The sequence below is a fragment of the Fukomys damarensis genome, unplaced genomic scaffold (assembly GCF_012274545.1).
Source record: "Fukomys damarensis isolate Sample0158 unplaced genomic scaffold, DMR_v1.0_HiC HiC_scaffold_17, whole genome shotgun sequence".
Lineage (NCBI taxonomy): Eukaryota > Metazoa > Chordata > Mammalia > Rodentia > Bathyergidae > Fukomys > Fukomys damarensis.
In genome coordinates this window covers 9,674,307-9,736,296 of record NW_022900929.1, presented here as the reverse complement: position 1 = coordinate 9,736,296, position 61,990 = coordinate 9,674,307, and the positions used below count along the sequence as shown (strand labels likewise).

The following is a 61,990-nucleotide window of genomic DNA, read 5'->3' as shown; positions in this document are numbered from 1 at the left end:
TTTTTTTTTCCTGTCTATAAACCCTGACCTTAAAGAAAGGAAGAGAGAGAGAGAGAGAGAGAGAGAGAGAGAGAGAGAGAGAGAGAAAAGAAGAAGAAGAAGGAGGAGGAGGAGGAGGAGGAGGACGAGGAGGAGGAGGAGAAGGAGTGAAAAGGGACAAAAGGGGCTGAGACTATAGCTTAGTATCAAGAGTACCTCTTAGCATGTACAAGGCCCTGGGCTCAATTCTCTATCCCTGAAAACAATTCTTTGGTATTGATGGGCTGGGTATATGGCTCAGCGGTAGAGCACACATCTAGTATGCCTGAGACCCTGGGTTCAAACCTTAGCACAAGCTTGGTAAGGTGGTGCACACCTGTAATCTCAGCATTCAGGAGGCTGAGGCAAGAGGATCATCACAAAGTGAAGGTCAGCTTGGGCTATATAGTGAGTTCAAGGCCAGCTTGAAATACATGGTGAGAATATGTGTCAAATAGTAGAACAAAACAATTTCAGAACAAACAAAAAGGAGGAAAAAGACAAAAGACAATGGGGAGCAAGCAACTCCTCACCTAGTAGAAGACAGAACATTTGAAAAGAATTCTCTGAATGAGACAAAAATTTTAGACAACATTGTTCAAATTTGGACCATGCATTAAAAATCCAAAATATGTATTTCTTATAGAATAAGAGATTAAAGGTAAAGTTAGAGGTCAATAGCTTATGAAAAGAATGGAGATGATGAAAGAGAGGTAGAAATTTAAGTTTAGTAAATTTTAGGACATAATGCTGTGAAACTAACCATGAGAACACAATTAAAGATGCTTTGAAAAGATAAGGGAAGAGACTATTCTTTCAGAACAGATACCTAGCTGTGTCTCAGTTCTAACTGAAGTCAAGAGGGAAATATGAACACAAGGGTCACAGATCATGTGTATAAGGGACTAGAAGCTGGAAAAGGCTGCCTTCTTGTTGCACAAATCATGGGAAAATTTTTGTCTTACAATCAGCACTAATGGACCAAATTCTCAAAGGACACAGGATTCACCAGCAATTTGCTTCCTAAAAATGTGATCTGGCTCCAAGGTGCACAAGCAGAGGTGCTTTTCTACCCAGGGAAGACTTGTGTTGGAGAAAAAAATGCCCTTGGGTATTAACCCCTGAGATTGGGAGAAAGAAATCCTCCTGAAGTCCCTTTATTTAGACAGGAGCATGCACAACAGTTTGCCTGTTTATAAAGTTCACAGCCACAATATTTTCAGCCAAAATCCTACAGGCATTGACCTCTTTCAGCCACGACATTTGTCTTCTGGTGTCTATGCTGTAAAAGAAAACACCTACTACCTTCATAATTATTTCCCTTTTCATGGCATTTCCTTTGCCTGGCTTTTGTTATATTTGTTCTTCATCTTTAAAATTCAAAATATTGTGTAGGAAAGCTCCAGATATAAAAGTCTTTACTATAGGATTGTCCCACACTTAGAATATACCCTTGATTGCAGGACTGATTGGTTTTAATAGCTCAAAGTACCTTTGTTTCTCTATATTTTAACATCTTTCTCCAAACTGTTCAGTTCCTGCCTGTAAAAGTTTCTATTACATAGGTTGAATCCCCGAACTTTTAAAAACTTTTAACTATGGTAAACTCGAATAGCATAAAATGGACCATCCTCATATGTGTACAGTTCAACAATGAGCCCAGTCATGGTCAAGTGTGGTGATGTTAAAATAATGCAATTTGGAAAGGCACACAACAGATCAGGCATGTGACAATTAACTGGGCCGTGGTGAAAAAGTGCTTTGTGTGTAGACTTTGTTGACACTGGAGAACTAGCTGGATGTCTTTCTGGGCCCTCCTGAAGTTGAGTTCTGTGGATCTGCAAGAAAGTGGGGAGATGTAAAGAGTGGGAGAAAGTAAGTGAAAATTTACTCGACATTGAAGATAATATTCTCATAGTAACAAACCGAAGACTCTTCACTCTGTATCTTCTATACTTCCAGGGCTGCTTCCTCATTTGACTTAGAATGAGAACCTTTATCTAAAACCACACTTAAGGAAGCCAATGTCTATCACTATGTATCATGCCATGCCTTCTATCAGGTCTCTGCTCTGGACTAGCAATAAAGGTAGAGATTGTTTCCTGCTAATGTCATAAAAGATTTAAAAAATTCCTTGTAAAACAAAGAATGTATTTATATCCTCTTACCTCCTGTTCAAAGTTATTTTCCTTGTATGCTACCCCAGCATCCCATTTGCTCCAACCTACTATGCAAGTTTCCCTCAAGCCCGTCTGCCTTCTGCTAGGGTTTCTCAGACAAGACTCATTTCCCTAGCAACTCCTCCTGGTTCTCCACTTTTCTCTGGTCTCTGATATCCACTGCAGGTAGAGCTTTCTTGGCATGAGCAAAGCAGCACTATCATCCCTGTGTCCCTTTATCGTAGAACTCTCACTGCCAACTGCTTCCAGAATGCTATAGTCAGTCTCATCATAGGAGATTTCCATGTTCCTACCAGTCCCAAAAGATAGGGGAGTCCATGTCCTAGGCCCCATCTTTTTGGAGGTAAGTTGGCAAAATCTATCCAATCCAAGCTATGATAATATCACAGGTGTCCATCCCACTGACCTCACATCCAAAAGCTGATAACCAGGAATGGACAGGCCTGATGGTCTCCTTCTCAAGCACCAACACTGCAACCTAGGAATGTAATGTTTTGAGGTGCTAGTGATATAGGAAATGTTATCAGGAGATGAAATATGACCTCTAAATGATACAAAGGAAATATAATTCCCAGGCTGAGATGCCTGGTACACAAAGTTTATGCTCTCTAGAATCATAGAATGAATTCTAGGAAAAATGGAGGTAAAGAGCAGGAAATGTTTATTGAGAGAATAGCTCTGAGAGGCAGGAGGGAACCCGAATTGATAGGCAGGGACCCCACTTTACAGGGAAGTTTTATAGAGCAAAAACCATGTGGGTACAACAAACGTTAAAGCCATGATCGACCAATAAGTTTACAAGTATAGTCGCTTAGGTAATGGTAATGCAGTGGGGGAACAAGTCATGTAACAAGTGTGCATGGAAAAAACAAAGACTTTTTCTGGGAAGAGATGGGACTGAAGATCTTGGTCACCGTCCAGGGGGACTGATGTCTATGTAGACTTCATTAGGCCAGGTGTTATTGCTTTGGGGACGTATGCACTCCTGGTCATTTCATCTTTATCTTGAGGCCTGGTCTCCAACAGATGCATCTCCAGCCACCTTTGTCTTGACTTTCTTGAGGACCTTGCCCTACCTGACTGCCTATAATATTTCTAAATAGCTTAGCTATCTATAATACTCGCATTCAAACCCAAGGCCTCTATCACACTAGACTAGCACTGTACCACTGCGTGACACTCCCAGGCTACAAATGCATGTTTTTTTCCCAATGCTGTGGCATTTTGCATTAAAAAATTATTTTAATACATGTTTACTGTACATGAGGTTTACATTCATTTTAAGGAGTAGGTATATGTACATAACACATCTTGATCCTTTTTAATCCCTTTCCTCTCCCCACCCACCTTCCTCTCCTGTCCTCATTTATTGTTATTATTATTATTGTTGTTGTTGTTATTATTATTTTCATCATTCGTTCACATTTAGAACATAGAATGGTTACGTTCACTGTGGGTATTTGGTACATGTAAGTGACACATCTTAAATCTTTTCATTTTTCCTTCCCTTTTCCCACCCCGGGCCCTCAGTCTCCTGGACCCTTTCCTGTTTGCAGATATCTGTCTTCCTGTTTCCTTCTTTTACTCCTCTATTTTGCTCTTTCTTCCTTTGTACTCAAGTGAGAGATACCATATAGTATTTAAGCTTGTGTGTCTGACTTATTTCACTGAACATTATATTTTCCAGATGTATCCATTTTTCTACAAACGTTTCAAATTTGTCCTTTAGAGTTGAGTAGTACCCTAGTATGTACAGATACCACATTTTCTTTATCCACTCATCCGTTGGAGGACATACAGGTTCTTCCCATGACTTAACTACTGTGAACTGTGCGGCCATCAACATGGGTGTACATGTACCTTTCTAATGTGTTTTGGCTGTGACTCCGCAGAGTGTGATTCAAGATGGCAGGAAGGAGCTTCTCCACTTCTTGCATCCATCCACACAGAGCTCATTTCACCACAAGTACAAAGAGTCCTTTTCTCCCCTATTTTATATAAAGTTGAGGACAAAAGAGGGGACTCAATGACCTTTTCACGAGACAATTAAGAAATGAACAGCAGCTGAGAAAAGTACATTTTAAGGGTGCTTGAAGCAATATTTCTGCCTAGCCCTCCAAAACTATCATTATCTCTGGGTTCAGAATCTGACAGATATTGAGAATGAGGCAATCTGAGAATTGTGAGGCACACAGAGAATGTCTTTTTTTTAAAAGAAAATACACATATCTATTTCTTTGCATTTTCTTAAAAATTGCACTTAATTACTACAGAAACAAAAGAAATAATTTAGAATTGAATCAAGTTGAGGTAAGCAGTCTCAAAACATGAGACATTTTTCCTGTTCAAAATGTTAAAATTGGTAAATCTCCTTTCTGAAGTCTCTGTGGTGACTCAGTTGTCTTCAATCTTCTCAGACCCACTGTGTTTTGTCACAAATATTATTATTTTGTCATTTTACTGTTCTAAAATGAAATTCACAAAAAATTGTAATTCTAAAATAAATGTCATAATTTTCCTGTACTAATAATGTAAACTATGATTATATATACCATTTATATAATTCCTACCTGTAATATACATTATTAATAAAAGTGTTTTTTTTCTGTGCTGGGGACTGAATCCCATGCCTTCATACTGAACTACATTCCTAGCCTTTTTCTACATTTTATTTTGAGACACAATCTTGCTAAGTCATTAAGCCTCAGTCCCCCAGAGAGCTGGGATTATAGGCATAAACCACCACACTTAGCAAAATTATTTACAATAAAATAATAGATACATCAGTGTGTGCTACAGCATAAGCTGTAACAGAGAAAAAAATCGATGCAGTCACATGTTGGGACCTACGAATAATGCCCCTCTGGTTATTTCTTCCAATTGTGTTGTGCTGTATTTTACTATTAAAGATGGTATTGCTATGAACCATGCAATGTTCCAATGTAATGAACCACTAGGTAAAATTCTGAGAGAATCAGAATAAAGTCTTTCCTCAATATCAATAATATATATATTTGTGGAGATTTAAAAAAAAAAAAAACTTCAACCATACCCCCAAGTTGAATAAAACCTAATGAACTGTCCTCATTAATACTTGCATTATGTTTCACTCCATGAATCCAGATCTTTCAAATACATAGCAAGACCATATAGTACATTTTTGTGTGCAAGTGAGCAAGTACCAAATGCTAGTGGTCCTCTAGCACAATAGTGACAGCTAAAGATGGCCCTTGAGGCTACTCCTGCTCCTTTTCCTGTGTGAGATTCATTTCTATAGCAGTTAAAGACAAAAAATAGGCAACTTGATACTTTTCTATTTATTCTGTAAATACTGAGAAGATATTTGAAATTGTGCAATGTTGCATTTCTATGTTGGGGTAATATTTCTTATAGATCTTTTATTATAACATTATAACATAGAGAAGAACATAAATGCCTGGCCTCAATATATCTAAAATCTGCAAGAGACCATAACACAATCTACAGGATAAAAAAGATATTATCATAGTAGTAATATAAGAAAAGCAAGTTAATGAAACTCTCAAAAGCAATTACTTTCAGTATTTCACAATACATCTTTATTTTCTTACATATTTTATAGGTGTTAAACATTTTCTTAAAATGATGTTAGGTCTTAGTACTTGACTTACAAATGTATCGGCTTAAGTAAGAAAAAAAAAACTAAGAAAATGAATGGGCAAGAAAGACAAGTTAAAAAACAAAAACAAAATAGAAAAAAAGAGAAAATTTGAAAAAATTGGGTGACAAGTCATGTTGGCAGTTGTTGCTAGTTTTTCTTTTTCAGAATTAGCTACTTTAGCAGTCAGAGAAGCTCACAGGGGTACAGCTCTCTTCTCTGAAGCATTCATGGAATGATAACAAATTAAGAAAGACCTTTAAAATCTCGGACATACTTAGCTGGGGAAAAATACTTTTAATTTATTTGGTTCTTCTGTTTATATTGCTCACTTCTTCTGGTTTTCTGGAGCATTAGATATGAAATGGGGGCAGGGGATTTAGCTCGGTTGTTTCGCTGCCTGTCTCACAAATGCAAGGTCCCAAGTTTGATCTGATCCCAGGTTTAAAAAAAAAAAAAAAGAAATGATTTCTTTTGAAAGTTCTAAAAGATTATGAAATTTTTAGGGCAAATATAAATATGGGCAGTAGGGTTAAAAAAATGCAAAAGAAAATCACACAAGCATGTGTATCAATATAGCCATTAATAGACATTCTTGAAGTAAAATCAGTTTAATATGCTACATGTTGTGTTATTAATAAAGTTGCAAAATGCTGCTCAGAATTTGAAAACCCCATTTTATTTCATAGTTTAAAGGATTACAGCTTTATTACTTTTGAGTGCATTAATTCATCCATTCCTCAAATAGTCAGAAAATCTTTCAATAAAGCCTCATCCAATAGAGTTGAAATTAATGCTTACTTTGTATATTTCTCCTAAGTTCTTTTGTTAAGAACATAGTTGTCATTTATTTTTTAAAAATGTATCTTTAAGACTGGACTGGAACTCTAAAGATTTCAGTACAAACTTTCTGTCTTTAAAGAAAACCTAACTTTAAAGAAAATCTTAATTTTACCCCAAGACATTAAAAAAGGGAAAAGGAAAAAATTTAATCCCTTCATTGGGAATTCATTTTAATTCCTAGAAGTACATTGGTCAGAGATATCCTCAAAGTTACAGATTCATAATTATTGAGATATGTTTTGTAAACCTGTGAATGATTTTTGGAGAAACAGTGAAATTCATGATGTTAAACCGTTGATCTTCAGGTCTTTAACTTTGACCTTCAAAAGAGATATCTAGAAAATCTTGTTACAGCACATGTCCATGGCTTGAGTTTCTCTGATTTTTAGATACTTGAGTTCTCACCAAAGTTGTAATAATCTAGAAAAGTGTCCTATTATTCTCTCCCTTGATGTGTTTTGTTTTGTTTGTTTTGGGATGGGATTGTTCCCACAGGGTATGAGTGGAACAGGGCATCTTTTCTAGTGAGTCAAGTAGAGTTTGTGTCTTTGGATCTGGATTACGAACAGGACTAACCTGCGTAAAACAAAGTGAAGTGAACTGAACAGCTGAGTCCAATGGGAAGCCTAAGAAAAGACCAAGGTTCAAAGTACAAATCAGAGAGCTAAGACAACTGTAGCACCATTAGATCTAAACTGCATAGATGGACCAAGCAGACATTGTATATTGGAAAACAATGTCACTGATGGATGAATGGCAGCTTTCAGAATCCACAAAGGTCAGACTAAGATTGGAAGGATTGCTCTAACATTCTAGTCTTTCAGTTCAGCCTTGATCAAGTGATGAAATATCATTCTTACCTTCCCTCCCCCTTTTCCCTCCCAATGTAAAGAAATCAGTACTGCAGTTCATGGCTAATGGCACAACAGGCAATTCCACAGGTCAATTGTCTTCTGCTTAAACCAACGGCTTCCCCCAACAACAAAGAGCAGCAAATCACAGCAGCTAATTGCAGTTACACTCAAAAAGATTTCATTGTAAAATGCAAAATTGTTGTTACATTCCTTGGATTGAGCCACAACATGTAAGTAATAGATCCTGAAGAACTGGTAGGGGAGAAAGCAAGTAAGAATGATGCCTATGAAAAATAAGTTCTTCAGTTGAGCCCAGAATTCCTGGTGGGAGAGGAAGGAGTGGCGGAGCTTCCTCATCATCAACATAATGATGAAGATCTGAAGGACCAAGAGCATCACCGCGGTGGCTATGACGAGGATGACTATCATGTAGTTGATGACTTGCACGTACATATAGACCAGTTCTTCATGGAATTTAAAGCAGTGCTTGTCATTGTAATCCCCCTTATTTCCGTAATGAGAAGAGACCACAGGAATAACAATGACAATCACCAACAGCCACATGCCAGCGCTGGCTGCAACAGCATGAAATTTCCTGTAGAATTCCACTTTGTCTTTGTGCTTGAAAAAGATAAGGTACCGGATGACCAGAATGACCACGTAGAAAAGGAAGGTAAGATACATGTGGATATGCAACATGGCACTCACAAGTCTGCAGAAAGACAGGCCAAATGTCCATGTTTTCTGGATGAGGTAGGACAAGCGGAAAGGCACAGTCAGCAGGAACACCCCATGGACCACCACCAAGTTAATGACAGCCGTGGTGGTTACAGATCGAGTGTTCATCTTCACAAGCAAGAATAGGATGGAGATGACACCCCCCAGTCCCCCAATGAGCACGACGAAGTAGAGTCTGGTTAGATGGGGCGTCAGGATAGGGTCGCAGGTGAAATTCCTGGAGGCATTGTGGCCAGCCATCCTTCAGACACCACCTGGAAGACCAGAATCACCAGTGTACCCAGCAAGCTTCCACACTCGTTCAGAGCTCCTTCAAGGTACTGATATGCAGCTTCATAATTTATATGTTCACATGACATCAACTCCGTGTGCTTTGAACCAGAAGATTATAACTGCGTGTGGTGGTACATGCTGTAATCCCAGCACTCCAAGTGGATAAAGCAGGAGGATCCCAAGTTTGAGTCCAGCCTGGACAATTTTAGCAACTTAGAGAGAACCTGTCCCCCCCCCAAAAAAAAAGGTTGGATGTAGCTCAATTGGAAGGCCCTAGGTTCAATCCCCAGCACCCCACATACACATACACACACATGAGGTATTTCTTTTGTTTATTTCCATACCCCTAGACCTAAAACTCTGTAAGTCCTAATGTTCGCCCATTTTCTGTCAATATTTACAAAATAACCCAGACTGGGTAACTTTATAAAGAAAGGTTTACTCTGGCTCACACTTGATGGAGGCCTTCCTGCTGGCAGAATCACAGAACATCACAGAGAGTGACATGGCAAGAGACCAGGAGGATCTACGTAAGCCAATGCTTTATTCTGACCAGTCTCTTTTTGTAAAGCCAGTAGGACTCAGTCTAAGGATTCTACCCTAAGGACTACCTAATCCTAATCCCCTCCCAAAGACTCCACCTTAAGCACCACAGTTGGTGCTTAAATTTCTACCCTTTCAGTACCTCACTATGCAGAGTAAATTTCAACACATGAAACCCTGCCCAACACATACTCCAACGGTATCCAATCCATAGCACCCGACTTGTAACCTTTAATAGAATAAAAACCTACTCTAATCTCTGAGAAAGCAATTTGCATAAATCTTCAGAGTATCAGGGATCATCTGAAGCTGAAATGTGAGTGCTGGTACTACAGTATCTCCTGGTAAATATTGTAAGATGGATGGAAAGAGGAATGGATGGATGAAGTGATGCAAAACACTTTCTTAGTCATGATCTCATCCTCCAAGTTTTTCTAACTCTTTAGCAAATTACTCAAGAGTATTCATACTTAATTAACATAGGATTCTGGTTAACCCAGCAAAATCTCAGTGAAATCAAGGCAGCAGCAAATAATAGGGAGGTTTATCTGAATTTCTCATTGTAATTACAATTTCATCAGAAAAGAAGACATTGGCTAAGTTCTTTCCAGATCCCCATTGAAAATATGGCAGGTCAAAAAACAAAATATGGCAGGTCTCCCAATGTTCCTCTCCCTCACCTTCTAATAGTTTGAAAAGTCATTTCTCCTCTGGACTCCTGAAATGTCCACTTCCCAAATAATCAATCTCTCATGCTTCATATTCTAATTCATTATGTATTATTAAAGATTTACAAGTTTTTAAAATTTCTTTAAATAAAGCACACCACACTTCCTATTTAAATCCCTCCAATGGCTTCTCATCTCTTTTAAGACAAAGATGAATGGCCGTCACATGTCTAGTGTGGTCTGGGTTACAGTGGAAAACTTTCATCGTTTTTCATGAGTGTCCTCAGGAGGTGTGATGAAAAACACAGTGAATGCTGCTGCCGAGTGCCATCCAACGGAAAGGCGGGCTTATAGGAACAGGACAGTGTGACCTTGTCCACCTCATTCACAGACTCTGGCACAGTGTGACTTCTGACTCTTTCCCAAAGCAAAAATGACCATGAGAGATAAACATTTTGAATCAGTTCAGGACATCAAGGCAGCCAAGACACAGAAGAGGACTTCCAGAGCTGCTTCAGAAAGTGGCAAGCAGGATGGGGCAAGTGTGTTCCAAGTAAGAGACAGTTTTGAGAAGGATTAATGTCAAAGAGTCTTTTACTGTAATAATTTAAAAATTTAAAAAAACATTCACTGTATTTCTATCAGAAATGCATACAATATAGTGTTTTCTACTGTAATAATTGTATTCACTGTATATCAGAACAGACACATAACTCATACATGCACACATATAATACAAACTAGACACACAGATATATCTGTGGTAATAAAAATCTCAAGGGGGAGAACAATTAAGGAAAAATACCTAAAAATGCCTTTGGGGGGTAGAAATTTATAGAAAGCTGAAAAATATTGCTAATTAGAAGATACTAGCCACAAAAACTATATTTTATGATTTCTTTCCCTAGAAAGGGCAAAACCAACCTGAGAGCCCTCAGATCTGTGCAGCCCAGGGCCCAATTTGTGGGAGAAAAGACTGTCTTCAAAGTCTTATGTAGGAACTCTAGAGTGATGGAAAAGTTTTATGCCATTTAGCTACTATTGTGGTTATTTGTCAAAGCCTATCAAACTAGTGAATTTCCGTGCATATACTTACACAATAAAAACTTTTTTTCATAAATAATAGTGGGGATTAGGGATGGATCTCAGTGGTAGAGCATTTGTTTAACATGCAGGAAGCCCTGAGTTCCACCCCCAGCATCATAAAATTAATAATAATAGCAACGACATAATCCTAGAAATCCTCTGCTTTTGTTAACATGGATTACAATTTACAAAAGTTGTGACCCCTGTAGCTATTTTCTTGTGGTTTCTGCAATGTTTTGCCTCATGTTACACTTGCTGTATGTGATATATAATCTCTCTACTTACCTTTTAATTTTCTTGTAGAAAAGTAGTCCCATCAAGGGGAAATTATCTTGTGTTCACACCTGAGTCACGAATGTCACCATGACATCTGCTCCCCGCGTCCTTTGGCAATTGGTCTAGGACAACTGGCTTCTGAAAAAAAGGAGTAAAACCAATAGCACATTCCTTAAGTTTTCTTTGCTTATTACAAACTGCCACAGTCTCTCTCTTTTGGATATCAAAAATACATGTCAATGCTATGTGCCAGGGCTCTATTACATGCTTGCCTATACCTTGTCTTATTTAATTTAATCTTTATGATAATCCTATGGATTTTGTAAGGCATTGTTTCACTGAATTTTCAATATGAAACTGAGCCCTAGACAGAATAAATCAGTGGCGAAGGTTTCCAATGTCACACAACTCATGGCCTCTCTTCTGCTTACGATATAGAAATATGGCCTTAGGAGAGTGACAGTGATTCTCCATGATGCACAATAAGGGGTTCAGTGTGTGTGTGAGTGTGTGTGTGTAGCTGGAGATACAACCCAGGGCCTTGCATACGCTAGACAAATGCTTGTCGCTAAACTATCTTGCTAGCCCTATGCCAATACATCTTGAAAGCTGCTCTTCCCTCTTTTTGAGCTTCTTACTTTCCCATTCACTCAGCTTGGGTAACAGTAGAGCTTACAGGTTAAGCTCACTCAGTATCCATGCTTATTTTCTGTTCTTCTGTGATAGATCATTTTGCAGCTAGAGTGCTTGTGTATGACTTGGTTTCTGCTTTTCTATTGTACTACTGCAAAACCTGGAGGCAAAAACTCAGCTAGATGATGAATGTCAGTGTACACAGAGATTTGAACACTTGGAAAACTTGTAGTGGAAATATCTATTTGCTCTGGGACAATTCTGATTGAATTCTGACACTCGGTACAATGTAACCTGGATTTCAAATATCAAGATAATTTATCAAACATGACCTCAACCAGAAATAATATCAAATGCAAATGATGCACAAATTAAAAGACAAAAGTTGTTGCCTAGTTAAATGAATAGAATCAGCTATATGGTCTTTGCAAAATTTGCATTAAATGTAAGAATCATAATAAAAATATACATGCATTATGAAATGTGTGAATTCCTTGTTATTTCCAATAATAATTCTTTTTTAAGATCTTTTTCTGACACACTTGAGCATTTTTTGTTTTAGTGTTCATGTATTTTTTCCTAACCTTTTCCTTGCAGCCTTTATGACTGTTACTTTTCAAATGTGCACTTTGTAAACAAAAATAATTCTTCTTCCTCTTATAATGCTAGGAATTCAGAGCATTTTCATTCCATTTACCTCATTCCTCCATTTTTCTGTTTCATGCATTTTAGTTCTGCCTCTACCTTAAACCCTATACATTATTATTATTTTATTATACAGTTCATATTTGAACTGTGATCATTTCTAGTTTCCATTTAGGGTCCTTATCTTTTGCTCTTTAATTTCTTCCTGAAGATCTATGTATATCTCCAAGAAAATGTTTCTTCTGCTGAAGAACTTAATTTAATATTTCTTTTAGCACAAGTTTCTGGGTTATATCATTTTGTATGTCTAAAATTATTTTCAGTCCATCTTAACTTTCAGGATATCAAAACTACTGTTACTGCTTTTATTAATATTGTGTTTCCTTTTGTTTTAGCTTTTTGAAGGTATCTTCTTTGTGTTTGGTTAGTTGTATACCTTTTTCAAACTTTTTTGCTCTATTCTTCCTAGGGTGAGTCTTTTTTTTTTTCCTTAAATATATGGGTCGATGTCTGTTTTATGGCTTTTATCTAGATGTTCCGGCAAAGCCTTACGAGCTCATCAATGGGGCTTTACAGAGGTGGTGGGAACTAGAATGAATAAGTATACATTAAGGGTTGTGATAACTAGAATAGTCCACTGACTGGTTTAATGTGGTTCTGGGTGTGGGTCATGGGAAGTCCCACTCTGGTTTTAGGTGGCACCAACGAATAGGCTTGTACACTGGATTGAATGTAAAGAGGCTTTCTGCCTCCTGCCTGCCCTGCCCTAAATTATTTTGCTTCTGTCATGCCCCTCTATTATATCACTCTGCCTTGCCTCCAGCCAAGTATGGACTAAAACCTCTACAATCTGTGAGTTAAAATAAACCTTTCCTCTAATTTGTAGGTGTCAGGTATTTTGTCCCAGCAATGAGAAAGTAACTAAGAGTGGTTTTACTTGCTTTTAGGAAATTCTCCATACTACTCCTGTAAATATTGTTTGATCTCAGTCTCTTCTCTCAGAATTCAACTATCGTCATGCTAGAACTTGCCCCCTTATCTCTACATTTTGCTGAATTCTATATACATTTTCACTTCCAATGCTGACTTTTGGATATTTTCAACTGCCTCTATTCAACACTCTTATCTTTGATTGTGTCTAATCAGCTGTAAAACCAACTAATGTATTCATAATGCCAAATAGGAAATGTTTGCAGTCCTAGAATGCGTAATTATTTCTCTTTTTTTCATAAGTTTATTGGTACACTTTTAGGTATACAGTACACTTACATTCATCACTGGGAACTTGTACCTTTACATGATATATCTTGGTTCTTATTTTTTCCCCATCTCCCTGCCCTCCCTTCAACCCCTCCACCCCTCCCTCCTTACAAAGACTTTTTTATTTCTTCCTTTTCTCATGTTTTTTCCTTTCCCCTCCCCCTCCCACTCTTCCTAACCCTTTAGACCTTTTCTTCCTACTTCACATTATCAATGATACATTTCGATCCTTATTTACACTTTCAGTTTGTTACAAAAGAGAGACTATTCAGTATTTACACATCTCTGACCTATTTCTTTTTATAAATTCTACTTTGTCTATGGATTTTTCTCATACACTATCTTTTATTCCAGTTCTTAGAACCTTTAACCATATTTATTTTAAAAGACTTGTCAGTAGAATTTGTGGATATATTCTATATTTTTTCTCTTAGTTTTATATGATCTTAGCCTTTGGCACTTTTAGTACTTTGCTACTAAGTTCTGGAAATGTAGAGAATTTTTTAATAATGCAGCTTCCAAAGGATGTTCTATTCCTCCAAAGACAGGTTACTCCTTCCTTCAACATATTCAGATTATTTGTAGTGAAGGCTCATTGAAAGTCCTCGTAAAATTGTTTGTACTTTTGGGTCACCGTAGCCTTCCTATACTTGAAACTACTGCTGAAGTGTTATCCTTAACCCACTTTCTGATCTGGACTGACTTCTGATTTTTGACTTATAAAACTACTGATAACCCTTCTGTGCATTTCAGAAGCTTTCAAGCTTAAAATTTTAATTTCTCACCCCCAAACCCCATAATTCACCACAATGTCACCACACACTGGTGAAGAACATAAATTCTCGGCCCTGAGCTGGAAAACATCACTATGGTAAAAGCAGGTGTTTGGCTCAGCCCACCTGTCTGAGCTGTTCTGTCCTCTACAGTCTTGGCCTCTTCACTCATTGCCTCTACTACACTTTGCTCTCTTCATATAAGTAATTTCCATAGTGTATTTTATCTGGACTTTTAGATTGCTCTTGGTGAGAGCTCTGATAAACTGATAGCTATTCTGTCCCATGAAGATTCAGAAGTTAATGCAGTTTTTAAAGTTTTAGTAATGCAATAAGCCATTATAGCCTTGAATTCAAAAGAAATGAAAAGTAACATCCTTCTAACATGGCAAGTAGTTCCCTAACTTTCAAAATTTTTCCATTACGAAATGAGTAGGTTATAGTAACTTTTAAAATGCATTGTCTCTGAGTCCTGCTGTGAGCAGGACAACCCACAACCTCCTGACATTCGTTCTGTCAGTGATGGTTACCCTTGTCTCATTCCAGGTGCTGCAATGCCTCAAACTCTTTTGCTTTGTGCCGTGGCACCACCACTTCCTATCACAAGCCCCATAATCCAGCTGTCTATCAACGCTTCAGGCCTCAAATCAGTGTCCACTTCCCCAGGGACTCCTTCTCTCACCCCGCACCGGCTCAGATTAGCCTGAACCTCTCTTTCAGAATTCTCTCTGTGAGTGTGATTCAATGTTTACTTTTGATTCAATATTTACTTCTGTAAATGGTACTGGGTGCCGGCATCTCTCTACCCCTACCTTCAGATTACAAGTTCTATGAGGAGAAGAACTGTGTTTTTATTTTATTTTTGTCTACACTTATTTCCATAGCAGTATCACTCAGAAAGTAGTCGCTTAATATTAAGGGAGGAATAACTAAATGTCTATCCAAAAATACAGTGCTCTATTTCAGTTCTTGCTTCTGCTGCTGTTTACAATGATACTATAGGAAAATTAATGCCCATAAGGCATATTTACCTCACCTAAAATCTAATCTCTATCTAACCTATATAGTCACTATACACCAATTTAGATAGTTTATGCAAATTTAAAATAATATACAGCACAATCATTAATAACTAATATTGATTACTCTATGAAATAAAGAATAAACCAAGCCTTTCCAGGAATATCCTAAACTTCCTCTTTTGGCTGCAAAAATTCTGCACGCTCTGCTTTTCTGAGATGAATAGGAAATTGATTTGACAACAGCTGAAAAATAACCAGAGACGCTGATCTCAACCACTCCTTTCTATGGCTCTCCTCACTGATGTCCCTTGCCCATGTGCTAGGACAGATGCCATGTGTTATGGTGATGTCACGGTTATCCTCAAGGACGGAGACAACTTCCCATCCCCAAACCTAGGACCCGAGTGACAGCATGAGAATAAAAGCAGCTGTAGCCATAGCTGAGGGCCATTGAACTCACCAAGCACGAGAAGCTGACTCTACTGCTTGCAGCCTTGCCCGCACCCATCCACATACACTGTATATGTTACTTGCTCTTGACTTGCCACCTTGCATCGGCCCCAGGTTCTCACTTAACCGGACACACTTTGGCTCCCTCCCCACCAAACTCCTGACTCGAATTCCACTCTTCTAACCTCACGATTGAGCTTTTCCCAAGGCAACACCTGCCGATACTCTCTCTAAACCTGGCTTTGCAGTCTGATTTCCCTTCTAGAGTATGCCCTCACCAAGTCCCAGCTCCCACACCCCTTCTTGTTCTTTTCTTAAGACCTCAGCACCACCTCAAGTCAAGAACTACGCACTTTCTCGCCATCAGAAAGGATTCATAAACAACTCCGGAGAGTCTACGCAGACCATTTACTGTCCCAACCCTATCCTTATGACTTGTCCAATTCTGGCAGTGAGTTTTACTCCACTTCTTGGTCTCAATTCTGCTTCTGTGACACTCTAGTTTGGCTGTTTACCTGTATTGGGTCATCATCTTCCTTCTTGGCTAATCTTGATGGCAAAGACACTTGATCTCACTGTCTCTCAACACCTTGCCTGAGGCAGGTCTTCAGAGGTGGTCCTGATGCTGCCATTGTGTCTGCCTGGACCTAGAATGATGCCCAACACTTCCGATGTTTTTTATACTGTGCTTTGCCCACATTGAATTGGGATGTTGTGCAGGACTCCCAGCCTCAAATTGCAGCTTCTCCATTCAGCCCCCTGGGGCTCTAAACCGCGCTTGTTCTCTTTCAATCTGCCTGCTGGAAGTGCGTCCACCTTTCACATCACTCCCAGGGAAGCGATGATGAAAAAAGACAGAAGAGGTTTAAAAAGTTTGTTCTGCCTAAAGTGTGCACCATTTTTTAAAAAAAGAAATCTCTTCGCCTTTGCCTCTTTCTACAAGGCACTTGCCCTTTTTGTCCTTTTTATAGAAATTAAACACACTTATTAATTGTTGCATGTTATTCTGACAGAATAAGATCCATTTGGGCATATGGCATATTTTTATTATTTCATCCCCTGTGCACCCCTCTTCCCTTACTTCCCACTTCCCAGTCCCTTCCCCGTCTCTAAAAGTCTACCTTTAGTTTCTTGTCATTCCTCCTTTTACTGATTGATTGATCATTTGATGGAAAACATACAATATTTAACTTTCTGAGGCTGACTTAATGCAAATAACACAGTAGACTCCAGATCCATTCACTTCCTGCAAATGACATGATTTCCTTCTTTTTTATGAATAGTATTGTATATGTATACTGCATTTACTTAATCCGTTCACTTGTTGATAGGCATCTAGGCTGTTTCCACAGCTCAGCTACAGTGAATGGCACTGCTATAACATGGGTATGCTGTGTTCTTTTGGGAATATACCAGTCAGTGCTAAAGCTGGGTCATATGGCCTTTTTATTTTTAGTTTTTTGAGAAACCTCTATAGTAATTTCAATAATGGTTGTTCTAATAGTGTATACTCTTACAGATAGTAAAGGAGCGTTCCTTTTTCCCCTGTTTTTTGCTGGCATTAACTGCTTTTTGTAATCTTGGTATTAGTCATTCAGAGTGGGAGGAGATAAAATCTGAATATAGTTTTGATTTACATTTCCCTAGTGACTAAAGGTGTTGAACAGAGTCAGAGATTTAGCTCAGTGGTTCTGCTACGTGCCTCGCAAGAACAAGGACCCAAGTTCAATCCCCAGTACACACACACACGCACACACACACACACACACACACGCACATAAAATGTTGAATATATGTCTTCACATATTCATTGGCATTTGTACTCCTTTAGAAAGTATCTAATTCAATAAGTTTTCCCATTGGTCAATTGGACTATTTGTTTGGGGGGCATTAATGTTCTGAGTTCTTTATATGTTCTAGGTATTAATCCTCTATCAGAAGACTTAATTTTCTTCTTGAAGACAACTTCATCCTATGTAATGAATACTTTATGTCCAAGTTTTGAAATCCAAGCAGGAAGTACAGAAAGGGCTATTGGAAGAAGGCAACAAAGAAATAAAAGTTTTTGAGAGTCCTGGCAGTAAGTGCAGTCAGATAAGGATTAGGGACCAATTCCTTCCAAGGAAGAAAAAACAAATCTATTTATTCAAGAACTATCTCTGCATATTGAATGTGTCTCTAGGGACTGCTGGGATATTTTTAAATCAGACGACCTGAAATGTTTTTCTGTCTTTTCTTTTCTTCTTTCTCCAAGAGACAACTTAGTCTCTGAGGTACATGACTAAGTTTGTCTAGCATCACACCAGGAGAACTGGCAGTGACCCTCTCGCATACTCACAGTAGCCTGTTCTCTGAGCCACAAAAACAGATAAGCATGTGTGACCAATAATATTACATTTTTCAGTATTACATTAAAGAATTGCATTCTCCAAATTGAAGCTGAAGCACTGAAATCTGTAGACAATTATCATTTGAGTTTGATTTTAGTGGTGTCTTATCAACCTTATACATCAAATTTCTTAGTACAGTGGCTTCTTTTGCTAACAATTGATAGCAGCATCAATTCAACTAGAGTAAACATAATTGTTTGAACCTAAGCTTTTAAAGATTTCCCAGACTATTACTTTATGGGTCTGTTAGACTCGGATGCCCACACAGAATAGAAGTAGTTTCAAATTTCTGCAAAAAATAGGATGTTCAAACTTAAAAATCCTTGGAAAGAAATATCTTCGTAACAAAAAGTTTGAGCACATACCAAAATAATAAATGCTGTTTAGAAATGTGTTCATTGTGTCACTTCAGAGTAATGGCTCGGTAATGAGAACAAGGCACAATGTCTGAGAACACAGTGGGCTGTGAAGTGGTGACTGGCTAAGTCTACAACAGACAGTCATGAGAAACAAACTCCACAGCTGGGATCCAGGAACTAGAACAACTGAGCCAGTACACACAGCCACAGCTCAAGGACAAATAGAGGTAATGGTTTTGAAGTGTGTTATGTGCAGATTTTGCCAACTGTGGTTAAATAAATGCTGTCTTATTAAATGAGAGACTCTGTTTCTTTTCTTGAATGTCATGTTTAGATGATATGTATTCAGATTTCTTAAAATTTAAGCTCACATTTTGAAATTTTCCCTCACCCTTGGGGCACAGATACTTCAAAGCAGAAAACAAGGCAAAGCATCAACAGTAGCAAAAAACCTACCAAACCTAGAAGGAACCTAAGACAGAGTGCTTGAGACACACTTGATTATTATTATTTAAAGACTCCACATCCAAATGTTGTAGGAAGGAAATGCATACCAGGCCAGAATTTAGTACACGTTAACTATTATTTCTGCAATTATTCAATAAACTCATGAAACAAAATAAGAGTGAAAAAGATACCATAATGGTGATGAGAGAAGGAAAAAGGAGAAAGCGTGAACAAGAAGAAATAAAAAAGGGGGAGAGGAATAAGAAAAGGAAAAGGAGGAATAAAAGGGGAAAGAAAGGGGTGGGTTCTGGGAAAAGGGTAGAATTCTGGGGTCACCCTGAGAAATTTTCCTGGGCTTGGGTCTTTACAACAGGAAATGATACAAATATCTTGATTATTTACTCAGTTTTCTAATAGAATGGGTGCTGTTTGCCCATAAGGGCAGCTGATTCATATAAGACGTGAAAGAAGAAAAGTGATGTCATTTTTGCTTCCACGGAAATAGTCCATTACAAATATGAGAAACCTAGAAATTTCAAAAAAAACAACATTAGCAACATAGATTTGTTGGTGTTATTTTGACGTCTTATCTATATATCTTTACTGTTTTTTCTCTTCCTAAAAAGTTCTATCCTATTCAAATGTTCTCCATCTCCTTGAAAAACAAACTCAGATTCCGTTTCCTTCAAGAGCCCTAGGTGTTCTTCAGAGATGTTCTCAGCTGCTTTCTTGAAATGATTTATGTATGCCTCTCATTTCTCCCTTTACTTTCTTGAATTCCTCTGTTTTAATTCTATATTAGTCATCTGTGTGCTTGTTTGCAACTTTAAATTCATTTCAAGGCTGGATTTTTTTTTTATTGTGGTCAGAAGTTGTTCGCTAAATACGTAAAATGATGGTGAAAAACTCCTTGAGTGATTAAACCCTTCAGTGATTGTGCTACGTGTGAATCCAGATCATCACCTGATGTCAGGATCTCGCCATAACTGAACCCCAGGTGGGCTTTCAAGGTAGCATGGCTGCCTTTGGGCCATCTTATCCTGCACAGGGATCCCTTCTCCATCTCCACGGATGACCCCAAAGGTCAGCATCAAGCCTGTCCTCTCTCATTCTCTTACTTGAGACCATGTCCTCTTAGCCCTTTGCAATTTGGCTTCAATCTACATTGCAAGGCACACTTTTCACAGCTTCCTTTCTTCCCCCTCATCCAGAAAAGTACTTGCCAATCCTGGAATATCCTCTTTCACACTTCCAGTTATTCCCCCACCCCTCTCTAAATGAATGCACAGCTAGATGCCTACACTGATGTCCAAATTGCATCCTGGATTTAGTTCACTTCTTGAAAACTTTTCCTGGTCTCCTATTGTCTGCATTGTATCCCTTATTTAGCCTATCTTTTGAGACCAGGGCTCATTGGCTTTTCTATAAAGCCTCCCACCCTATGGGAGCACCAGGATTTTCCCCTCCTGCCTAATTTCTTATTTTGCTCTAATCTCAGCCCACACAAGTAAAACTCTTTGGATTTATCTAAAGCTGCCTAGTAGTGATTTCTTGTGTCTCACCAGTTCTTGTCCTATGCCTTGCCCACATACCTGCATGGGCCTTTGTGGTTACTGTGTGTGAACCAAGGACTGGCCTAAGGTGAGACGTGAGACACGGAAGTGGTTCCCCTGATTCTTGTTGGTACTGGGGATCGAACTCAGGACCTTATGCTTGAGAGGCAGGCAGTGGTACCACTAAACTAAATCCCTGGCTCTCTCTGATTCTTTTTGTTTTGTTTTAAGAGTAGGAAAATTTATTGAGAGAAAGAAAGCTTCTGTCTAAGAAAGACAGAAAGCGGACTGGAAAGTGGGTTGCTCACCCACTCTGCTTATCAAAGGTGTTTTATACAGCAAAACCATGAGGTGAGGTGGGTACAAAGTGGTACAAAACTATAAGACCCAGTGGAAAATTACAAGGTGGACATGAGGTAGAATTAAACCATGACCGATAGAACCACCTTGAGTCTGCAAAATAAGAACCCTACAATATTTGTAGACTCCTACAAAACAGTAAAGCAATTCACAGCCTCATGAGTGTGTAGATTTTAGTTGCCAGGACCTCTTCTTACTTCCAAACAGATGAGTAACTATAGTCTCACTGGGATTTCTCACTTCATGCAATAAACAAATAATATTATTTTAAGTGTTTGTTGTGATAAGGAAATAATGCACAACAGGGCAGACCTTGGCTTTACCCTCCCTCATGTTTCAGCCATAAAATGTTATGTTCAAATGTAACTGTTTATGCTCCAAGATGTTCCTGTCCAATGTATGAGACTATTCTGCTCAAATAATGTAACTGTTTGTATGTGCTGCTCTGAGGTTTCAAGAATGTTCTGTTAATTCTATTCCAAGGGGTTTCCTCTTCTTGTTGTGTCTTTGCCCTAAAAGGTTTTTCTCGACTTTCTTTGCCCAACTGTACATAAATTCACTCTCGTTACAGCTTAGGGCCCAAAATTCAGAGTGCTCTGGCTCAGCCAGCTAATAAAGTTTGGTTTTTCTCCACCTCTTCAAGTGACTTTCTGATTCTCGTGTCTTCAAATTTCTGTAGCTGTAACAGAGCTGTAACACTTGGCTGTAATGCTGAGCTGTCTCACTTTCTCACAATAATTGTACAGTAGGTGAAGAAGATTCTAAAATAAATAAAAAACATCAGATCTGCAATTAAATCTCCTGTTCAGTAGGAGAAAAAGAGGCATATGAATTATTTACAGAAACTCCAAAAGTCCCATAAAAATTGCTACAAATTAGAAAGGGGAATAATTTAAGTAGACTATAGTGAAACTATCAAAATAGATTAACAAATGCTTGGCTACAGATATGTTAACATGTGCTGGATTCTTTCTTTCTCTTTTTTTTCTCTCTCTCTCTCTCCTTCCTTCCTTCCTTCCTTTCTTTCTTTCTATCTTTCTTTTTCTTTCTTTCTATACTGGGGACTGAACCCAGGGCCTTGTACATGCTATGCAAGTGGTCTACACTGAGATACATCCCTATCCGCATGCAGGATCTTGAAGGATGCATTGAATTTGTGGAAAGTGGAGAGGGAGAGATAAAGCACTCTGGCAGAAGACACGCATCTGAGCAAAGGCTTGGATACATGCCCAGGGAATTACCAACTCCGGCATATACTGGAATAATTTTTACCATTCTTATAACATTTCTGTAAATGTTCTATGTGAAAATATTCCTAAATTAAAATACTACAAAAATAAAATAAATCTAGAGCTGATCTACTTCCACACATATTGTTTTGGCTGTGATTCAAGTCATATCCTCTCTTCTATAACAAATTCATGAATTCTCCTTTCTTCTATTTCTGTGTCTCCTATTTCTAATTACAGAACCAGGGATATCTTCAAAAGGTAAGGTAAGTCAGAAGATATCATTCTTCTTAATCCAGTCATCAAAAGGCTTCTCATCTCACTGAGTCCAATTAACACAACTCTATGGGATGTAAGTCCTTCTCCTCAATCTGTATATCTTTGATCTTCCCTCCTGCAATTTTGCCTTTCCATTAATATATGTTAACAGATCATGATGCTTCTTGCTTTCTCACAAAAATCACTGGCATGCTCTGACCTCAGGGACTTTGCACATGAAGTTCCCCCTCTTAAAATTCTGTTATTCAGACACTCTTACCCGGCATACTTCATTCTCCTTTTCAACTTTACTATCCCTATAGCATGTATTAATGAGATACTGTATGATTTACTTGTTTGTTTGCTCTATTATTTCCTCCATGAGAATGTGAGTAATTTGAGGATAAGAAATCTGTTTTGTTCCAATTCTTTCCACCAACATCTGGAATAGCTGTTTATCTATAAATAATTGTTGAATGAATTAAACCACACAATCTGTAAGTTTCCATACAGCATAAAAACATCAGATAACCTATAAAAGAATTAGAAACAATCATCATCAGAGTTTTGACACAGTGAACATTGGAAAAAATCTGAATAGTTTTAAAGTCATATTTTGAATTTGTAATTCTGCTTTAAGCCAAATTAGCAGTTAAAAGAGTAAAAAGGAAAGGAATGGTCAGAATGTTTGCCTTTCAGATCCTCTCCTGATTTCTAGTGTATTTCCTAAAAAAATGGAAAAGGAACTTCAAAAGAGGATATACGGCTATATGGCATGGCAAAAATAAGAGTGAGCCAAAATAATTGAAAACACACAATTAAAAAACATGAATGACCACACAAAACTAAAATATCGCATTGTCCACATGGCAAGAGTGCAGAAAATAAAACTCACATGCAAATTTTTAATTTTATGAAGGAAGGCATACATTACTATTTGACTGTAGAGAAACCACAAAGTATAAGTTTGAACACTTCATGAGAATTTAAGGGCAATTTCTTAGTGACCAGAAGCTGGATATATGACTCACACATTATGCAAAGAAGGAAGGCACATTACTATTTGACTGTAGAGAAACCACAAAGTATAAGTTTGAACACTTCATGAGAATTTAAGGGCAATTTCTTAGTGACCAGAAGCTGGATATATGACTCACACATTATGCAAATGAAAACTGAAACACATCAAAGTCAATTAATCCAATCAAAGGAAGAAAAAAATCAACAAGCAAGCATGGCAAGGAGACAAATTTAAAAGAGTCAATCAGTATATCTGAAATCATGCTCATTATAAATGATTTATAATTTGTTCCTTGTTAAATTGATCAAAAAGAGAAATTATGTTTACAGCTTAATGGGTATGTTAAAAGCCAATTGAATTCTACATTTGAGAAGAACGAATTTTATAGTTGGTGAATCATCTCAGTAAAGCGATTATTTAGAGAGATAGAGACAAAGACAGAGAGAAAATCTTTAATGAAATTGAAAGGGAAGGAGTATTACTGAAATCATTGCTGGAAGCTGCCATTTACTTTGACTCCAAAACCAAACAAGAATCTGAATGACAAAGAAAACTACTGGTCAATCTCTTTAATGAATATAGATTCAAAAATTCTCAACAAGTCACTGGCAAAAGAATGCAATAAATTATCAAAAAAAAAATATATATATATATCACGACCAAGTAGGCTTGCTTCATCCAGGAATGCAAGTATGGTTCAACATATGCAAAGCAAAAATGCAATATATCACATAAACAGAAGCAAAGATAAAAATCACATTATTATCTCAATAGACAATGAAATAAACACCCTTTGACAAAATCCAGCATCCATTCATGATTAAAACTCTGAAGAAAATAGATACAGAAAGACCTTATCTCAATCTGATAAAAGCCATTTATGACAAACCTACTGCCAATCTCATATTAAATGGTGAAAAATTGACAGTTTCCCTCTAAAATCAGGAATGAGACAAAGACACTCACTATCCCAACTCCTGTTTAATACAGTACTCAAAACATTAACCAGAGTGATCAGGCAACAGAAAGAAATAAAATGGATATGTATAGGAAAGGAAGAAGTCATATTATCATTATTTGTGGATGACACTATCCTCTACATATAAGACCAAAAATTCCACCTAAAGATTTGTAGAACTAGTAATCACATTCAGCAAAGTAGCAGGATGTGATATCAACACAAAAATCAATAGCGTTCTGTACACTTATAATGAACTCACAGAGAAAGAAAGTAAGAAAAAAAATACCATTCATAATCATCAAGAAAAATGAAATAGTTAAGAATTAACCTAACCAAGGAAGTGAAAGATCTTTACAACAAAAACTACAGTACTTCAGTAAAGGAGTGCAAAAGACAACTGAAAATGGAAAGCTATCCTTGTTCTTGGACAGACAGAACCAATATAATCAAAACAGCTATACTTCCAAAACTGATATACAGATTTAAGCCAATCCCAATCAAAATAAAAACAACATTTCTCACAGAACTAGAGAAACAATCATAAAATTCATAAAATTCATAAAATTCAAATGAGAAAAGATCTAGTATAGCAAAAGCTATCCTGGGTAACAAAAGCAAAGTGAGAGGGATAACAATTATGAATTTGAAATTATATTACAAAGCTACAGTGATAAAAATGGCATGGTAGCAGCACAAAAACAGACATGTGAATCAATGGAAATGACTCCAGGCACATTCAGCTATTTGATTTTTGACACAGGGAAAAAAAAACTGAAAGGAAAGATAGCCATTTTAATAAATGATGCTTAGAAAACTGGCCATCCACATGCAGAAGATTAAATCCAGATCCACATATTTCACCATGAATCCCCTCCAAAAAAAACACAAAAGTGTCTAAGAATATCCAGAGCATCCGTATAAGCAAAAATTTAACTTTAAAGAAATCTGTTTCGAAGAATTATGTACCAACGCGGCATATTAAATCCGCCTTTTTCCATATCGATGCTGTCTCTCACCCGCATCCTTATCTTCCGCTGCGTATCCTGTTGCAGAAGTTTGAAAGGAAAGGAATCTCCTGGATCTTCAATTGCCATGTTTAAAAAAAAAAAAAAAAAAGCTCGCTTAGCTGGAAATAAAGTTAGCCCTGCGGTATTACTGATCAAAACTTCTATGGCAACCAAAGGACACCGTGCTGGTTTGAGCAACCATTTATCCTGTCACTCAGGGAGTGAAGCAGGCCGCTGACTTTGAAGCTGGTGATGATAAATGTTCTGCTCACCCAGGAGGAAACGCAAGCTGAAGTCGAGGCTTCATGCAATCGAAACTCAGGCTTTATACTGGGCGAGAGCCACACCGCCCTGGGAGGCACGTCGAACACCTGTCTTACCAGCTGCCCTTACAGAAGAAGGAACCCTTTGTGATGAGTTCTTCCCATCCCCAGGGAGAGTTCTGCACCAGTCCTTGGGTGGGGAGGTACTAGGATGTGTAGTGAATTCTGATCTTCACCCTACTGAAAGTCTTGCTTCTAAGAAATTTTTTGTCCCAGGATTTTGCTTTGTTCTTGGGAAAGTTTGGGGCTTGCGGGGGCGGAGTGTCCTGGAAAGCCTGAGTACAATGTGCTGCCATGGCTGCCTCTCCACCTCACTACCCCACCTGCTCTACTTTATTCCCGACTCCAAGATACCGAGACGTGGTATGCGAGATAAGCATATTTGTATGAATTATCTGTGGGAAGACAGTGTCAGGCCGACAACCCGTGGTATGGTAGTCCTCCCTGCTCCGCGGCTTCACTTGCCCTGGTTCCATGTTGAGGACAACTATTGAATGGAAACACCCCATTCATAAATTCTCAGATCTGTGCCACACTGAACAATGTGATGAAATCTCATGCCATCCCTCGGGGTCCTTCCGCGGGGATATGAATCATCCCTTTGCCCATCTGTGTCCATGCTGTATACAATATCCACTCCTTAGTTACTTACTGGGCAGCTTTCTGCGTTGCAAATTAATCGTCACTGTATTATGGTGCTTATGTTCCAGTCACATTTATTTAGCTTAGTAAAGGCTCCTAAGGACAAGCGCAGGAATGTTTGCAATTGAGATATGCCAAAGAGAAACCACACAGTGCCCCCTTTAAGTGAAGAGGTGACTTAATAAGGATAGAAAGGTCTTATGCCAAAGTTGAGGTTGCTATGATCTAAGATTTAAATAAAATCAACTTCTGTCCCTGAAGCTGTAAAGAATAATAAAAAAAAAGTTGGTTAGTTTTGTTATCGCATCTGCAGAAGTTATGGCCACAGTGAGCACTGAAAGTTTGTTAGGATGGGGAAGAGCATTAAATGACAGGGTTTGGAACTTCAATACCTCAGGTTTCAGCCACCCAGGAAGGGGTCTTGGAATGTTTCCCCTAAGAACAGGAGGAACCACTGAATTTAGCAATGCTGGCTAGTTGCATCCTTACTTCGAGGTTTCCTTAGGACCCATGAGGCACCGAAGCATAATAAGGCAAGGATGGGAAAGCACTCAAGTAGGCTGTTTCTCGTGTAATCATTTCATGCAATTCACCCACAGTGGGCTCCATCCACGAGGCGATACAATGGAGTTTCTTTCCTCCCCACTGGACTCTTTTGTATGTTTAGCTCACCAACTGCTTGCCTGCTTTATTTCTTCCTAGTAACTACCAGCATTTTATTTCCTTGTCTGGATTTCTAAAAATCTTATTAGAATAGGAGACAGCTAAACAAAAGACATTAAGGGAAAATTAGATGAGCAGAATCTTTTACTCTTTAATATTTTAGTATATTTCCTAATAGTATCTTTCTATGCACTTGCATGAGCTGGATGGTAATAACCACAGTGTACCTCAATTTTCAAGACGTATTTTTTACTGGCAATATATCAAAGAACTGGGGTCTGTGTGTCTTCAGTTTTAAATGACTGCATAATGTCAAGTAGCTGCGTCTGAATTTAACCAACTTATCTGTGATGGTACATTTCTGACTTACTCTTATTATAAATAATTTTGACAAATGCTTTTGTGAAGTAAGTATTTTATGTATTTTGAATGGTTTCCAGAAAGTGATATCTTAGAAGAGTGGTCATGCAGTGTGGTAATATTTATGGATATAGATTTAGATGCCAAATTGATTTACATTCAAAGATACAAAATGTTCCTTAAAAGTTCATTCCTGCCCTCTAATTTAAGCTATTCCTATTACGTATTTTTTAAATATTTTATCCAGATGATTGCAATCAGCCAGCAATCTTTCCTTGCAGTGATTATAGGCAAAATTCTGAAATTAGCAAGAAAAAGGATAGCAGGGGGAAAATACTATCCTCAAGTAACTCATTACTCCTGAAGACTTACCCTCAACTCTAAGCCCTCAATGTGCCAAGCCCACAGTTCAAGAATTCCCCAGAAGTTCTGCGGTATCTCCTGCCCACACAACGGTTCCCCTTTACATCCAAACAGAGCCCTGGAGAAATCATTGAGTTCTGTCTTAGAGACTAAGACCAAGAAATCCAGGTTTCATGCCAGCAGAAAATCTGGGGAGAATCAGGAATGGAAAATAATTTTGGAAAATGTTGAGCCCCTTTCTCAAGGGAAAGATGGCATTTTCATTCAGAAAATTAACCCACATCCATGGTTGAAAAGCAACAGACTCCCAAAAAGAACTTGATATAGAAGCAGCCAGGCCAGGCGGCTGAGACTTCGTGCTCATTCCTGGCTCAAGCGGGGCACCTCTGGTTTGTGATTTCTGTTCAGCAATGGTTATGTCTGTTGTAGCATATCTGATTGGTCACTAGGATGGCCAGTCCTGAGAAGTTCCTCTCTTCCTGAAACTATGAAGAAAATTACACATATGTTACTTATAATCCCACCCAAGGGTGTAGAATGTGAGTGTCTTTATCTCAAATGTTACATGAAGAAATTGAGGCTCAGGGAAGTTAAGCAACTCTTCTAGATTTTTCTCAGCTACCAATGGCAGCACTGCTATGAGACCCACACTATGTTTAATTCTAAAGCCCAATTGTTCTGCACTACGTCACAGGGCCACAGCACTTCAGAAACCCCCTCTGGGAGGCAAAAAGATAACTATTCCTTCCCTGCTTCATCCTTACCTCCTTCTGAGCTGAGGATTTTCCCTTAGATAAATGGTCCTTGGTTTTGCAGTGCACTCTTGATGTCTCTACAATCAGGCTATTTAAAGGCAATTAATTCGAATACTAGCAGGAGAGTTGGAGAAGTAATTAAAATGGGGCCACTCAATATTGTCTAAAGCCAATAAATGTTTGAAAAGCAGTTCGTCAGACTGCAATGTAAGATGAAAACAAAACTACATTTAAAACTTAATTACTAAAATCTAATTTGTTCTGGAGAGAATTCTGAGCCCTTTCTTGGTTTATTTTTACTTTTTGAACTCAAGTTCTTACCTGCCCCTGTTTGAGACTGGAAATCACATCAAGAGATCATTATAGTAGTATGAGATCCAGGTTCCACCTCAGAGTGGCTGGAAGAATTACCAACCATCAAGGCTGGATAAAGCAAGAAGCGCCACTGGCTCCTAAACACTTAACCTGTTAAGCCCTAGATGTCCAGCTCTGACGAGAGCCATATCTAGCTGTTGAAGGGCACCAGAAGCTGATATCTGCAATGTCTGCCATCCCGTACCCAAGCCATCACCAGATGAGTGGCCAGATGTGGCCTTATTCTGGAAATGCCAAGCACAAGTCATGCCGTGCCTTTCCTGTACTAGTCTTCTGCACAGCACCTTCTTCATCTCAAGCCTCTAGAAACCTACCCACCTATTCTCACTCCACACTTGGTCCTCTTCCTTCATGGCTCCAGTGGTAATTTAGAGCTTCCTCCCTGACCAAAGACCAGTCCTTCAAAGACCGGCTGCCAGCCAGACCCTGATACTCTCTGGATCCCTCTGTAATTCCTGCTGGACCTGTTTTCCTTTGTTCTTCTTTATTGATAGCTCTAATAGAATGCCTGTGAAAATTCAGGCTCTACCTTGCACTGTAATTTTCTCACCTCTTTCCTCCACATGCTTATCCCCTGCCCTATACCACAGAAGTTGGAGTAATTTCCCGTAAAAATCTTGGGAGGGGGAGATGATTCTGTCACTAATTTCCTCAGTCTCCACTGAATTCTTATGCCCTTTTCTGATTTGCTTTTCAGCTGACTCTGAGATACACGTATTAAACATGGGCAAGGTGAACTCTAAAATTAGAAAATTTGGTCTCTCCTTACAACAGTGACTCATGACTCCCAGATGTTGCAGCAGAGGCAGAATCCATACTTTCGGAAAAAAGGAGCTAAGTTTCTAGGACATTAGGCTCTTCATGAAAAAAGGCAAGGACCCTTTTGCCCATCTTAAACACAGGATGAGAACCATGTTCAACATCATGTATCATCAAAGCTGGATAGAGCAAGAAGCAGCACAGAAACAACCCAAAGATGGGCTTGAAAACTTCACAGATTTTTGTGCTGAAAACTGATCACTGAATCTAAAATTGAGAGGAAATGGCCAATCCTGAGATTCTGTGACTTGACAAAAATGTAGATTTTTCAGTCCTGTCTTACTCCATCTTTTATCTAACACCGACTTCCACATTAGACTCAACAGCAGAACTACACTGTGATCATGTTCCCATGATCCCTGCCATGAAGCAGCCAGGGATATTTCTTCCTGGACCCCAACTCTGATTCTGGGTTTCAGAACCCCCAGGTCTGTGTGGACTTTTTAAGAGCCAGTTACTTTATTTTTTTCATTAAGTTTATTGGTATTTTTTAGGTATACAGTAGAGTTACATTCATCATTGGGACCTTGTACCCTTACATGATGTATCTTGGTTCTTATTTTCCCCCATTCCCTTGCCCTCCCTTCACCCCCTCCACCCTTCCCTATTTACAAACACTTTGTTTCAGTTTTTTCCTTTTCTCATATTTTTTCTTTTCATTTCTTTCTCCTACCCTTTCCAATTCCCTTATTCCTTCAGACCTTTTCTTCCTATTTCACATTATCAATTATACAACTTGAACCATATTTACACTTTTAATTTTTCACACCAGAGAAACTATTCGATATTTACACATGTGTGTCCTATTTATTTCACTTGAGTATGGCCTCAATGTGCAGCCATTTAAGCTATAAATGTCTCTAGTTTCTCATTGGAGAACCAGTTACTTTAAATGCTCATTTTCACAGACTTTCCAGATTGCAGGAGAAAGGAAAGATCACTCACTGAAAAGCCTCAAGGACAAACTGCAAAGCTTATTCTTCATGCCTTCAAAATGTCCCCTCTCCACAGACTATCCTGGACAGCCTCAGAAGAGAGCCCTGCGAGAAATACTGCCGCCTCAAAATCTCTGCTGGAAGTCTGCACCCGAAGCTTGACAAAGTCTCTGTGCTGCAGTTCAATGAGCCAGGGAGAGCTTCTTATTCTCCGCATCCCTGGTGATCTCAGGGAACTCAGGGAAGCCAGAACTGAAGCAGATGTGCACGAGGGTCTACTACAAATTCACTATCATCCCTGCTCAGGATGTCTCCTTTGTTAGCCCTTAGTTTTTCCAGGAAGTTCCAAGAGTGAGAGTTACTCTGTTTGTCCAAAATCAAGTTAATCAGAAGAAACAAGTTACTCTGTCTAAAATCGAGTTCTCCAGAAGAAACAACCTTCTAAATCACATTTCCTTTAAGGCTGCTATACCTAGTAGAATGTTGAACTATAAATTTATTCATTAATTTGCACAGTGATTGACCATTTTTTCTCTCTAGACTAGAATCTCCAAGAGGACAATGACCATGAATACCATCAATAATATGTTGCTGCATACCTAGTAATGTACCGAAGTTTTTGTTGACTGATTGATGAAATTAAGGATTCTAATCTCCCTTACTATTTGTAAAGTTTTTCATGATGGAAACTTTCAGTACAATTGATTTATTTCTGCAAGAACAAAGAAACAAATCTTTGCCAGGCTATGAGACCAGGATGCTTATTCCCGGTATATTTATTACACACATATTTATGAACCATATGAAGATGCATGTGTTTGCTCAAGAGACGCGTAAAGATTTCATGAAGGATGCAATGGAAAATAAGATCGGTTGCCTCCCAGTAGCCTATAACCTAGTGAAGGAGATCGATGTGGGTGGGAAAACAGGAAGGAAGTGGAATCCGTGGTGCCTTATGAATATTACAGTGAGAACACAAGAGACATTGGGAGAAAGAGGAGGCCAGCAAGGTTTCACAGGAGAAGTTACTTTGAATTTGAAGTGAAGGGTGAAGAAGGATTTGATGGAGAAAGAAAAGGTAAAAGAATGAAGGTGGAGAAAAATAATGTGGGGTGGTATGTGTGGAACAAAATCAGCCCTCCTGGGAAAAACACCAAATACTGGAGGTTTTACAATAATCAACATGTTCTTCTCTGTTCCAGTCTGAAATGCATCAATCAGCAAATGCACAATCTTTTTGTAGATTTAGATTATCTAGCTCTTGTGTTTCAAAGTTGTCCTCAGTCCCTTAACTTTTAGGGGGATGGGACATTTCAATAAGAAGGGAAGTTTCAGTAATATCTACAATTCCTTTTTGTGGTTCAGCTTGAGCCCACACGCTTTAAACTGGAAGGAAACATAGCTTTACTTCCCTCAGATTTGAAAACAGCTTTTTCTTCTTCTTTCCACAAGATCTCCTCCATATTTTTCTGGCCTGTATTTCCTGATGATGTTTCCTACACTTTTAAGAAATCAAATAAATTTGAACCTTAGCTGGTGACACACTTAATTGGCAAAGCCTATCTGTCAAGAGTCATGCACACTATTTGGATGAGGCATTACTCCCTTTTGATCACATCCATCATGGAAAATTAAGGCTCATTAGATAGGAAAACTCTCATACATCTTCCTGGGAATCTTATATAGAGCTGGGCCATACTCATTCCTTGCACTACCCTAATCCCATGTCGGGCTTTTTATCTTTTTCCAGTGTGTACTGGAAAACACTCTCCTTGATATTTAGAAACAAAAACCTTAAGTTGAAAACTTGGCTGAAAGCTCAACTACTTTACATTTTCTGGTAGAAAAAAAAAGACAAAATTAAATTAGTTGAAATTTTATTCAGAAATAGAAATTCTTAAGAGGAAATCATACAAACTAAAAAACAAACACTTTGCAGTACCCTGGTTTCCTTAGCTAAAAGAGCTAACTCGCCAAAGAATACGGAAGTTACCACTTTCAGCCAACAAGAAGTGATACTTTTCTCAACACACTCCTAAGTTTTTGACATTGTTTTTTAGAAGAACTAGTTCCAAAGAAAACACTGAGAATGGGTAAAATGGGTAATGTTGGCTCTTTGGAACCCAGTGTTTTCTACTAGTGCCCTGGGCATTACTTATTCTTCTATTTGCCCTGTCTATTCTGTTCCTTAACAAAGCTTATTTTTCTATTTCCTGTGTCCCATTTCCTCTCAGCAACTAATCACACATGGCCCCCAAAATTCTAACCTAGCCTTTCACATTCTATGCTTTCAACTCTTCCTAGAGTGTCCCGTCATTATTCCTCATATCTTAAAGTTGAACAACTATTATATCACATCATTTCAAACTTGGATTGTTGCTATTAATTTAGCTCCTCACTCCTCATAATAAAATAAAGACACCCAGAGCAGGAACTATGCCTATTCTTTTCAATTTTCCTCGTAATTCTTAGCAACACTGCTATTTGGTTCAATGGAAGAATGAATGATGTTGTGGAAAGTTGTGCTTACCTGTCTCTCCAGTCTCCATTTCTGTCTTCTTTAAAATTCGTTTCCACAAGATCCATGTCACTTTGGAGAAGTTGACTCATTTTCTCCACTCCCTGGGTGAGTTCTAAATTGGAGTGAGCTAAACTAACTGAGCAACAAAATTTATCCCCATCCCCACCCCTGCCTCACTCCTGATCACAATTGACTCCTGATGGACATGTGACTTAAGATGGCTCAGTTAGGATGAATTTCAGGACTGTTTCTGGAAATTCCAGCAGAGGCAAATTCTCTTGTATTAAAGAGTAGAATGTGCAAGTTTTCATAGAAGAAGTCAGCATACCAAATTAATAGTCATCTCACGATGCTATAATACTTCTTAGCCTAACACATGTATATATCTAAGAACTCCGCTTCAATATAAAAGAAAAAATATTCCTTAAAGTTTGAACCCATCAATATCTCATAACAAACAAATAGAAAGGTAAAGTTCTATCCTGTTTGCATTGATCAAGATACTATGATTACCTTGCCTGTAATATGGGACTAATAAGGGGATAAATTAAGTAAGGGGCCAAACACAGGTGATCAACCATTCCATACATATCAATAGTTTTCATTTCTTTTCCTCCACATAAAGAGGTCTTTGTCCTTACAAAAATTCATGAACTACACCAATAACCAATAGACTTTGTAAAAGCCTGTCTTGAAGAATTCCATCTTTCACGAGGATAAAACTAACCCAATCTAGGTGTGCTGGTATGGCACATACTTGTAATACCAGTACTCTGGGAGGCTGAGGCAAGAGAATCCCAAGTTTTAGCCAGCCTGAGCATCTTAGAATGCCTCTTTCTCGAAATACAAAATAAAAAAGGGCCACAAATGTAGTTTAGTGTTAAGATGTGGTTCAATAGTCAGAAACACACACACACACACACACACACACACACACACACACACTAATCCACTCATTGAGTTCTCTGTAACTCCTACTGCTTGAGACACAGATTAATGGGAAGGCATTGCAAAGAACGTAACAGCTTACATCCTGTTACTACAGATCAGAGTAAGGAAGCATGGTGTAATAGTACTTGCTACACAAGTGGTCAATCAAAATAGCACAAAGGAAAACAAACTGTTTGTTTCTTGGACCATTACATTTACAATAAAAAATGAAAAATGAAGATAATGCAAAGGAAGATTTTCTTTCTTTAAAGTTCTTCACGTTTTCTTCAAATTTTCTTTCTTCACAGTTCTTTAGATAAGCTTCATAGCTTGACTGCTTTTAAGATTATTCTTTTACTTAACTTTTTCAAGAAGTTGTGTAATCAGCAACCAGTTGCCGAAAGTCCCAAGTTACTAAACATTTCTATTAGAAGCCTACCACTCCAGAAGCTATTAGACTATATGACTGCATAGCCACTCTCCTTTACTATTTTATCTTTAGGCTATTAAAATGTGATAAACATCCACTCTTTTATTATTTCCAGATTTTCCTAGAATGTTATAGGAAAATGCATTTTTGGGGTGTCTAAGTTAATTGAATGGTTCCATGAGAAAAACTGTTAACTATCATACTTTGGATTACTGTGATTAAATGCAGTAATTTAAATGATACAGCAGTAAAAAAATATATACTGAGCCTGCTTCCCAGCTTGGCCACTTAAGAGCTATGTAAATCCCCACCATAGCTACCTAGAGGGTAATTATAAGATGTGCCTTGCCAAATCCATAAGCTCTTTCAGGGAATAAGAAGGGATCTCTCTAATACATACCACAAACATATCTGGCATAAAATCTACCTGGCGCTATATCTCGAGGAAAATATAGAAACCAAAGTGTATATGTAGAGGTGGAATGAGAAAACAAAAGACAAATGGAAAATAGTAAAAAAAAGAAAAAATGAAAAACAACAGTGATTTTGCAGCCAAAATACATACATTTGAATCCTGTTGCTATTACCAACTTGGCCTTTACCAGTTCCCGTGTTCTCCCGGAGTACAGTTAACACAAAGGGGATTACACTAACAACACTGCAATAAACATGGGTGTGCATACATGGTAGTGGTATGATACTTTTAATTTTGGGGGATAGGTATCAAGGCAGACTGTTGTGAACATTAAAGGAGACAGCAAAGAGATGTAAGCGATCCAACTTAGACCCTTCTGTGAGGAGATTCTGAATACACACTGGCTGAAATTACACAGAATAGCCAATGAGAGACTAACGCTTTACTTATATAAGTATAAAACTGATGGGTGTTTTGTAGAGTGAATTGAATGCCCCTTAGGGCAACTCTGAAGACAGTGAATATTTAATGCAAGGAAGCCATTGCAGACACAGAGTGTGAGAATCTGACTAATAAGGCTCAAGGCAGACAAGAATAGCACTGGAGCCACAGCAAGTACAAAAAGTAATTAGAGGAGTCTAGACAGCAAAAGAAGAAAAAAATAATGTGAACAAGACCAAACATATGTGGTCACATGGACTAAAGTTTTTTTTATATACAGTTTGTCTGTAAGAAAACATTATAAATTAGCATCGGAATCCAATGGCCCTTTGTCTGAGTTGTCTTATATGTCTCAACGTGGAACTAAATTAATAAACCCTGCATATATTTGTGCTAAGGGCATTATTTGCCCAAATCTTTGCCATCCCTATGTGCACAACCCTACCCCATCACCACGTGTGACTTTGCAGCTCTTCCCATCTAAGAAACACATGTGTTTCTGGTCCTTTGGCTTTGCATTTGGCCAACAGAGAAAGGTGGGAATGACAGGGTGCCAGCGCCAAGCTTAGACCTTAGTGCACATTCCTTAACTTCTCCATCATTACCATGACAAAAACATGTTGGCCAAGCCCTGGTTTCTGGAAGAAGAAGAAAGACCCTCAGGAAAGGTTTCTAAACCACCCAGGAGATTCCAACCTAGGTCAGCAAACTTCAGACACGAGAGGAGGCTCCAGAGAGATCTAAGAGCCAAAGCACAGCTCAGGTGTATGGAGATAAAAAATTGTTCTTTTATGCTACTTTTGGGATGACCTAGGGTGGTAATAGCTACCTAGACATAATGTTCTTAGGAGATGTCTTGTTTTTTAAATTATTGTCCCAGACATTATCGCAAGAAGGGCAACCACTCTATGCTTATCTTTCAGATACCAGATTTATTTCACCCAAAAAAGTCTTTGATTCATGACATAATACACCGATATACTAACTAGAGAAACAGGGGCAGATGGTGTGAGTAGTGAAATGCTGTGTTCCAATCAAAAGCAATATAAAATAGGCAACAGTGATTATCAGGTCTTCCTTACGTTCTTTGTTTCTTTCATACTCTGTAAGACCTGCCCTACCACTTCTGCATGCATATAACCCTGAGTTCCTTAACTAAACTTATTTCTTGTGTCTTTAGTATATATCACTTATTAGGGAATATGGAGGTGAATAAGTCATTGTTTATAAGAGGGTCATAGGCAGGATCCTAATCATGCCTCCCAGAGGCCAGCCAGTGCCTCAGTCTCCTGTGATGTCCCATTCTTCTCCTTGGAACTTTTCTCTAGGAAAGATTATTTCTCCCCTTGGATCCACCCTTACTACTAATCAAATAATAAGAGAGGAGGAAGATAGATCTGCTGGGAGAGCCACAAAACATTTAGAAACTGTACATTCCTAAAGATGGTTCTTATCCTGAAATTCTTGCATTGTTATAAAATGATGGTATCTATCCCGACTTTTGGGGGAATCTGTCATCTATTTTCCCCCACACAGGATGGAGTTCTCTAAATCTTCAGCACTGTGGTGGCATTTAATCAAACTTTGAGTCTGTGAGTCAAGTGAATCAATGTAGTTGTCTATCTAGAGTTAAACTTTGTATCTCTGAAACACCTCCTTTGCCAGATCACTCCCTGTTCAAAAATGTCTAAACAAAACCCATAGTAATTATTCCAGGCAAAGAGAGACAGAAGCCACAGGATTTCAGACAAAAATTGCCTCTAGCTTCCAAGAGACTCACAGGAAGCTTCCTGATGTTAAAAACAGGCTGAAATTGAGATCAATGGCTTAAATTTGCCAAGAGAGGTAGAATTTTTCTTCAGGACTTAATTTTCAATAGGAATGGATCTATCATAAAAAGGAATGAATCTATCATTTAAAAAAAACCAAACTTGAAGACCTCAAGTAGATTAGGAGAGGCCATCCAGTCTTCTCCATACTTCACACCAGTCAGCCCACAATTTACTTGTTTCTGATTCCATGACTTGATTGTTCCAACATTTGCTCCCAGGTGGATCAAAGTGAGTTCATCTGTACTTTACCAAGTCTGAGGCCAAGAAGAAGCTTCCTGTGACTATGTATTAGGCACCACTAGATGAGTCCCCCTCAGCAATGAATGCACTGACTACAGTAATATCACCCTACCTCTGAATCAGAAACTCTTGGGAGGGCTCAGCAATCAGGTTAAACAAGTCCTCCAGGTGAGTCCTGGCCATACTACCACCTGAGGACCTCTGATGTAGGTTACTGTGAGCCAATCTTCTCTCTAGCCTTGGTGCATTTGCCTGCAAAGTGAAGAGGTCAAATTGGATGATCTTAGCCATCATTTGTGTCTCTATTACTCCATGGTTTTACTCCAAATAACATGTCTCTTCCCTTAATTTTTTTTTGTTTACTTCCTGGGTATCACAGAATGTAAAGGAAGATTTTGAGAGTCAGATCACATAGTGGATTATCCCTATTTCACCCCGGAATACCAATAATTATAATAATCACACTGAGTAACTATGCAGGGGAAAAATGTTGTTATTACATAAGTAAATGAGTAAATAAATAGGCAATTAAAATTATGTAAGCAAAACAAACACATTTTCCTATTACTCACTTCTTAGTTCTGTCTAGAAGTAATGACCATCACAATAACAATTACCATTCACGCCATCCAGACCATGGACATTTATTTAAACACCTTTCTCACCAACAGGAACCAGGGTCGCCTGCTGGATAAAAGAGGAGTGAGGATTATACCTTTAAAAACATATGAACAAGACAATTGAAGTTCTGTAATGTGTAGTAGGTCTTAAGTGAACTACAGACCCCAAGAAACAAATAAAAAAACAAATGAGACGATCAGAAAAATCTGAACCTCATTGGCTGTTTACTATTTTCAAAGAATTCTCTGGGGCAAGATTGTCTTAGTTACTTTTTTTGCTGTTGCTGAGAAAAAATAACCCGATATCCTAAGTTAAAAGGGGAAAGGTTTATTTAGCTCAGTCTGTAGAGGTTTCAGTCCATAACTCGCTGGCTGCAGGGCAGAGGAGCAACAGTGTACGGCGGCAGACGACAGCAAACAAGGGGATTTAGAAGCATTTTTCTCTGCCTTTTATCTATCCAGATTACTTAGTATGGGTAACACTCACGCCCTTAATCCTGGTGCTCTTAAACCTAGCGTTGCACCAGAAATCAATCACTCTAAATTCAGCCACCGCTGAAAAAAACCCACCTACAATTACGCTTTGGAGAGACACCTAGACATCAGCCGTAACAAAGATAATAGTACAGTTTTGTTACATCATCTTTTAGAGATACATATGAAAATACATATGGATACAATGATATCGCATCTGAGATTTCCTTCAAAATTATGTAGTTGAGGGGGTTAGCAGGAAGCCAGATTCAATCAGTTCAGAGCAGCCTGGAGTAGACTGTATGTAACTAGGGGTAGCCCGGTGACAGATAGCTCTCTATTCTGCACTGAACTTCAAATTTTCCATAATAACATTTAAAAACTAGTTAATTAGAAAACAAAAGAATGAGAACAGAAATCACTGTCCATAAGGAAAAAAAATGATGCCAGTTAGTTTTATTTCTATTATGAAGAGCGAAGCACGACCAAGGCGAGTGCGTCCAAAAGCAATATTTGTTGCTGAGACTTTCTTCAGATCGCCAAATCTTCTCAGTTTCTCTCCCTGGAACCCATCCGTGGTTTACCCTCTGCAGAGAAGACTTCAGGAACAGAGGCGAAATGCCATGCTGTGAAACAAATACTGGGAAGAAAACCAGTGCAGGTATGTAGGCACCCAGCAAGCATTTAGTCACTTTCACTCAATGAAAACTACTCCCAGTGAAAGGAAGAGAAGCAAGCTGACAAACAACAGACACCTTTTAGTCCCTGCCCTGTGCTCTTGTGTTCAGTGCCTAACCTGAGCCCTCAAAGTAAGCCTGACTGGCAGTTCCCTGTGTTTTCTGATCTTTGGCCAGAAGGAAAGACTGAGCGTAGACTGCCCTCGACAAATACTTCCTTCACCCATATCCCTGTCATCAGGGGTTTTTTCAACCAAGTGAAAATTAAAATAGTGAGAAGATTGCTGTCACCCATAAAATTTGTGAATCAAACTATTATGACAATCTTCTATTCTGGCAAAAATGAACTGACACTGCCCAGTAGAGCTGAAGTTGGCACCACGTTATCTAGAATTCTGGGATGAGAACCCCTCTTCCAGGAGCTGCAAAGAGCAACACCAGCAACATTTATAGAGTGTATACACTACACTGAAGGAGATGTGTCATCCACAAGTTTTGTGTATTATGCCACACCCATATGATCTACTAATTTATTAAAATGATGCTTACTGAGAATATTAAATAATATAGAAAATTTCATACCAAATAAGGAAGATAACACAGTACATGCAGTGGGGTGTCCACTACATAAACTCACTGTATGTCCAGTACTTATTGAAAGTAACTATACCAAAAATTTAAGCACAATTTCTTTGGGCGCTTGAATCATGAGTAGTTTTCATTTCTTGCTGTGTACCTTTTCAATGTGTGCCAAATTTTCTGCAATTAGAAGAATACTGTTTTCACAATCATATACGAATATTTTTAAACTTTTCATTCTTCTAACATTTTTCCACCACACAAAATGATCCCATACGTCTTCATTGATGACAAGGATTTTGAGAACAGAAACAGAACAAGTCATAGATGCATTCAGATAGGTTCTAGCACATGTGTATTTATACTTAGTTCTTAATGGCTCACTTAACAAATGCTCTAATAGTATTTCTCCGTCAGACTATGTAGAAGCTACATGAGATGATATAAGAAAGAACACTCGTATTTTAAACTTTTAAATTCAGAGCTTCCTTTGTATGTAAAATATTGAGATACCATACCAAAACATGTATTGTAATATATGAAATGGTGTGAAAATAGGAGTCATTAATGACTTATTTGAAAGGATTCTGTAAGCAGGCAGAGTTTTGACATCTTATTTCTGCCATATCCTCTGGGAAGTTCTTGCATAACAAAGCTAACGGATTTGCAAAAGGACCTAATCTGCGTGGTGGAAGATGCAAGGTGGATCCTTTCTGCTTCTCCTCATCAGCATCTTGAGATCATCTGCCTTTGCCAGGAAGAGTCCAGGACTTTTCTGCCCACAGTGTGCTGTTCTTGCTATCAGACACGTTACCACTGCTCATTTCTCCAAGTCTCACATAATCAGTTTTAGTGTTTGCTGCTCCTTGAAACTGCCACCACCTTGCTAATTCTCCTGTTCAACTGAAGAGGCAGAAATACATCTTCCAAGCACAAAATTAAATGCAAGAAAAGCAGCTCTCTGCTTAATTAGAATGCAGGCTGCTCTGGGCCAGCTTTTTCTCTGAGGCATTTGTCGGGAAACAGTTTGGAAGAAACCCTGATGGCACCAGAGACTAGATTGAGAGCTCAGCTCAACGATTAAATTTTGCTTCAACTCAGGCACTTACAAAATTACATACTTAGGCTGCTCCAAGAGTTCAAAGGAGCTGACTGGTACATCCAAAGTATCGCAGAGGTCAGTGAGCTCAGAAGTCACATACAATCCTATATTCTTTTCAATTTCGGAAATTTTTTAGATTCTGGAAACTTCCTGGTGCAAAGAATTCACTCGGTTTTTTGAGAGGCAGTCTGTGGATGGTTAGACAGAAACTGCTGCTGGAAAGTTCTATATCATATTGCAGAGTTCTATCTCTGGATATCAGCCCCACTGTCGTCATGGTTACATTCTTAGGAACTGTACAAAGTGAATGTTCTTCCTGTCCAGATGATATTTCCTCATCAACTGACCATTTTCATCTTCTCCCTTTGCTTTCAACCTCTATCTTCCTCTGTGCCCCGACATCTTTTTTTAATTGAGGAAATTAAGGTTTCCAAATGGTTAGACAAACTGCTGCTGGAAAGTTCTATATCATATTGCAGAGTTCTATCTCTGGATATCAGCCCCACTGTCGTCATGGTTACATTCTTAGGAACTGTACAAAGTGAATGTTCTTCCTGTCCAGATGATATTTCCTCATCAACTGACCATTTTCATCTTCTCCCTTTGCTTTCAACCTCTATCTTCCTCTGTGCCCCGACATCTTTTTTTAATTGAGGAAATTAAGGTTTCCAACCTTAACTGTTTTGACTACAGAGAGTAATCCATTGACTATAAGAGCTTGGCTTTGGAATCCTGCCTTTATCATCTGTTAGGGAAGCCTCTGTGGGCAAAGTACTTAACATTTCCATTCTCTCTTTTTTATTCTTTGTTTTTTGTTGTTGTTTTGTTTTGTTTTGTTTTTGTACTGGTATCAAACTCAAGACCTTGCACTTGCAAGGCAGGCGGTGGCACCACTGAGCTAAATCCCCAGGCCAACATTTCTATTGGTACCGGGGATTGAACTTGGGTCCTTGCGCTTGCAAGGCAGGCCACCGAACTGCTGAGCTAAATCCCCAGCTCCACTATTTTCTTTTTTAAAAAATTTTATTTTATTTTATTATTTTTTTTAACATTTCTATTCTTAACATTTGGAAAATGTTAATACCTTCAAATTGGAATAGTGATAATGTTTTCTGTTACAAACTAAGTACTTCATATACATGTGGTTAATCTAGGAAAAGTATGTAGAACGTGGCATACAGATCACACTTGATACATGTTTATTGTTGATGAAAGTGATAGTGATGGTGAGATTTCCAATACTTTTCTTATTTGAATATTCCACTTGTCTGCCAATAACCTTCATATATTATACTCGCCAAACAAGAGGCATAAAAATGTTAATAATTAGGAAAACCCAGAACACAATGGGATGATTACCACTGAATAGATACTATTGTCTGAAATTTCACAAAGGATTTGATCTCTCTAAGTCTTCAGTTTCTTTATATAAATGGGGAAGGCAAGAATAGCTCCCTTGTAAAATAATAAATATGTGCAAATCATGGTTCTAAGCACTATATGTTTAAATGTTTAGCATGGTCCTAAAAGTAGTAAACATGGATTTAAGGCAGGAGAGGTTCTGAGAGTTGTGGGGTGCAACTGGTTCCTCTGGGGTGATGCTTTTCTTATGACTGAGAAACTCCACACAAGGCTGACCACAGCTCTGTCTCCACCACCAGACCTTTTAACAGGAAGAAGAGGAGGAGGAGTTACAGAAGCACAGGAAGGAAAGATAAAGAGGAAGAGGCAAAGGGAGTGAGAGAGAAGTGAGGGACATAACAGGTGGGTGAATGGTTGAGGGAGCAGGTGGAAAGCCATCCACATTGGAAAGGGCATCTCTTCCTTCACTCATGCCCAGTATCCTTGCGAAAGCCAATGATCGATCATTAAGATTTCCATAAAAAGAAAACAAAGTCCTACAAAATGCACACTGTCATTTGCTCGCAGAGAGGCAATGGTGTGGAGAATAAAGAACATGCACTTTGGTACCAGGCACATTTTGCTTGTTTTTATAGTCACATTTTCATGCCACCCATCATTAAACCTCGCCATTTGAATACAACTTTCATCTGAGCCTCTGTCAAATGTACCCTTAATTCACTCGACTAGGATCTTTTTGCTATGGCTTGTGTCTAGATCTCCCCTCAAAGCCTCATGCAGTCATTGGTGGGGCTTTTTCAGAGGTGGATTGATCCAGGGTGTGTGATGCTGGTATTTATTCATGGTGCAATGCTACGATCAAGGACACTAGAACTAAGGATGTGAGTGCTACCTACCCTGAGTAGCTTGGATAAAATATAAGGGATAGGAAAAGCTGTAGTCATCTCTTGCTTGCTTTGCTACCTTCTGCCCACTATGATCTGTTTCTCCTCTATAATGCCTTTCCACCAAGCCACCCTGCCTTAGAGCTAGCAGATTATGGACTAAAACCTCTAAAACTTGTGAACTAAACTTTGGGTGTTAGGTGTTTTGGTTCAGCAATGAGAGAAAAGTAATTAACATACTTTGTATGGATTCTTTTTGCCATTAATTTGTAAATTTTTGAGCAATGCCAGAAAAAGAAACTTTGAGAGTGTAAAGAAACTTTGAAAGAAGATATTCCTACTTCCTCCTGGTACTTACAGAAATCTGGAGAGTCGAAAAACATTCTCTCCACTAGGACAGTTTAACCTCAACTTTAACCTCCTGGCTAAATCTGGATAAATACTTTTGCAAGCATTTCAATGTTTCAAGTTTCCTAATAAGCTCAAGTCCATAGGTGCTCTGGATTTCATAAATGCCCCCACCACAAAGCAGTGGTTATCAACTTATAATCATATTAGCACCATCTCCCCTCTTCTTTGTATCCCCTAAAATCCCTTGCCACAGAGTGTGAGATTAGATGCTAACACATTGGCCACAGTGGTGGGATTGAAGTGAAGCTTTTATTTTTCCTGTGTTACAACATACAGGCCACAGAGATTCAAGAGAATTGAGACTGCCAATGGGTTTCAGGCTTCTTCCAAACCACACTGCACATACAAGCAGCTGCAGTCTTCACTGGCAGTTTTCAGAGATCTCTGCATGTCTTGATTTTGGAGCAGGAGCTACAGCCTTCCCTGACTTTCACTCTCTCTACCTTTCCACTGCTACTACAGCCTCGGAAGCCCTGTATAAGAGCTCCTCCTGTGTAAAACACCTGGAGTAGTTTCATTTTCTCAGGACCCATGGAGGATATACTGATGCTGGCCACACTGCAGGACTATCTGGGTAGCTACTGCCTATGCATAATTCTCTCCCCTGGGGATGGGACCTCCTGGGCAACCACATCTCTAATGTGGATTCAGTCTCAAACTTGAATTCCAGCCTTAAACTTTGGTCTCTTTTTTGTCACACCTTCATCTTGCACTCACTTCAATCTGTTTTCTCAAGCTAGGAGGAGAGGTCAAGACAAATAATTTCCAATATAAGAACCTTGGATTGGAGATGTATCTTCCTGAGGACAGTGAACGCAAGCCAAAATCTACCTTTTCTATCGCACTCTCCAGGTTTCCTTTCTCTACTGAAGTTATACAAATAAAATTATAAACAGATACAGAATGCATTCTATAAGATGTATTTATATAAGTAATTCAATTACTTTTTCAGCGATGTGAGTTGTGGAGGTGTGCGTGGTGAACAAAGCAACTTTTTGAATATAGCTCTCCACTGGTGTCTTCAGGAGCTGAGATCCCAGACACCCAAGGATTTAAAAATCTGTGGACATTCATATCTTTTAGAAAATATTATAATATTTTCATATAGCATACACAGGTCCCATATAAGCTGCATCATTTATAGATGACTTACAACACCTATGACAACGTAAATGCTATGTAAATAGCTGTTACTCTAAACAGTTTAAGGAATAATGATTAGAAAAAAGTCAATATGAAACATAAGTTCAAAACTATTTTTTTTCTGAAATTCCCAATCCTCAATTGAATCCAGGGATATAACACCTGTGGTTATGAATAGCCAACTGTATTATTTTCAATGGAAAATACCCTTCAAATACAAAAGTCATTGAAGTCAAAGAAATTTTTAGAACTTCTCCTATCCTGGACTTGTAGACTGCTGACCTGAAATAGGAAAGGATTCCTAAAGTTACAGATTGAGGCCTTTTACTGTGTTCAGAGCTTCGACAGAATGTTCCAAATTTAACATTTCTTCATTTGCTCAAGGTACCAAATATCTAAATAATATCAAAGTAATAGCCAACTATACATCTTTTTATTCTTTATTTAATATTAGAAGATTGTTCTTTGGTATTGAGCTTATCGCTGAGAACATAATGACAACTCAGGTAAGGAATTTACATTACAATTTGGGAAGTGCAGACTTCAGTTCATAATAGAAAGCACCTTAAAATGCTATCTTTTCAACTTTTTTTTTAACTGTACTAGGGATTGAACCCAGGGCCTTGTGCATGCTAGGCATATGCTCTACTACTGTGGTACAGCACTAGTCAATAACATCTTATTAACATTTATGAACGAGTCAGAAATAAATATAAAGTCTTATGAGAAAAAAATTATTTTATAACACATAAATCCAGAAAAGTAATTTGGTAAGTGAATACTGACAGCAATGACTGCCCTGTGGCTATTTATCAATGAAGAGGACCTTGAGATTTCATGCTAACAGCTCCACTTTCACACAACACAGAATACCAAACCATATCCCACAAGGGTAGGTCAGGTCAGACTCAACCATGCAAAGCCAGAACAAAGAAAAATAACTTGAAGAAATCCCACCCCAGATAAAGACATGCTATTTGCTTTAGCTTTGGGCGAAAGGGAAATAAATTCTCCCCCAAACAATTCATAACTACAATGTAGCCTCTTACAGTTTAAATCTTTTTTGTTGTTGTTTTATTTTGTTTTGTTGGTACCAGGGATCGAACTCAGGACCTTGCACTTGTGAGGAAGGCAATGGCACCACTGAGCTAAATCCCAGCCCTTCCTCCTACAGTTTAGAGAAAGGATTCATTATCATTCGACCTTTAAAATTCTATGCTGAACATTTACCTTGACATGGCCCAAGGTGCCTAGATATCTGGCAGAAATTACCTGGCACAAGAAAATACTAATTCAAATGTGAGGATATAAAGAAATAACAGGGTATATTTAATGTAAATGATTTTTTAAATGACCAGGCATTTTGAAAAATTACCAAAAAGTTACTTTTGGAAAATTGTACTCTTGAAATTGAAAAATGTACCAATAGAACTAAAACCTCAAAGGACATACTACACAAAGAAAGTACAATTTGGTGGACTGTATAATAGATATGTAAATAGAGAAAGCAAAATAGAAGCAAGTTTCTTAGCACTTTACATACACTGTATTTTCTCTTACAATTCTCACCACACTTCCACAGAGTAGACACTGTTGGTTCACCATTTTATAGAAAAAAGTCACAGGCACAGACAGGTTAAGTAACTTGCTCCAAGTCATACAGCTGCAAAGAGAAAGAGCCAGACTTTCCACGCAGAGCCTGGCTTCAGTTCTGCTGCTTAACAACAGTGCTATGAGCCTGTCGAGAAAATGGAAATCATAAAAGAGAAGCCAGGTGGAGGTTAAATTTGCTAGAAAAACATGATAGAGAGAAAACTAAGACAATTTTTTGGGGGGAAATGACGGCTGAGAATTTTCCGGTATTGATGAAAAGCATCAATCATCAGATTCATAAGGTCAAAACTGCTCAAAGCAGAATGAATGAAAAGAGATCACACCCAGACTGAGCAGAGTGAAACTACAGACTCCTAAAGAAAAAGAAATACTGATCATAAAGACAGCTCATTAGCAATCCCTACAAAGAACATCTTTGTCAGACAAAAGTGGCTCTTCATACGCAGTGTGGAGGCCAGGAGACAACAGGCTATTATCTTAGAGATAATGAGTGAGAATAGCCATCCACCTATAATGGGTACCCAGTAGGACTGTCTTTGAAGAAAAGTAGGCAAAGACTGTTATGCAAGCAAAACCTGAAGGAGAAAAATGCTAGTCTGCCCTTACTGAAAGACTATATAGACAATACATTTGATAGGCAAGGAAAGTCATAAAATGAGTTATAAAGGAAAAAAAATGTTACTCAAAGAACTGTAAGTTTGTGGGTAAATCTAAGCAGACTTTGTATAAATAAACAATACCATTTGATTTAGAGGGTTAAAGTATAAGACCATACTCAAATACTGGGCAATTACATTGTGGAGCTTGGGAGGGAGGTTTCTTTTGTTTTTGTTTTTGTTTTCTTTGCCAGTTGCCCTAAGATTCGTACATTGTTCAAAAAAAAACACAGTTCAACTTCAGAATCTTTAAATTAATATGGAAATTCATATTTATTTGGTCGAACTAAAGGAATAAAAAATATAGCATATTTCTTCTTATCTAGTAAGAGCAAAAAAATGAAGAAACAGTAACAGTTAATTCAAAAGAAAAGAAAAGGAAGGAAAAAAAGGAAGTAAGAAAAAGAAGGGAAGAAGCACAGCGAAGGAAAGGAAGAGATTAAACCTACAAAAATATATGCAGAAAGCAAAAATTAAAAGATAGAAATAAACTCACATTTTATTAATAAATAATTTGTGAGCCAAATTGTGTTTTTTAAAAATACTTTATGTTTAAAACCCAATTAGAAGTTCATTATTTAAAAGCTCCATAAATATAAAAGCCTAGAAAGTTTAAAAGGAAAAGATACATTAAAAGCTATACTTGGCAAATACTAACAAAAACAATTTTAAAAAGAAATTGGTATATTTTTATTATCCTTACAAAATAGACCTTAAAGAACAGAAGAAAACTGCTGTTATAGGAACAGGCGAGGCTTGTTGTGAGGGAGATGGGGGCTATGGCAAATTCTTCTCAGCAAGGCCAAGGGAATAATTGAAAGAAGTTTCAAGAAAAACAATGAACATTTGACTAATGTTTCCTGAGCTCCTACCTATTCCTAGCCCTAACCTAGGGGACTTATTTGCATTTTGATCATTACGACAACTCTGCAATATGAATTACTGCCCCCAGTTTAAATGATTTATCTAAAGATTCATAGCTGTCTACATTTGGAATGTACTTATTGTTTAAAAAAACCATCTAATCACTTCTCGGCCTTTTGGCTAAGATCAAGTGTAAAAAAACCATCTAACAGGGCGGGTGATTTAGCTCAGTGGTTCCACCACCTGCCTTGAAAGTGCAAGGACTGGAGTTCAATGCCCACTACTAAAAAAACAAAAACGAAAACAAAAAAACAAACAAAAAAAAACCCTATTTAACATTTATCTGAAATTCACATGTCACAGTAAGTCCTTTAGTTTTATTTTCTAAATCTCTCAACTCTAGGTAGGAAGTGAAATAAATAGGATAGAGCTGAGCTGAGATATAATAATGCTTCCCAAATCTCTCCCCTTGGGTCATGGTGCAAGTCTCTCTTCCATCCCTCTCCCAACAACACAGGAAAAATATTCATAAATTCTCTTCTTTCATATTCCACTTGCAGCACTTGGAAGCCTCGTTTCTCCTTGCCAGCTCACAATACATCATGATATTTATTACCACAAAGTGTGCAAGAGGGACTACTAGTAGTATATTGTGTACCACAGTGCCCCATGTTCTATGCATGGAATCTAGGTTTGCTTTGCATCATAAGACAAGGACACGAATCCTACCTAGCTGGAGAAATGAAGCTCTGGGCTGAGATTTTAATCAGCAATTTCCCAGGAGAGATGAGTTCTAAGCTAAACTCGGTGGTAGGAAGAAAGCATATGTTGCATTGCTGTAATTAAAAAGAGAGATCCTACCCAAAGGTAAATTAAAGACTGGAAGATTCGATGATGTGGTTTCAAATCCCATCTTACATGCATAACACCCTTGTGGGATTGTTGGGGGGACTGCTGTATCTATACAGTGAAAATGTAGGAGCTGGGCTTACAGTAAAAATTAATGCATACATTATAAGACTCGAAGATTATTTTAATTACATTGCTTAAAAAATACCACATGCAATATCCCACTATACATTGTAAAGATGCACATGTTCCAGTTACCTATATATGCTGGTATTTGCTTTCCCCACCTGAAGGTAAACAGATTCTAATGGGAAATCCTTCTTGACAGTGCAACGGCACTGCATGTGGCCAGAGAGGTTCAGAGCAACATCTCAGCTGTGCCTCACCTTTTCTTTCCACCCTCAAGCCACAGGGAAGGCTGCCTGTCTTCAGCCAGGACTTTATGCAATCCTCATGAAAGAGGAAGCTATACGGAGGGAGTTGTAAGGCTGGACATGCGTTACTCCTCCAGTGCTCCAGCACTGAATTCCAATTTCCACATTCCCTCGCTCATCATAATTTTTCAAAAAGTTGACATGTAACAAAACACACTCTGCACTAAACTTATTCTGCTCATGCCATCTTACTTTGATGGCCTTCCCAAGGATCTTCTCATGCCTAAAATCATCCATCCATTCAATCATTTATTAAAAATCAAGGCATAGGAAGTAGTAGTAGAGGACTGGGGTTTGACTCACAATATCTGGGTACCTACCTGAGGAGGAGTCGCTCAACCTCTCCTAGCTTTGGTGTAGCTGACATGATAGATCCTTTAAGGAATAACGAAAGAAAAGGCCAAGCATATTGCCTAATATACTGAAACACAGAAAACCACTAGACTGGGCCTCCGGCCTCTTAAGCTTGCCTGTCACTGTACAGGATTGCAAAAGCAAATGGCTTAAGGGACCATCCTGATTTCCTGGCAAGCTTGAAAACAGCAGTGTATTACAAAATAAACACATAAGCCCGTGTACAAATAAAAGTGTACAAAACATATTTACGCACCAGTTACTTATACTTACAGTGTACATATAATTAATTATTCAAACCATCCTTAAATATTTAAAATAGGGCCAGGGATGTAGCTCAGTGGCACAGTGTCTGCCCAGCAAGCACGAGGCCCTGGGTTTGATTCCCAGTACCAAAAAAGAAAAGTGGAAAAACATATTTTTTAAAATTCATATTGATTTGAGATTTCTGGTTATTTAAAATCTAATCAAGAGTTTGCAAAGTAGACCCCAAAGGCCCAATCTCATCTGCTGCCTGATTTTACAAATAAAATTTTATTGGGATCAAAGTCCCACTCAGTTGATCTATGGCTAATTTCTTGCTCTACTGGAAATTGAGTAGGACAAATTATATACTAGAATATAGATATGGAAGGGGAGATAAAAAAGAAATATAGAGACAGATACAAGATAGAGACTGTATGGTCCAAAAATAAAAAAAAATTCCTTTCTGATCCTTTGGCAAAAAAAAAAAAAAAAAAAAGCGAAATCCTTGGTTTTAGGTCAAAGTATTTTTCTGTTGTAAGTAAAGTAGAAGGTGACCCATTTCCATTGAGGGGTGGAATTCAGGTAGAAGCTTTTGTTGTGAAAAATCAACCACAACTGGCTTCAAATCCTATTTACAGTGTATACCTGTAAGATTGTTGGGGAAATAAAAGCTTGGCTTGTTGGGCACAGTAAGTACTGAATAAATATTCGATCTTTCAACAATTAAATGAATACTTACTTTTTGCCTTCATCTGCTTCAGTTCAGATGTGATGAAAAGGCAAAAGACTTAGGCAAGGTCACTCTAAGACCATGATACCATGAGATCAAACAAAACCATTGCATACTTTCGTCCAAGCATAGAAAAAAAAACAAGGTTGCTGGGCTGTCCATTAGGTACAAAATTCCCCTTCTTGGTTTAAATTAGTGATTGCTATTTCTTTATTTAACCATAAAAGTATCTCTGCTCTCTGACAGCACCCAAAACAGAGTGAATAGTTAACTTAGTTGCTAACCAAACCCCCAGTCTTGAGGTACATTGTTTGTGGCACCCTCTCACTGAGATGCCCACAGTGCCCAATGGTGTGAACCCTCTCTTCCTGCAGTAAGTAATCAAGGCCACCTGTTCAAACACTGGTGTCTTCTACTGAATGTTACTGATGGATGAAAGAGTGAGATATTGATAGCTTCAGTTAGGCTGTACATGTGGGTGTTAAAATAACTAATAGTGCCATGGTGGTAGGAGGGAATAAAAGTACTCATTAATGAATAATACTGTGTCCTAGGCATTTATTGTTTTCTTTTTTCTTATTGTATTCTTTTTCTTTCCTCAATAATAATAAATGCATTTCCTTATTTATTTAGATGTTTAAGCTTACCCACTAACTTTACAAGCTGGCAAACATTGATAAATTATCTTTCCCACAGAATTATAACCACGCATACCCAGACGTTATTTAGCATCAGAACACTAGGTTAAATTGAACTAACATTAATATACATTGCCATTATATCAATTACATAGTAAAACAAATGATCAAGCATTCAAATATTAAGTTACACAGTTCAAGAGATATATAAAATATTAGATGCCTGCTCAACTCATTAGTGGAACCCACTTCTTTGTTTTTGTTTTTGTTTTTACTGCAAAAGGTTGAGAAGAGAAGGGAAAAACCCACACTTAAAACAAAAATAATTTGGTAAACAACTATACATAAGTATGGAAAAATTACAAAAATATCAAAAATATTATAACTAAGAATTATTTTAGTTGCAATAACAAAACATTTGCATGTTTGAGAAATACTTACTGAAAAGTATATTCTACATATTCTGCCCAAAGCAAAGGTAACATTTTACAAAAAATACTTATCAGCCTTATCCCATTGTTTTCAAGCCCTTGTTCCTTTTGATTATCATATTTCTCACCAGTGAAATATCACAATTACTTTTCCTTACAAAATCTTGGCTTGAAGAAACTCACAAAGGCCAAACATCTGGGACTGACAGGTGTATCTGTTTCTTGGAAGTAAACAGTAGCAGAAAGAACCACTCTGTCTTCTTATAAAGAATATGTAGGCAATACAAACTGTCACAATCTCCCTTGATATATACGACTCCTATGTGTATTGCAAAGTGCTGGGCACTGAGATCAGGATGCAAAAGTCACCTTTCTGGATGTTATAGAGGCATCTCTCTTCTTTCTTGTAGACACAAACTCTCCTAGAACTGTAAGATGGATGCTTGGATAGCACTTAATATACAAGGTGAAGAATACAGACTTAGAAAGAACTATCCATCTACCCACTAGCCTTCAGGATTCCCCTAGGAGCTTGGCCAATCCACAAATGCCCACAGGCTCACCGTACTCCACTGGATTGCAATCCTGGCAAGTCCTTGCATTTGGTGCTGATAACAGCAATTCAGGTGATTCTGATACAAACTTACTTGGAGATTCATTGTCTTACTGTTAGGCAGATAGACAAAAGGATTAAAAGAACACTGCCAATTATAGTTAATCAAAGAAACAGAGACCTCAGTATGTGTATTTGTAATTGTCTAATAGATCTCACGCCAAAATTGTCCCTACACAATTTAATGAATTCTGAAGGTCAGACAGTGCTCATAACTGCGCCAAATGTTCAGCCAAAATTTAGGGAACATTTTTTCTTCAAAATAGGCAACCGCACCCTCAGCACTCTTGGTTGCTATAGCCAATGGCCCAGGGATAACAAAAACGAGACAAAAGCACATTTCAAGATCTATCCACGGTACCCATACTAAACTACGACCTGACTTAGATTTAAAAAATTTTCCCTTGTTTCTTTTGAAGATATCTTCTATGATTAAATCCCCAGAGACAATAGCATACTTCAGAGAAAATATGGACCACCTGCAGTGAACAAAAAGGACATTTTGCAACAAGTAAGATATAGATATTCCAAGGTAACATGTAAGAGGAAATATCTGTAGGCATCATCACCATAGAAACCGAGCAGTGATAACCACTGTAGTTTCTTAAGCCCAGGAGTTACTGTCATATGTATAAAAAAGAAATCGGAACTGCCATTTTGTGCAACTGCCATCTCTCAGCTCTTGCCCGCTCTGTCCCTTTTGCTTTGCATTAATGTTTCTTTGCAATATATTTCATGTTTATCTTCACAGTACTTTTCTATGTCCTGACTGAATTCTTTTCATTAAGAAACAGGACCAAGGAACTCTCCTGCTAGCTTTGCTAATGTTACTGTGTCAGACAGTCACTTTCCTTGTGGTTTGTCAAAATTTTATCCATTCAGCAAGATGCAGAGTCTCAGCCTTCTGGTGAGGCCGTCTTTTTTCCCCCATCTTTATTGACTTCCCCCCTCCACAGTACTCAAGGTCTGTCCTTGGCTGCTCATACCTGGAATCTTGGGACTTCAGAATCCACGCTCCTGACTTGTGTGTCCATCTCATTTACAATGTAAAGAAAAGCTGGTGTCAAACCTGGCCAGGGACGAAGTTTCCCTGCTACAATACAACTAACTCGTCCTTCGGGAAAGCAATCTGCATTCTTGATGCAAAGTTTAAATTTATGGTTTTCAGAAATCTTGATGATATTAAGGCCTAATCTAGAAAGCTAGGTACAACGCTAGCTACCCACTCAGGCACTTGGCTAATGATATTTACTGGATGCTTTTCATTATTTACACTCCTAAAGTTATACCAATGAACATTAGTCTGACAAAGATTATCTGAACACTTTTTTTTCCTTGGAAACATCTTGGCCAAGGGCAAAGATTTGAAAGGGTTTCTCTTAGGATCTTTCCCCATGAAGAAAAGTTGACACTAGACATGAAATTTCATCTAATTAAATTTTCAGGGGGTGTGGGAGAGTGACAGAAGAATGATTATACCTACATCTTTAAAAACTACAAAGCATTGGGCTGGGATTTAGCTCAGTGGTTCCACCACCTGCTTTGCAAGTGCAAGGTCCCGAATTCGATCTCCAGTACCAAAGGGGAAAAAAATATAAAGCATTGAGCAGTGCATAGTTTTCATAATGATGCACGATCTATACATTTGTTTTACATGTATAAATTGTGTCCTTCCAACAATATTATAGTCACCTAGAATGCATGGATTACAAAATTTTTGAATATGTCTATTTATCCATCTATACATGTATCTGTATAACTTCACCTTAAAAATAAAGTCGATAAAATAATCCCTGTTTTACCATTAAACTTTACTGTTTCCTGAAAACTCAAAGGGAACTAAATACATTTGTGTCAACTTTGCTTTATGGGAAGAGATTTTTAAGTACGACGGTTCCACCACTTCTCTTGATAGAGGTGTTTAAAGGATAGATTATGTGTACATGGGATATGAATTTGAGAAAGGGGGAGAGTCTCTAGTAAATGTGACAGTTATTTTAATTTTTTAAAAATTTGTATCCCTCATTTAAATGTCTATTCTAGGTCATTGCACAAAGACTGTACTCAGGCCTGCAGCCACTACCCCTAGACTGCAAGGAGATGACAACCAAAAGATAAGATCTGCAATAGAATCGTCTCCGGTACAGGACAGCAGGGAAGCGTGTGAGTACCATTGTGCTGAGTAACACAGAGATGAAAGCAACTGTGCCTGCTCATATCAGGGGTCTTCGTGTTGGGTCTGGTAACTTGCAGCCCCACAAAGGAAAATGAGGTTGATTACACTGTAGGCATCCATAATGACACTACGAAGGAGAGAATTAACAATGTCTGCCTGCAGGGCAGCAGGTTGGAGAATATTGGGAGATAATACACGAAAAGTATCCAGTGGGGTGTTCTCAGACTAGATGCCAATTCTTCCAAACCAGACGTGGCTGGAAGACAGGAAATATGGGTAATTTTTTTTCATGTGATTCCAAGCAGACAAGCAAGAATTTGTCTTTATACAAAAGCAGAGATATTACAAGAACTCACTTATACAGAGGACCTGAGGTAGTCAAGTTCACAGGGACTAAAAATGGAATAAAGAATTCCAGAGACCTGAGGAATATGAGAACACAGAAGTGATTGCTTAATACATTAAGTTTCATTATGATAAAAAGAGATGATAAAACACTCTGGAAATGGGTGATGATGGTGGTTCCAAAACAGAATGAATGTACTTAAGCTACTGAACTATATACAAAAATGTCTGAAATAGTAAATTTTATGTACAATATATGACCAAAATACATGCTGAATGTTTAACTCTTAAAGACATATTACAGTGAAGGACACATTACCATTAAAGCCGCTCAAAAATCTTCCCCCTCACTTTGACCACACTTATCCTATCATACTTGCCTCTTTCTGAAGTGGTTCTGGAAGTCCTTTATTTTTGTTTTTAATTTTTATTTTAGTATTGTTAGTTTCACTGTTGTGGCTGCCTCAGTGTCCTGAGCCAATCAGGATGTGTACCTTTGATGGTGATTTTGACTTTGAGAAAGAGCCAGAGTCGCACAGCACCAGATCCAGTGAATAAGGTGGATGAGGACCCAGCGCAATGCTTATGTGAGCCTGTCTCTCCATTGGATGGCACTTGGCGGCACTATTCACTGTATTTTGATCATACCTCATAAAGACACTCATGAAAGAGCACTTCCAGAACTGCTTCGGAAAGTGGTACCCACAATGATATAAGTACATCTGAAGTAAAAGGGAGTATTTTGAGGGAGATTCATAGCAATGGGTCTTTTATTGTAATTAATTTAAACATGCACTATATTTTTAATCACACCTCATATTTTACCACACACACACACACACACACAAAAAAAAAAAACAATAAAAGGGGGGACAAAAAAGAATTTTGTTATTTGTGAGCATTTTAGTGGTGGAATGGATGATGAGAGCCATTTGTAATATTGGACCTCCTTCAGACCTAGGGAGACCATCTTTTTATATAACGGACCTTCATGCCAGAGGTGACAGTAACCTGAGTTTGTATTTGCCATCCTCTAGCTGGGACTTCACATTATAGGGTGGTGGGGTAAAACCTGAAATCTTGGAAGTGAAGGCCAGGAGAAAAGACTCCTGGCCAGGAATCTGAGTAAGTTTCAGTAGCGTGGCCTCAAGCCAGGGCTAAAATGGAAGCTGGACCCTCCAAGAAGAAGCAGTACTGATACCTTTAAAAGCTTTCTCTAACTTTGAGTTTTATGTTCTGTCTGATTTTTTTTTCAATTGTCTTCAAGTCCTGGACATACTATAAGGTCCAGCAAGCTGGAGCCCATGGGGGTGGGGGGGCACTTAATTTAATAAGTAGTGTTTTATCCAATCCTAGCAATACCTATTAATGTATGGATTGTCAGTGTCTCTTTTCTCACCACAACTGTGAATCTGACTAGTTGCGTCAAAGATTGTGTGGCTGCCAAAACCTGAAAGATTTACAATAAGGTCCTTTAAGAAATTTGTAGGAAAATAAAATTGTCACAGAGTTTGGTTAGTTGTGTATAAGAGGGAACAGAAGGGGCACTGGCCACTATGTGGAGTAAAGTATAGCAGCAAGGTGCAGAAGTCATCAGGAAGGAGACAGCACTCGACAGGAGTCATAGTGAGAGGGACAACAGCTACCCATCCTGGATCTATGGAACCTACAGACATGGCTTGTGGAGTTTCTGAAATCCTCAGCTTCCTGTCAGCACCTAAATGAATTATATATCAGTTATGTCCTTGAGGTCTCATTAAGGAAAGTTTTGGTCTTTGAATTCTATCTGAAAATAATCTCCTTCTGAAGGAGACTCAGGACTGTGTCCTCAATATAACCATTAACCCTGTGTATTAAATAGGGTGCTATTTAATACAGAGGACACTCCACAGACTTGGGACCATCACATCCCAAAGTATTGGGGAAATGCTCTGCTATTGAACAGCTTCTGAGTCTGGAGCTGGTGAAGAGGGTAGGGACTGGGGAGGTGACCTGAACTCTTTGAGTAAGGTAGTTGCAGGCACAACGTCAGACACAAGCAGAATCATGTAGGATTTCTGTTAATTTTTCCTAAAGTTTTCAAATATCAATGTTTAAATTCCCCCTAAGAAGTGAAAGAGCTGTAAGCTAGCTACTATAGATTTTGCTTTTATTTTGTAATAAGATTACTCCTTGAAAGAGGAGAGATGTTGCCAGCAACTTTGTAATACACCTCTCACATATGAGTCAAATTCAACAAAAATCACCAAGACCTGCAATCTTCAGTTAACCAAGTATTTTGAAATCCCAGTTACATTCACCTTTGAAAAGAGAAGCAATCTTTGGACTTAGCAATTACAATTTTTGGAACATTTGCTGTTCTAAGCTTTCAGTATCTATGACATATAATCTCAGTGTTGATGGCTTTATCTTCTCATTCATTCACATATCTATTTCAAAGATGTTGGGTACTTACTGCCCTTAAGCAAATCACATTCATATGAGACTCTGTTTTTTACACTGCTGGATTTTGATTGTCATGAAAAATACCACTGACTTCCAAAATAAGGTGGGATGATAAGAAAATCTGGCAAATAAGGTGGTATAATATATGAATTCACTTTGAAAATAATTTGCAAGATAGTATTTTGGAAGATTTGATCAATGAAGTTTTTCCTCAAGGTTACTTGAAAGTCATCACATATTATAATGTTGTTTAAATTTTGATACTTTTTAATTATAACATGCATATTTCTTGTAGCGCTAGCACAAAGGATTTACATAGCAGACGTCAACAAAGATCTCATAGGTACATTTTAGAAAACACCTAGCCAAGTGTATTTCACCACAATTATATTTGGGACCACCTTAAAAATCTGATGAAATTGGTGTATATTTTCACCCATTTAAAACACACACACACACACACACACACACACACACACATTTACATATACTCAAATGAGACTGCTCATGTTGAGCAGCTCTGACCTATTCTATCTTAAATTTTGTAGTGATTGAAATCATTTCATACAAGAACTGTTGGAAAATAATGGCCCCTAAACTAACCCTGGTTCACTTCTTATTTTGGTTCAGGCTGTGAACTATGAACAGGTCTTATATTTTTTAAATGGTTGCATTTTAAATGGTAATGTAAACATCTATGTTTCATCTTCAGTTTTACTCCTTACCCTGAAATGCCTGAAATACTTGCTACCCATCCCTTGAGAGCAACTACCCAAACTTTCACCCTAAGGCAGCTAGCTAATAGTGTCCAGATTATGCATCCAATTACTGGATGAGAACTTGCATTCACATCACCTGACTCCTCTTTCATGGATCTTCCCATTCCTCCTGTTGACTACTGATTAACATATGGACAAATTGATTGGCTGGTTTAAGCACAACAGTGAACACACAGAGTTATAGAACAGAGTTTCTTAATAAATAATTGCTCAGATAAGTAACTACACAGTTGTGTAGGAAGCTGGAGCTCAGTGAATTCAGTGTCTTATCAAAAATCGTTCTGTAAAGTAATGTTCTTAAATTCATGTTGTGTCGTCCTGACTTTTTAAAATGTTGCACTATGATAGAAATTGCTTTACTTGCTCCTCTGCCGTGAGCATCACAAATCAATGACCTTATCCTAATAATCATAGTATCCTCAATATGAAATATTAAACTTTATTTTAGCACGAGGCCTAACTTATGAATGACTACAAGAAGGATTAGAATGAACTGAATATGGTAATTTGTTTATTCAATGAAACAAATTATTTCAACTCGTTAAATTATAATTAATCACATAATTACCAAAACGTCTTCCATTTATATAACTATTGCCTTCACTGCATCTTTTTTAGGTATAATAATTTACCGATCCCATATAATAGCATCCTTACTATGTCCAGAAGGAATCATACTCTCAACATTTATAAGAGGGACTCTAATTGTACTTAGCTCCTGCTTCACACGCTCCCTTTCTTGTTTGTTTGCTCTTGTTTTTGTTTTGTTTTGGTACCGGGACTCGGGTCCTTGCGCTTGCAAGGCAGGCCACCGAACCGCTGAGCTAAATCCCCTGCCCTACACTCTCCCTTTCTACACCTGTCATTCTCCTCATATTTGCTGCTTTCAAAACTGATGTAGGCCTAGCCTTACTAGTAATAGTTTCAAACATACAGGATAGACTATGCACAAAACTTAAACCTACTACAATGTTAAAAATTATTCTTCTATCCCACATATTTTGAGCATACTGATTCCTACAAATAAGAGATATTAGCATAGGAGAAGTTTTACTTAAAGTAAAACTGTTTGAACAAAAATTGTTCTTAATTATTTTGAGATTATTGGTATATTTTAGGTATACAGCACAGTTACATTCATCATTGGGATCCTGTAATTGTTCTTAATTTTTATATGCACATTAAAAGGCATTTTTCAGATTCTTCCCATCATGTAGTACTTTAAAATTGGCGTGCAAAGAATTATAATAACCATTATTTCCTATGCTATTTTCAATATGCTTCTCCAGACATTTCCAAGTATACCTTCAGGAAGAAGAGAAGAACAATTCTATTTTATGGTGGAAGAGCTGTGATCATAGTAAATAAGTGTGAGTTTTATAGCAAGGGCATCTCAAGATGCTGAAACTGGAGCTGACGGACGAAATCAGTGTGCCTGCCTCTGAGTCAGAGTCATTTACCTGCTCGATCACTGTGCTTACCTTGAAGAGCTGGCTTCCTCCGGGTGAGGTGCAAAGATGCGTTACCAGTCTGACTTCCAAAATGGATTCTTTCAAACCTCAGGTCTTCTATGACACCAGGATTTTCCGTGTGAGTTCACCAAAGAGCTGGAGAGCTCAGCAAACAGAAGGAAGCTGACAAGCTCTAAGTTCCTCCAAGTGTCAACGAATTGTAAAACCTCAAAACCACTACAGAGCACTAGCTCTGAACAACCAAGCTCTTGAAGACTAGGTTGCAAAATGACAGCTAGGAAGATTGTTAAGACATATTCATAAAGTGTTTGCCATTATGCGGAGTCAAATATTTTATTTGAACTAAACATTGCAGAAAATGCGGGGGTAGTGATATTATTTTTTGAATGGGAGATAAGTTGTGTATTTGTGTGTTATTTACATAGTTATTCTGTAGTGCACTGGTGACCCAGAGTTTCTTTTTTAATTATTTTGGTGGTTAGCACTTGTGCTAACTTTCGTTTTTATAGTACTTGAAATTGAACCCATCATCTTTGCACTGAGCTACGTCCCCAGCCTCCCCCATACACACACTTTTTGTTTTTATTTTGAAATAGGGTTTCTCTAAATCACTCAATTGCCCAACCTGAGCTAGAACTTTCAATCTTCTGCCTCAGCCTCAGCCTCCCAGCAATTATGGTGTGCACTACCAAGCCCAGCTGGATTTTTATTCATATATAACACTGGCTCAAATACGACACTATAATCGTCTCACTTAATTAGAATTAAGAGGAGACTTAACACCAGAGTTCATTAAAATAGCAGAGGAGCGGGGTTCATTTGTCCACAGCTCCACTTTTAGCATTCATCATGACCTCTAAAAAAAAGGCTCTACACACAGTCATAAAGATACAAATATTGAAAGGAAAACAAGTTCCTCAAACTTCTCTTACTTGCTTATCATTTCATGGCAACACTGTAAATTAATATTTATAGATGTTATCATTCTTTTGTAAGTTACTTAATATTGCCTGGGAACTTGTTCTTTGTAAATTCTCATTTATTAAATGGCAGCATTTTAGATGCAACCCCATTTAAAAATTCTTTGGATGTATCTACTACAGGCTCAATCTGGCCCTTTAAAAAGAAATGCCAAGGGGGCTGGGGATTTAACTCAGTGGTTCCACCTCTGCCTGACTTGCAAGCACAAGGATCAGAGTTTGATCCCTGGAACCCACCCCTCCCCACCCCCCAAAAATAGCAATTACAAGAGCTGGAGGGAGGGTAGAGGAAGGAAGGAAAAGAGGATGTAAAAACAGTCACGTTGTGTTAAGTACATGCTCCGACTCCCACAATGAATATAATCGTTATGTACCACAAACATGGACTAATAAAAATTTTTTAAAGAAATTACGGATGCACCAAATTAATATTAGTCTTTGGGTCTCTCTCCTTTAAATAGAATTACAACTTTTGTAATTTCAGGTGCTCATGAGTCTCCTTGCCAATGCTACAATACTAGTATTTTAGGACAATTCTTTGTAGTTTTCAGTTAGGACTCACATTTCTTACACCAAACAAAATGTTACAAGTGCTTTTGACTGTGATTTTTGTTTGTTTGTTTGTTTGAAGGGAAGGACTTACATCAAGAAAGTCTTCAGTTTCAGCAGATGTGGGTTCTTTCTGTCACATGAGTAAAAGTTTTGTATACTTCAAAATAACTCATGCCAGAGAGATTTCAAATAATTTTAGTAATTGTAGAAAAGATTTGTGCAGGCAAACTCTCCTGCCAAGAACAACTAAAAATATTAAAGAAGAAAAAAAATCTGTCAGTTCAAAGGCTTTAGAAAACTGCTCAGAAGTAAGAATTTAAGAAATAAAACCTCCAGGAGAAGGAAAGTACAGAAAGGTGAATCTGATTTTCAGCTGTACTTTTTTATTCCAAGTGCTGTTGATTTGCAGATTTGCAAGTCACCGTGGAAAGGTGGAATAAGGAAGCCAGAAATGACTAAGATACCTACAAGGGAAAGGTACTGGCTCAAGAGGTTAAGTAAGAGTCCAGAAATCACGGAAGAAGTGATTTCTTTATAAGGATCTCAAGCTTTCATGTAGCTCTCTGCAAAACACATCGGCATTAATCCCATTCAAAATAATTCCTTTCATTCCAAACACACATATGCCATCATCTTGCCACTTTCTGAAGTAGCTCCTCCTAAAGAAGAAGGCTTCTTTTATGAGTATCATTTGTTACACTATCATGGCTGCCTCAATGTTCTGAGCCCATCCAAAACATTTATCTTCTTGGTCATTTTGATTATAAGGAAGAGTCAAAGAACACAGGGTGCCAAGTCTGGTGAGTAAAGTGGATGAGGAAACACTGTCATGGTTTTATGAGCCTGCCTTCCCACAGGATGACACTCTGCAATGGTATTCATCGTACTTTTAATCATACTGTGGAAAGATACTCACAAAAGCAAACTCCCAGAAGTGTTCCAGCAAGTAGAAAAAGAATGAGATAAGTGTATGCTTTGAAGCAAATCAGTATGCATTGAGAGGGATGGCAGAGTGTCTTTTGCTGTAATAAC

The 61,990-nt window shown here is 38.1% G+C and overlaps 1 protein-coding gene across 4 annotated transcripts; it reads right to left on the bottom strand.

The window, feature by feature from the left end:
• Positions 1-1,758: 1,758 nt before the first annotated feature.
• Gpr141 (G protein-coupled receptor 141) lies at positions 1,759-59,551 on the bottom strand. 4 transcript variants are annotated; one of them, XM_033765333.1, is made up of 4 exons: positions 59,436-59,551; positions 25,494-25,558; positions 11,126-11,254; positions 7,489-8,524 (listed from the first exon to the last, which is right to left on the bottom strand). In XM_033765333.1, the coding sequence occupies exon 4, from the start codon at positions 8,508-8,510 to the stop codon at positions 7,593-7,595; it is 918 nt and encodes a 305-aa protein (XP_033621224.1). In that variant the 5' UTR covers positions 8,511-8,524; positions 11,126-11,254; positions 25,494-25,558; positions 59,436-59,551; the 3' UTR covers positions 7,489-7,592. The 4 variants fall into 4 exon arrangements, 3 of the variants coding, with proteins under 3 accessions (XP_033621224.1, XP_010638789.1, XP_033621225.1); XR_004517750.1 differs by lacking the exons at positions 7,489-8,524; positions 25,494-25,558 and adding an exon at positions 1,759-1,856; XM_010640487.2 differs by lacking the exon at positions 25,494-25,558.
• Positions 59,552-61,990: the final 2,439 nt, after the last annotated feature.

What these genes read in the sequence shown, in the direction of transcription:
- Gpr141 (XM_033765333.1), bottom strand. Translation starts at nt 8,510, where the DNA reads ATGGCTGGCCACAATGCCTCCAGGAATTTCACCTGCGACCCTATCCTG.